Below are 66,502 nucleotides of genomic sequence, written 5' to 3' on the forward strand. Positions count from 1 at the left end.
GTCCTGGGAAGGGCTGAGGGTGCCCCCCAGCCTGACTGTTGCTCCTTGGCATACCTTGGCACTAAGTACCACAGATGGTCCTGCTCCTACTCACCACAGAGGTCTATGTAGGTCCCACTCTGCCTTCTACCCGCCCCTGCCCTGAGCCCAAGACTCCCAGGAGCAGGCAGGGGGGCAGCTAGCTTCCTGCCTGCCTTCCTCCTCTTCCTCCTCCTCCACAATGCTCCATGCATGATGTAGGTCAAACAGCAAAGACATGTGGAGGACAGCACCTGGCTCCTGGGGCTCCTGGGGATGTGGCTGAGAGACTTGGCAGTGCCAGCTGCAGTCCCTGCTGTCCAGCAGCTCCACAGCCAGAGAGGGATGCTGAGGGAAATCTTGGAGGCTTGCCAGGGTTGAGACAGTGGCCATGGAATGCAGCTGGCATATCACAAGCACCCCAGTGAGGTGGTCAGTGGAGTGCCCTGGGGGCCATGGAATAGGGTGGCATCATGTGCCTCAATACCCCATGGCCAAAAGGATGGCTCCTGGGGTCTGGGTCCCTCCATGGGCTCTCCTTGTGCTGCCAACGCTTGTGCCTGCTGGACCACGACAGGGGCAGCTGTGCTGCCTGGCACCAGCACCATTTCACTGCCTCCCATCCTGCTGCTGTGAGCAAACGGCCCCTCTGTCCCCTGCGGGGCACAGGCAGCCCCCGGCTGGTGGGACCCCCTGCCCTGTTTTCCTTCACCATTTGTCTGCCTGTGCAGAGCCTGTAAATCACACGGTGGGGGGCAGAGAGATGGGCTGGGGGCTGGTGGTCATGCTGGGGCTGGGGACATGCAGAGCCACACCAGGGACTGGGGACATGCAGAGCTGAACAAGAGGACAGGGATCCTCCTGGGGATGAGGATGAGCAGAGGTCTGCACTGTGTCCACACTGACAGCTCTCACCATGCATCAGTCCCCATAAGGGTCCCCAACCTTCTGCAGCCGCTGCCCAGGTGCAGACCCCCACAAAAGGGCACGTGCAGGCAGTGCCAGGGGCAAAGGTGGGGATGGGCAGCCCCTTGGCATGACAGGCAGGGAGCAGGCAGGGAACAGGCAGGGAGAAGGCAGGTGCCTGTACAGAGAGGGGAACCCCCACTCTACCCCCCTCTCACCCCAGAGTCTTGCTGAGCCATGGCTGGGGGTCCACAGCAGCCCCTGGCCCTGACAGGCAGCAAGACGGATGGCAGGGACTGTGTACTCAGCTGCACATCCCACACATGGCCACCAGCTGACGGGGACAGGCTGAGGGGGTCACCCAGTCCCCACACCCAGCTAGTCTGGGGGCTTTTCTGGGGGGCATGGCCACAGGTGGGGTGCTGGTGGCCTGTGGGGTCTGGGATATGGCAGGACACAGACAAGGAAGGAGCAGCAGACAGGATATGGTTCAGTTTGGGGTGCAGACAGCACACGTGTATGCACATAAGAGTGTGTGTGTTTGGGTGTGCAGCTGCACACATCTTTACATCCAAGCATGCATGGATGTGTATATCCATGTGTGTGTGCACAGGGATGTATGTGAGTATGAGGGTGTATGCATGTGATTGTGTAGTTGTATGTGGATGAGGTTGTGTGCCTGTGGATGTCACATAAACCCCAAATGCCACCAGCTTCTGCTGCAGTGACATCCCCACATTGGGACAGACGTGTGGATGTGTGACCACTGCCTTGCCAAATGCTGCACACAGAAGGATGAGTGGATAGGACCACTCATCCCTGACTGGGAGAACAGCAGGAGCCATGGGAAGCCGGGAATGCTGCCGGCTCCCTGCCTGTCCATCTGCCTGCGGATGCTGTGGCTGCGGGGCAGCAGCCGGGTTTTCCTGTGCTGCCTGGCAGACATCTGGTACAGGACGTGAGCCCCTATGCCTGTGCCCCCCCCCCCCCCCCCCCCCCCAGCTCCCCCAGCACTGTAGCCTAGGCTCTGACTCAGCCAGGCAGCGCGAGGTGCAGTTGAGGCTGTGGCATCACAAACCTTCTGCCAGCTTGAGTGGGTGCCAGGACATGGTAGGTTTTGGCATCACAGCTCTCCCAGCTGATCCAGGCAAGCTAACTGACCCCCAGATAGAGGACAGAACCAGGCTGTGGGTGAGACATTCATGGGACCCTGCATGGGACATATAGCATGGAGGGGACACGGCCTGAGCAGGGGGTTGCAGCCCTGAACCCAGTCTAACCAGGCATCCCCTGCTTAGCAGGCACAGTACGGTCAGGGTGCTGGGCATCCTGAGGGCTGGGTCCTGTCTCTGCTGCCAGTGAAATGCCCCCTGCCCCACACACCAGGGAGTGTTTATCTTCGAGGTGATACTTAAGTGTAAGAAAATAAACAGGGAGCAGATGGGGCAGGGGCCAGGACTGCCCCTGGCCCCATGGGATCACTCCAGCCCTGCTGGGAAAACACCACAGCCAGCGAGGCAAATGGATTCCAGACCCAGGGCAGTGCTGGAACATGTGGCCACCATGGGCCTGACCCTGTTGAGCCCTTGTGAAGCAGTGCTGGATTGATCCATTCAACCCCACCCCATCCCATCCCACTATATCCCATCCATCCCATTCCATCCTACCCTGTCCTATTATATCCCATCCTATTCCATCACAACCCACCCACCTTATCCCATCCCACTGAATGCCCCAAGTCCACAGTCCCTGACCAGACCTTGGCACTGGGGGATGTCCAGGACTGGCCCCTCTGCCTGTGGCTCCCTAACTTCAGGATGCTTGGGCCAGGGAGGCCACACGCCTGGGAGCTGCCCCATCCCAAATGCACAGTCCTGTCCAGCTGGGCACACACAGCCTCTGAGTCCAGCTGCCTCCTGGACCCTAAGGCCAGTGAGGCAGGAGTCTCATCCCAGGGGATTCTGTCCCTGCTCCCCAACACTGGGAGACCAGAGATGACAAATCTGGGAGGCCCCGGATCCCCTGGAGCCCCCGGGTGGGGAGGAGCAGTGAGTCCCATGAGGACTAGACATTGTGAAACATTTGGAGGAACAGGAGACTTTCCCCATTTTCCTGGATTGGGGCTGTATCAGGGTGACCTGGTGGGTCCCCAGGCAGTGTGGGAAGCACCAGGCTGCCTCTGCCCCCTGGGCTGTACCTGAGGGCTGGGGCTGCTAGTCTGGAAGGCATTACACGCCTGTCGTGTGGGGAAGTCTGTCTCAGTTCCGGAGCTGGGACCCCCTCCCCCCCCCCCCCATCCAGCCCGGGCTGGGGGGAGCCCACAAAGCGCCTTTGTTCCTGCCCTGGAACGAATGGATTGGAGGCAGCCGGATCGGCTGTCAGCCGGCAACACCAGAGACCCCGCGGGTCAGGCAGAGGGAAGGGGGACAGGTGGAGGACGGATAGATGGAGGCAATTCAGGGCTCTGGAGAGACCCATTCCTGTGCCAGCCAGGGGGTTGTAGCAACAGCAACCCCAGCTGGGGACCAGCTCCCACTGCCCACACCATGCTAGCCCCATAGATGCAGTGGTCAGCCCTGGAGATGCTCACATAGCATCTTGGACACAGCTCCAGATCTTGGCTCTGAGTTGGTGCCAGGGAGCCCTGGGAGTGATGTTAGGACACCCTGGGACTGGCATAGACCTTGGGCACTGTTTGCAGGGGATGGTAAGCTGGAAAGACAGATCCTGCAGCAGGCTTTCTGGGTGGAAGAAGACTCCATGGCTTGCAGAAGAAAGAGTTGCAAGATCTGGGGAGCCTCAGTTCATTCCCACTTTGTGGAATTCTCAGTTCTGTTGAGCTGCCTCTTATCCAAGGGATGAGAGGCACAAGCCCGTGAGAGTGGGACAAACAGAGTTCACGTGAGACACACAGTGGGGACACACAGGATATGGACAGACATCAGTCCCTGCCATGGGACACCCATTTGGAGGCACTCTGGAAAAGTCCACATTGCCACAGGAGCTGCCGCGGGAGCTGCTACCTCCTCCCTCCACCCCCCCCTCAACCCCCCCACCCCCCGCTCTCTAACAAGAGGAAACTTTTTAGCACGCCACAATTCTTAGGAGAAATTTATGGCCCATCAGGGAGCCGCGGGCCAGGGCTGCTCTCCGTGAGTGCTTGCAGGGCTTCCTCCCGGCACACAGCTGCTTTGATGCAGCACATGCAGCTCTGCCGCGCCGGAGTCTCCCTCCAGTCCCCTCCCCTCATCCAGCACCCCCATCCCACCCTGCTCTTCCTCCCCAGTGGATCCTGCGGAAACGTGGAGGCAGAGGTAAATTGCACCCTGTCTGATGCCAGCACTGCCGGCTCCTGCCACGCAAACGACCCGGCCGTGCCCTCCTCTCCCAGCCCGTTTCTGCCCTAGGGGAACAGGATCCGTTCAGGGAGGAGCATGGCTGATAGGGCAGAAGTGTCCGGCAGCAGTTCCTGTCCCAGTCCTGCTGACTCACGGCGTGGTGAGTGAGTCAGTGCCCTTTCCCCTCCCTGGATGGAGGCTCTCGACTTAGAGGGATGCTGGGATGCCCAGGGGATGCTTGAGGCGTTTTCTTCAGGCTGCACGTGGGATCACGATGTGGTGCTTGCAGAAATGACAGCATCCCAGCATGGCAGGACCACATGCATCCCCACAGCTGAGCCAGAGCTCATCTCCATGAATTCAGCTCCATGAATTCAGCTCCATGGCAGGGCAGGCTGGCAGAGCATTGTCCAGTCATAGCATTCATCCCCCAGCACAGCATCCACCTCCCAACACAGTATCCATTCCCTCGCAGAACATCCATCCCCTTGCAAAGCATCTGTCCTTGTTCCGAGTGCCCACAGCCACCGCTCTTGCTGGTGCCAGGCCACCATACTGTGCTGTGCTGTGCCATGCTGGACCACTGCATCCCTGCTCCCAGCCTCAGCATCCTCTAGCACCATGCCAAGGACCTGCAGGGGTTTTGATCATCTTTATTCCGGGTGCAGCAGTGGGTGTCCCCACCACAGGATTTTGGAGATGTCCCCCACAGACTGCGACCACAGGTGAGCCCAGAGTCGCTGAGGGAAGGCTGGGGACTGGCCATGCCGGGTCAGCTGTGTCTCTTCCCCGTGTCCTGATTCCGTTGTGTCCCAGTTCGCCTGTACCCCTTCCCGGTTCAGCTGTGCCCCGAATGAGCTGTGACTCGTCCTAGTTCCAGTGTGCTCCGGTTCAGCCATTCCCGATTGAGCCGTGCCCCGGTTTAGCCTGTTCCATCATGGTTCAACTATTCCCGATTGCACCGTGCCCCGGTTCATCCCACCCCAACCAGTTCATCCCGTCCCGGTTCATTCCGTCCCGTCCCGGTCCGCGCGGCCGCTGCGGGCAGCGCAGCGCGGCACAATAGCGCCACCTGCCGGCCCCGCCGGGCGCTTCCCGGTACCGGCGAGAGCCTGACCCATCCCCATCCCGGCTGCAGGGACCCCGGGGACCCTCCGAGTCTGGGGGACCATGGCTCATCCAGGCTGGAGGTTCACCGGGGATTCCCCAGGGCTGGGGACCCCGCCTACATCCTCACCATGGGCTCACGGGTCAGAACCAACAGGGACAGAGAGGGCTGCTGGACATCCTCGGGGCTCTGGCCTAGCGCAGGTGAGGCGTGGAGGAGCCGAGGTAGGTACGGAGGTCGCTGAGGGTGGAGGGGATGATCTTGGCGGGGATGGTCTCCCGGTGGAGTGCCTGGTGGGCAGCGAAGCGGTGGCAGCCCCCGAAGGAGTAGAAGTAATCACCACCCTCACTGCCTTTGACCCAGAGCACGTCGATGGGGGGCACCCGCTCGGGATCTTCCTGGGAAAGCAGAGAGATATCCAAGGGTAACACACCCCAGCACTCCCAGCCTGCCCTGACACCCCGTGACCTGACTGTGCCAGGGCTTGGGTGCTGTCAGCTTCCCCAGCAGTGCCCTCTGAATGAGTGCAGGAGTGGCTGCCTCTGCATCCCGGGGGCTGTGCTCACCTGCAGGGTCTCCATCAGGCTCCGCACCTTTCCCGAATCAAGCTCTGCCGGGATGGGCCGGATGAGGACGCGCATGGGCACGTTGTGCACGTCCGAGATGTGCTGTGTATGGATGCTCCTGTCCTCGTCCTCAGCCATGGCTGTGGCTGTCGGCCAGCCTTTACCTTCCTCTGTCCTGCTCAGCCGAGCTCTCCGCTCTGCCCGGAGCAGTGCAACGCCCAGCCAGGCCCCTCTGCTTCCTCCTTGCCCAGCCATCGTCATCGTCAGGGCCGCCGCCCCACTGTTTTGCAGAGTCACAGTGAAGGGGCAGGACAGGCTTCCGGGCCGGGTGCCAGAGCCGGCTGGCCCGCTGCCTGCTCCGGAGAGCCTGCGGTCAGGGCTGCCCTCGGCTCCCGTTTCCCATGGGACACCCATGGGCACGCGGCAGCTGAGCCCCCCATAAGGTGTGCGGGGTCCCTATCCTGCCCCCTGCGGGTCTGGGGTCCCACCTGGATGTGCTGGGGCGCTAAGGATCATCTGGCAACTGAGAGTTGGGATATGCCCCCCACCTGCCTGGCTGTAACAGGAATATGTCCCCAACCCAGAGCCCCTTCCCTCCTGTGCTGACCTCTATGGGGTCCACAACAAGGAAGATGAGGCATGAAACAACTGCAGAGCTGAGCAGTGATGCTCCACAGCTGGGCAGACATCAAAGAACTTCAGCCCCGAGTCTTTCTAGGTCATTTCTTCAGACCAGTGTTCCAAATGGGGAGAGGCTCCCGGGAAGAACTGGGTCTCCCACCCCTCTGACTGCTGCAACCAGGACACCCTGAATCCACAGCAGGGACATGGTGACAGGGGATGGCCGCTCCCACTGCCCTCACCCTGGCTCCCTGATGTCATGGGAGGTCCCCAGCCCCAGAGCTGACTCTGAAGCATGCAGATGATGGTCAGGGATGGGTCTGTGAGGCTCTGATGTCACTGGAAGCCCAGGGCTCAGCTAGGTCTTTGCTGACAAGCTGGATGCTAAAATTGATTTGCCTTCCCCCATTGGCACCCACATCTGGAAAAGAGGAAATGAGGAAAGACGGGTGGGGAGCAGGAATGCCTGTCTGCCTCTGGGAGCAGAGGCTCTGCTGGGTTGTCGCCACCAGCTAGTTCAAATAAAATTTGCTCACAGAATCCTCCCCACTCATCGCAGTGGCGCCCCGGGGGTGTGTGAACCTTACTGGCACCCTCCCCGGGCTGCCCACCGGGCTCTGCGCCCGCTGCCAGGATTTCACACACTGCTTTACTTCCAGGTCAGCGCTCTGCTGCACTCACAGCCCCCAGCGCTCTCACGAGCAGGGTGGCATCGTAAGGCCTCTTTGTCACAGTCAGGGGTTTTGTGGCTGCTGCCCACTGGCTGAAGGGCTGGCAGGGCCATGTGGGCAGCATGGGATGCTCTGGGAGCCTCAGCCACCCGTTCCCAACAGGCTGCCAGGACATCACCTCTCTGTTTGGGGCAGTTCTCTCCACGGTGCTCCAGCCAAGGAGTGGGCACAGGGCACCGTGGGATGGGCAGGCTGGCAGCTCGCATGCCGCCACCCGCCATCGTCGACACAAATCCCCCAAGACACATGGTTAGTGGCAGAAATCCCTTTTATATCCCTGAATTGCGTTACAAGTAATACTGCGGGTGGCCGGATCTCAGTAGACTTGTCATACTGGGGCTGGCGAGTACAAAACCTGGCAGAAAAAATCTATCATGCACGGAAAATTATTGCTGTAGTATCTGCTATTTACAGGATAGAGGGGCAGCGGCGCAGTGCTCCAAGCTTGCTGGCCTCAGGACACCATGCTCCGTGGAACGGCGCTGGCATCATGGGGAAAACCCGGTGGGGTGCCCGCATGGCCAGGGTGATGCTCATCCCCTCTCTAGGGTGCGGATGTGTGGTCACCGTGCCACGGCAGCGAGGACCATGACAGGGACATCCCCACTCAACCCGTGACCAACACAGGCACCGAGGCAGCGGGAGGAAGACGGTGCAGGGAGGAAGACGGCGCAGGAAGACAGTGTGGGGGTGCGCGAGTGCAGCCCCGCGGGGTGCCGGGCTGAGTCCCAAGTGTTGGGGACCGGCACGGGGTGATGGGGCTGTGGTAACTCGCGGCCCGAGGTAGGAAGCGGAGGTGTGGGTCGGGCCCCGCTCCGGAATGCCGTGCGCGGCTCTGGCTCCGGGGCCGGTGCGAGGGCGCTCCGCCGGGAGGTTGCATAGAGTGGCTGGTTTGTCCCCACTGGGCTGGCGCGGGGCACGGAGCAAAGCAGGAGCCCGTGGCAGCAGGGAAGACAAAGGAGAAAGGCTTTGCCTTTGGGGGAGGCTTGCAGGACATGGAGCCTGGGCTGCCGGGCCAGCTCGTGCCCTCCTGCCTCCGTGCCCGCCACACAGTCCGTTCTCGGGGTCTTGTCCCCGTCCGTGTCGCCGTAGCTGTGTCCTGGGCACGGCAGCTCTGCTGCAGCTCTGCCACCTCCTGCGAGCCAGCACTGGCATGGCCCGGCTAGTCTTGACAAATAAATAGTGAAAAGCATAAGTTATAAATAATATAAATAAGAACATTTAAATAGACTCACCCAAACTTTACAGCTACTCTGATCCCTCCTCCTGAGTGCAGGTGAGGGGCAATGGCGAGGGAGCCGGAAGCCGGCTGGAGAAAGGGCTGGGGATACATGGGGGGATGGTTGGGGATTTGGGTACTACCTGCCTCAGGGCTGGGTCTCCAGCCCAGCTGCCAGCCCAGCCCTTCGCATGGTGAGGGGGGCTGCACCTGCCTGGGGGGGAGCTATTCCCCATCACCGTGGCAGGGGCCAGTTGTGCCTGGTCAAGCCAGGAGCTGGGAGCCAACAGAGGACGTGTTCTGTGGATCTCTGCTGGAAGCCCCTGGCTCTTCCCTTGGCTCTTCCCCTGGCTCTTCCCCTAACTCCAGGGCTGCAAATCTGCAGTGCCAGGGTGAACACTGTGCCATGGAACAGAGGGGCAGCAGGGTGCCCTGTGTGGTGGGCTGCAGGGACACCAGGCTCCAAGGCTGACTGGCAGCCCTGCCCTCTGTCAGCCTCAGTGGCCATCAGTCCTGCCGAGCTGGCAGTAACACCAGCCCGTGGTCGCATCAAGATTAGGGTCAAGCAGAGGGTTTGCTCCTAGTGGGGAGCAGGAAAGTGTCTTTTCTCCCCCAGGATCCCCCAGGAAGAGAAGCAGCAGCTCTAAATAAATAATAGTAATAAATTAAATAAATAGAGGTGAAAGTCACAAGCTAGGGGAGGAAAATCTCTCCTGGGTCTGAAAGAGGTGAAAGAGGTCCACAGGTGAGTCCCCCACAGAGAGACCTGCCTGGCTGCGGGGGTACTCCGGGACCCAGGGGAAAGGAGCTGGATCCCACTGTCAGGGACCCCCTTCCCAGGGAGCAGATGGGGAGTGAGTCTGTGGGGATGTGTCCTCCAGCCTCAGCACAGCAACAAACCAGCTGGCTGCAGCTGCAGGAGTGCTAGCACAGGGACTGGGATCAGGATGGTATAGGGATGGGGATGGGGATGGGGATGGGGATGGGGATGGGGATGGGGATGGGGATGGGGATGGGGAAGGGGATGGGGATGAGGATGAGGATGGGGACAGGATGGGATTTATAAGGGAATAGAAGTGGGCATCGGATGAGATGGGGACAGGGATGGGGAGTGGATAGAAGGATGAGGTTGGGAATGGGGATGTGCCACAGGGCTTGGGGGTCTAGTTCCCTATTGCACAGCTGTGTTCAGAGCCCTTGAAGCAGGCGGACTCGTAGTGCTTGTTGAGGTACGACTTGAGGGCGAAGGTCTTCTCGCACTGCTTGCACTTGTAGTGCTTGAAGGCGGAGTGGGTCTGCATGTGGGCGCGCAGGTTGGAGCGGTCGGCGAAGGCTTTCCCGCAGTGGGAGCAGCCGAACGGTTTCTCCCCGGTGTGGGACCGCATGTGGCCCTGCAGCAGCCAGGGCCGGCTGAAGGCTTTGCCGCACACGTCGCACTTGTGCTTGAGGTTGTGGGTGAGGACGTGCATGGCCAGGGCGGGCATGGAGACGTACGCCTTCCCGCAGGTGGGGCATTTCCTCGCCATCTTGCTGTCCAGGCTGCGGTGGGTCTGCTTGTGCCGGCTGAGGTTGGAGGAGGTGGCGTAGGTCTTGCCGCACTCGGGGCAGGAGTGACGGTGGCTGCCACGGCGCTGGCTCTCGCTGCGCCGGCGCGACCGCCCGTCCGTGATGAAGAAGGCATCCATGGAGTAGCTGTCTGTCACTGCTGCCTCCCCATTGAAGTAGCGGGCGGAAAAGCTGGACTGGGGACTCTCAGGATCGCTGTACTCCTCATGGCCGGGTGCGTAGGCTGGGTCTGGTGGCGGTGGTGGCAGGCCTTGCTTCTTGTCAGTGTCATAGCCGGCTGGCGCCAGGCAGTGCTGGAGGTACCCTGTGGAAACAACACAGTGGGGTCATAGTCCCTCCAGAGCAGCCTCACCAGGGACAGGAAAAGGCCACAAGCTAAAATTTCCTATAGGAGGTATAGAACCAGGGTTGTCCCCCCCCAAACTGGTTCCTGTCTCTGCAGAGCCACTGAGCATCAGAGCTGCATTGTCCTGCCCTGGCTCCTGTCTGCATCTGTCAGCAGGATGGGTCCCATCCCGCAGGGCTGCCTGGGATGGGAACTGGGGATGGAGCTGCAGAATGTCCAGCTGCGTCTGCCCCAGCTGCGGGCAGCCCCCGGGGGCCATTAGCCGTCAGACAGCTGTCAGTGCTGGGAGCTCATTGTTCACCGGGGCCATGCCGGTAATGAGCTATGCTCCATGGGCAGCCAGGATAAGGATGCTCCAGGTTCCTCTTCCTCAGTAAAGGGGCTGGGAAACGGCCCCCCCCCCCCCCCCCCCCCATCTCTTTGCTGTCCTCGTAGGGCCTATTCCCTGGAGATGGGACAGCACCAGGAGGGTAGCAGCACTAGATCCCTGGCCTCCTGCCAAACTGAGTGACCCACAGCCCTCCCAGATGTGGAGTCAGGCTCAGGTACAACTCCACTGGTGTCACACACATGTTACATTGGTGCAAGTCTGCTCATGACACTACTTTGTATGTGGGACTCCCAGTGTGTGTCAGAGTGGGCGCTGCATTGGCATCCCAGTCCCTCTGTGCCGTCACACAAAGGTCACCGCAGGAGCTGCACTGCAGCCCCCCCCCCCCCCCCACCAGGCCAGCAATCCTGGGGATATACTGGGACCCCAAGACCCCCAGAATGGTCCCAGCAATCCCCTGCCTTGTGCACACTGGTCCTTGCAAGCTGCTTCAGAGGCCTCAACCCCATTGATAGTGACAGAGGGGCTATCAGGAGCTTGAGGTCAGTGCACAGCTGGGCTGACCCATGCACACCGTGAGGCAGCAGAGACATCCCACCACAGCTGCAGCCAAGCATCCCCTAAATCCACACATTCTCTGGCAGCACCCATGGGACCCCTTGGCAAGGAAAGGCTGCTGTTTGTCCTGTGGTGGCCAGGGGTGCCTACTGTGAGGAGGGGGCTGTGTGGCAGGGGCAGAGCTGGGCCCCCCCGTCCCCCGCGCCGTGCTGACAGCGCGGGCTGTGCAGAAAGCGCTCTGCTCAGCAATTTCTCACGCTGCCTCCGAGCATGCAGCAAGGTTATTTCCAGGAGAGCAGCGTCGGCAGCTTCTGCCCAGCTGCAGCACATCCCTCCCCCACCGGCTCCTGATTGTTAGGGGTGAGCAGAGGACCCCCAGGCCAGATAGGCTTCGCACCTCGACCCCTGGCAGGGAAAGCCCACGAAGGGGTGGGGAGCACTTGTAAAGGGGGGATAAGCGCCGCAGCGGCTGGGCGATGTTAGATTATACATGGCTGGATCAGGCCCATTCCCGCATCCAGCTCCTCTTCCCAATCCACGAACAGCCAGGACCCCCCAGCCTATACAACAGACCCCCCGACCCACGGCCAGCTCCTCTTTCTGGGCAGATGCCCGGGCTGCCCCGTTGGGAGGCTGTGCCAAGCCCGGGGAACTCCGAGCCCACCCCAGTGTTTACCCACAGGACGGGATTCCGAGGACCATGGCCACCCCCAGTCCAGCCTTTGCACCTCTCCTTCTGCTGGGGGTATCCCCTATTCTCCCCTCCCCACTACCCCTGCCCTGGAGGGCGCCAGGCCCCCCCGCGCTCCCAGGGGGGCTCGGGGCACCGCTGCGAACAATGAAACCCTCCGGCACGCCGAGGCTGCCGCCCCCCGCCGCCCCCCGCCGCCCCCGCAAACCGGTTGTTTCTTACCCCCCAACTTGTCGTGGGAAGGAGCCCACCTTGGTGCCCCATGGGAGGGGGGGACTCGGGGCTGCCCACGGAGCTGACGCTGTCACGCAGGGGATGTTTCCCCCAAGGACCAACTTCGGCAGCGTCCGGTGGCCCCGGAGCCGGGGAAAAGACGACGACGAAGGATGACACACCCCACCCCGCAACCCTCGCTCGCCGCGGGACACAACGCGGGGACCCCCTCCCCGTCCTGCCCTGCGTCCCCCCCGTGTCTCCTTCCCGGTGCCCAACCGGGCGCACAGACAATAGAGGCGGGGGGGCCCCTCCGGACCCCCGGCCCCGCACTCACCATCGCCGGCGGCGGGGCCGGGCAGCGTGTAGGGGGGCTCCAGGGGGGCGTAGGGGGGCGCGGGGGCCCCGGCGGCCGGGAACGCCTCCGCTTTCAGCTTCTTCACCAGGAAGGAGCGGGGCATGGCGGGGCCGGGCAGCGCTGGACACCTCCGGTACCGGCACCGCCACCGGCCCCGGCCCCCGCACCGGCCCCGGCCCCCCCCCCCCGCCCGGCCCCGGCGCTCGGCCCCGGCGGTGCGCACGGAGAGGCGCGGGGAGGCGAGTGCGAGGGGCGGGGAGGCGGCAGGGCGGCGAGGAGGAGGAGGAGGAGGAGGAAGAGAAGGAGGTGGGGAAGAGGGGGAGGAGGAGGAGGAAGGCAGGCGGTCGGGGGGGAGGGGGCCGTTTCGCCCGGCCGCGCCCGGAGCCCCCCCAGAGCCCCCCGAGCCGCCGGCAGCGCGGGGTGCCCCGGGCATCACGACACTGTGGGGTCCCTGGTCCCTCCCCCGGTTCCTCCCCCAACCCCGGCCACGGACAATGGGGACACACAGGGGGACGGGGGGAGACGGGGAGGGGGGGGGGCACATGCCTCTGCCTCCCACCGCCTTTGTCTCCCCGCCGCCAGTCCCCGGGGCCAGGGAAGAACGGGTCTGCCGAGCGGGAGTCCTCATCCCCATCCCTGTCCCCTGTCCCCATTCCTGTTCCTGCTTCTTGTCCCTTTCTCCTTTCCTTGTCCTTGCTCCCTGTTCCTATCCCTGTCCCCGGTTCCCATTCCCATCCATCTTTCCTGTTCTCATCTCTGTCCACAGCCCCTTTCCACTGACCCCTTTCCCTTTTCCCTTCTCCCTTCCCCTGTACCTTTTTCTCTGTCCTCAACATTTTCCCGTCTTTCCTGCTCTCACCTCTGTCCCACGTCTGTTTTGTCTCTATCCCTGCCCACTGTTCCCATCCCTCTTTGCCCACCTTCTCTCCCCTTCCCCTTCCCCTGTCCCTGTCCCACTCCTAGTCCCCAGGAAGCACCGTGACCTTCGGAACCGCAACAATAGCCGGGCTCGTGGCAGTTCATTGTTCCCGGCCAGAGCCCACACTCTTACTCCCCCCTCGTTTCATTGGAGCCCTCACTCCCACTCCCCCCCCCTCCTCTCTGCGCTCCACTGCAGGCAGCTGGTGGTCCGGAGCTGCCTTTTCCTGCAGTTGTGCCATCTGAGGGCCAGTGGGTGACACGGGGACCTGACTTGCAGCTGGCCGTGCTCTCCCTGAGCCTTGTGCAATGCTGAGAGTGTTGCAGCACTTAATAAGGATGGTTCATCCGCTGTCACCGCAGGCAGAGTGCCGGCATGGCTGGCACGGGGCAGCCCTGGGCACACTAGCCCCTTTGGCCACGGATGTGGCACCTGATCTGGGGACCAAAAGCAGCATCCCCACAGGGATCCCCACATGGGCCTGCCTGCAGAAAGCCATGTCTGCTCCTCCAGTTGTGCCCAGAGCCACATCTAGAGCCAGCCCTGCATCGCAGTGCCCTTTCTCCACTGCTTTGTGTATACTCCACAGCCCAGGGCATCCCACAGCATCCCACAGGATCCTATAGCCCAGGGCATCTCACAGCTCACATCATTCCACAGTCTAGATCACCCCACAGACCACAGCATCCCACAACATCCCACAGGATTTGATATCTCACAGAATCCCACAGCATCTGATATCCCACAGTACACCACAGCATCTCACAGCATCTGATATCTCACAGCATCCCACAGCTAAGTGTATCCCGTGGGTCACAGCATACCCCATCCCAGAGCATCCCATATCCACAGCATTCCACATCCTACAGGATCCTAGGGCTGCTCCCCATGTGGGCTGGGGTCTCTCCACTTGCTCCCACAGCGCTTGGCCAGGGATTGCTGGCAGCACCACAAGCCCCATCTGTGCCTGCAGCGCTGCCCTGACGTCAAGGCTCTGCCAAGTTCAAGGTCACCTCTCCCGCAGGGCTGCGGCCCGAGGGGACATTGCCTGCCGGGCTGCTCGCAGCATCCCACACACTCACTGGGCTCCCGGCCCTCGCTCCCTGATTTATTTATCCGTGCGTGTGCTTGCTCTCTCCTGGAAGGCACGTCTGCAGAACGGGAGATTACTTACGCCCTAGTTGGGCCTGCCTGCCCGCTGCCCGCTGCCTGCCCGCTGCCTGCCCGCTGCCTGTCCGCTGCCTGCTGCCTGCCTGCCCGCTGCCCTGGGATTTTGTCTCTCTCCAGGCTGCGGTGTAATAAGGGAGGTAATTAAGTGTAAAAGGCAGGAGGAGGGAGGGCTGGGAGGGGGGAGCAGCCCCAGCTCCTTTCGGAGGCAGGGGACTGCGATAATGTATGGTAATAACCGCAGCCAGCCCTGCCGAGCTGATAGCGCTGACGGCAGCGCCTGGGCCCCCCCAAACCTGCCCCCGCCACTGTGGGGAGGGGGAGCGGCACCAGAAGAAAGGCTCAGCCTTCCTCCACCGGGTTTGTGCCTTCCTGAGCAGCTGTATGGAAATAATTCCCATCGGAGGCAATTGTTTCTCAGACAAGAGGGAGGGGGCTGTGGGGGTAACTGTGGGTGAGGGGTTTTGGGGGCTCCCAAGGGCAGGATCATCCTCTTGGGGGGCAGGAGGAGAGAGGTCAGGTCCCTACTCCAGCTTCCAGTCTACCCACAAGGGACATATCCTGCTACTGGAATGAGACAAGCTGCCCCTTGGTGCCCCCACATCTCCCGGGGGTCCTCAGTTCCCTCATCCTCCATGGATCCTGGACATGGACTGTGAGGTCAGCCAGGATTTGCCAGAAGATACTCACTAGTGCCAGGAAGCAGAGCCCTCACTTGTGCCCGCTTTGCTGCCTCAGCTGCAGGACCCCCACCACTGCCAGCTTGGGGGGCTGCTGGCCATTAGGTATTCCAATCTCGTCCTTCCCAGAGGCGCCCGGGTCGCAGCCGGAGCCCCGAAGTGGCTCCAGTCCGTGGTCTGGTGCTGCCGCCGGCGCAAGGAGCAGATGCCAGACAAAGGGCCGGGGACAAAGGCCCGGCTGCCTCATGCCCCAGGGAAGGGGTGCAGGCGTGTGCAGGGCACAGGTGCTGTCCCATCCCAGGGCTGCTGCTGCCCTGACCTCCCGTGCCCGCCATGCCCCAGTGTCCACCCGGCCCCCGCCCCGGCTGGCATGGCTGGGGCACAGTTGGGTACCAGGTGGGCCAACCCTGGCACTGGTGCTGTGCTACCCATGCCATGGGCACTGTGCCTGCACTGCTCTGGTGCGAGGCTCTGCTGTGGCCCCTCTCTAGCTCTGCTTGTTTCAAGGTACAGCAAGGGCTGAAATGGAGTGCAGGGGGGCATAGGGCTCTGGGGAGGGAGCAGAAAGCATAGGTGGGACCACAGCAGAGGGTGGCAAATATCACGTTGCTTGAGTCCCACTGTGCCTCAGTTTCCCCAGCTGCCACTGGAGGGCTTGTGAATTTTCCATGTTCCCCCACTGTTCCCCTCCCCATGGCTGCCTTTGTCCCCACTCCCTCCAGCTGGTCGCAAGCCCCCTGTCTGGGGGCAGCTGCCACAGCACAGGGCCGGGAACGCCACCAGTGCTGCTGCGTGCAGCTGGGGCTGTGCCCACCCACAGAGTCCAGGGGGGCTTTAGAGCATGATGCCAAATGGTGCCAGACCCCCAGGGGAAGGGACTGGACATGGCTCCAGTTGAAAGGTACCCAGGTGGGGGGCACTGGCACAGATAGCCCCTTCAGCATCGGGGATGCGGGCAGCAGGGAGGCAGAGAGACGAGTAAAACACCTTCTATTGTTTTCAGATGATCGGAACACCCCGTGCCCAGGCTGGGGACAAAGCCCTGGAGAAGCTGCTCCCTGGCAGAGCCCATCAGGGAGCTGCATTTGCAGCCGTCCTGGTCCCAGGGCTGCTTCCCAGCCAGCCAGCCCTCCTGATTTTGGGAGCTCGTGCTGGCAAGAGCGGCAGTCTTAGGGGTGTCCACCCCACTCATGCTGGGCACTGCAGGCTGCAGTAGTCAGCAGATTTGAAAAGGCCATAGACGTTGACAAGGGGGAACATGAGCAGTGCCCCGAGGAGGGAGCCCAGCTGCTCCAGCGCCCCGTACCACACCAGAGCGCTGCGGCTGCAGCTCCGCAGGATCACCCCGGCCATCACCTTCATGTAGGAGAGTGTCCCAGTGAACAGCACCCAGGAGAAGACCTGGTGGCACAGGTGGAAAAATGGTCAGTGCCAGGGGTTCCCCACTGTGGGGACATTGTGGTAAGGTCAGATTCAGGTGTGGCATCAAAGACCTCTCTGAGTGAGAGGGACGCAGTGACTTACGATGATGACATTGCCCCACTGGGACTGCTGGAGGAGTGGGCAGGGACTCATCACTGCGATGGCCATATTGTAGGCACCAAAGCCAGTCCCTGCCATGGTGAGGATGACCATCAGGGTCAGGGACCTGCAAAGGACATGTGAGTGTCACTGGAGAACACTACTTGTCCCTAGTGAGCAGCACAGGCATGCAGCACATTCTGGCTCCTTGCTGGCTCCATTCTCCTTTCCTAGGGTGTCTGTGCTGCCAGGGCATGGACACCCCACAGATCCTCTCCCACCCAGTGCCTACACCCCCAGCCCTTGCAAAGTAGGGGCCATTATTGGAGCAGAAGCTCCTGGTATGCACCCTGCTGCAACCCCCAGGGCCCTGCAACCCACCTGCTGGGCAGGAACATGGCCACGATGCAGGCGAGGGGGTTGGCCATGGAGCTAAGTGTGGTTGCCAGGTGGTAGGTGGTGTGTCCGTAGGGCAGGCAGGAGTAGGACTGCACAGATGGCAGGACCCCATTGGTCAGGGCACTCACCCAGGTGACGAGGAGGTAGATGAGGGTGAGCTGAGTGAGGGAGTAGGAGACCTTCTGTGGCAGGATGTCCCCAGGTCCCTTGGGATCCTTTGGCCATGAGCAGCCTCTGCTCAGCTGTGAGTCAGCTCCCTCATCGAGGATCTGGTCAAATGAGTTCAGCACAATGTTGCTGGGAAAGAGGTGCTGCTGAGAGAGCTCCCACACCTTGGGCTGCCGAGTGAGGAAAAAGAAGGCCAGCAAGCAGGTCAGCATCATTGCAGTCATGAGCAGGAAAAAGATGAGGGTGGAGAAGTTGGGTGGGAGGTACTGTGTCTCCCGCCGGAAGATGGTGCTCTCCACAGTCTCATTGCCAGTGGTGCTGTTGACCTTGTAGCTGACATTGGTGCAGCTGGAGATACCAGAGCCCTGGCCCAGGGCAATGAGAGCAGGGATCAGCCCACTTAGTCCTTCACCTATGAAGAAGGTGTTCGTGTACTGGGGCTGCAGCTGCATCATAAAGGGCAGGAAGGTGACAGAGGAGGTGCAGTCCACCAGGGCCAGGAAGAAGGTAAGGATTAGGAAAGGGATGCTGTGGGATGTCCTGGCAATGAGGGACGTGTGGTTCCAGAGGAAAGCCAGGAGCAAGCAGGCAATGACACCCACGGACACGATCACATAGATAACAACCACCTCCTTCAGCAAGCCGGGCCGAAAGCGATTCATGAGGGTGACAAATAGTGGTCCCACGTTGGCCATCTGGATGATGATGGTGATGTAGGAGGGGAGGTACCACTGCTCCGGCAGCACCGTCACCAGCAGTGGCACCTCTACCCACAGCCCGTTGACGGCCACCCAGGAGCCCATGCCAAAGGCACAGGCCAGAAGGTGGGTGAGCAGTGCCATGGCTCAGGGATGGGTGCCTGGGCCAGGGAGTGATGCTGCTCTGCTGTGGGGAGAGACTTTGATAAGTGGTGAGGTGAGATCTTCCAGATCCTGGCCCTGTCCTCCTACGACCACTGCCTGTGTTGGCAGAACAGCTTCCCTCCTACGTGCTGTGAGGGTGTGGGACCCACAGCACAACCCAGCCCCACTTTGCCCTCTGCAAGCCCTGTGGACCCCCCTGCCCCCTCCAAGTGATGATACAGTGCCCTCCTGCCCTGGGTGTGGATCATGATGAGCTTCACCTAGTTTCATCCCGGAGGGCTGAGGCTTGGCAGCAGCAGGTGCTTTACCCAGGAGGGCATTGAACCTGTGCCAGCTCACGTTGCAGCTCCGTGCAGCCTGGAAAGGCTCGGCATAGCCGGGCGCAGGGTTAAGAGGGCTCTCACCTGAGGGCTGAGCGGTCTGAGCAGCTGCTCCGCTGGGAATGGACGCCTCGTACCTCCCACTGCATCTGCAGGGCAGGACGATGCAGCGCCCGTCCCCTCCCAGCCAGGACCCGAGCGATCCCGTCACGCTCCGGTGGCTGCGGGAGACAGGCCCCAGCAGCCCAACCTGCAGCCCAGCCTCTGCTCGTACCAGTCCGCTGAGTCAGCTGAGCTCCGGACACATCCCTTACCCACTCCCATCCCGCTCCTGGGCACAACTCTCACGTCCCGCTTCCCTACGTTCCCGTGCCCCCGCGGTCCCGCAGAGCCGACTCCAGCCCTCTCCGGGGCGCTGAGGCCGCCAGAGGAAACTCGGGTCTCACGGGGCTGAGCCTGGAGGGTACAACGACCCAGCCACGGCCCCGGCCCCGTGGGGAGACATCGGGCTGGGAGCAGGAGGCAGGAAGGAAACGAGCTCCGGTCTGACCGGTGCGTCGGCAATCTCCCAAGGGTAACTCACTGCGCTTTGGGGGAACCGGCAGCACCACGCGGGCGGGAGCCAGTCCTGGCTGCCGGAGCAATGACGTGACGCGGGCGCGTCACCACCTCCGGATGCGGACGGTTGACAGCCTGAACCTGCTCTGTTCTTCGTCTTGGTCCCAGCTGGCAGAGTCTCCAGCTCAGGGGGGTTATTATTCTTGGCGGTGTCCTGGACTTTGTCCTTGTCCCCGCCTGAACTGTGTCCCACCTATCACAGACTCTTCTTGCAGGTGCAAGTGTCACCCGGTGAGGGCTCCTTGTCCCCATCAGGATCTCTGCGGGGTCACGGGTTGGCATGGGGCGCTGGGAAACCTCCGAATGTGGCAGCTGTCCCACCTCGGGACACTGCGGGAACCAAGCCGCGAACCAGCGGATGAGCCATTTACACCTGTCGGGAGGTGACACGGGTGAGGAGACAGACCCCTGGTCACCCCCAGCAGGACCCCACCCCTCCCGTCCCGGGACCCACCGCCCCAGGACGCCTCATGGCAGCTCTTCCCCCAGCACCCACCGGGTGTCGCTGGGAGAGCGGGCTGCAGCCCTGCAAAACCTGGGGCTGCCTTCTCCCGTCTGCTTCCCTGCCCTACCTGTCTGCGGTGCCCGTACCTGTCTGTCCCTGTCCCTCCGGGGGACTACAGTTCGCTCCTTCACCCTGCTCTGCACCTGTGGGAGCATCCAGGGCAGCCAGGACCGTTGGGTGTAGTGGGGACAAGGGTGTCTCTTGTTCCCGGGGCTGCAGGGACACTGGGTGGCAGTGGCGGGGGAATGATCACAGTTATTTAATCGCAGCAGGCAGCTCAGCCGCACCTCAGCTGCTCACTCACACTCACACCCCCGGTGGGATAGGGTAAAAAATGGGAAAAGATAAAACGGTAAAGGGGACTAAACTGACGGATCGAGGTAAAATCAGTAGACCAGGAAAAGCAAGGATGTCCCATAGTCCGGGGTATCCCGGGGCGGGGGGGGGGGGGGAGGGAGGGGGCAGAGCTGTCCATGTCCCGTCCCAATCTATGCGCTCTCACTCGCTGGTTGGGCAGCGGGAGGAGCAGAAAAGTCCTTAGGGCTCTGTGAACGTGGCTCAGCCATGATCACACACTCCTGGGTTATCAGCACTGCTTTCAGCACAACTCCAAAACAGTCCCGCCCTGGCTCCTATGGACAAAATGACCTCTATACCAGTCAAACCAGTACAGGATCCCAGGGGACCTGGAAGCTGGGGAACAGGTGCTACGTGCTGGGGAAACCAGGCGCAGGGGGCTTGGAGTAGACGCAGAGCAGCTGAGGTCACTATGCGTCCATGGGTATGGGGACAGGGAGGGGACGACAATTGTCCTGTGTTTGATTTGTCGGCACAAAGACGCGGCTCAGCCGGCAATGAGAGCCTTCCCAAGGGCGAATGGCTACGGGGCAGAGGCAGTTCGAGGGGGTGCTGGGTGTGGGACCCCCGTGTTGCCCCTTCACGCTACTCACCCAAATCCACCCGACGCGTCCTGCTTGCCCTGCCTGTGCCTTCTCCGCCCCCTGCCCGCCTCGCAGCTGAACTCCGGCCCCCCGGCCCCTCGCCCCTCCGCACCCCCGGCAGATGCGAGCGAAGGCCCTGGAGCAGATGGCAACATTTGGTAGCCGAGTGGTCCCTGCCTGCGGGACTTTGCTGGACTGTGATGACCATCCCTCTAGGAAGCCCCCTCCTCACCCAGCCAAGGTGTGGCAGATGGGGACCCCATCCCAGCTGCAGCCAGCACATGCCAGGGCGTGCAGCAGAGATCCACAGGGTGGGCACACTGTCCATGCCATGGGAGTGACAGGGTGGCAGGAGGGTGTGGAAGGATTGGCAGCCCAGAAAAGCAGGGGTCTGTCCTTGAGCTCAGCCCTAGTGAGACCCATCCCTTAATATCTTCTTCCATGTGTGAGCAGTGGGGATGGTCTGTCTGGACAGAGGGTGGCTGCTGCTCCATTGCTGGGGGACAAGGGGACCCCCTCACTCCAGAGACTGCTGGCCATCCTGTTTGAGAGGGTATGACCCCCAGACTTGGGGACCTGCTGGCAGGTCTCAGTCTGGACCCTGGCAGCCCCATCCCTATTTGCATTCCATTTCCATGTGAAAGGAACAGGTCAAGTTGAAAGTGGAAAGGCTGGTGGGGGGCAGCCGGGAAGGGGCTGCTGCTGGAGGTGAGACCCCAACAAAAGGGCCGGATCCCCAGGGCCCAGTGCTCGCCTGGCCATGGGCTGTGGCCACGGCCCCACGGCAGCCGCCATCTGCAGGACTGTGCCGCCGTCACCACCGTCCAGACAAAGGCCTCGTGCCCAGCATGTCCCCATCTGTCACCTCGCTGGCTCCTGTATCCCTGAGCAGAGACGGAGTGTGAGCATCCGGGTGCAGGCAGCACCATTCCCTCTGCCCACAGGGAATGGGGTGATGCTGGGTGCAGCGGGTGCCTCCCCATTCTGTCCCCATGTTCCTCCTGAAGTGGCTCTGTAGAGCTCTTTCTGGGGAAACTGAGGCAGGAGCAGATGGTGGCTTATCCTGGGTCAGGGTATGGCAAAAAGCTGAAATATAACACTAGGAGTTAACATCCAAGATGAAGGGGTTGGGGACTGCTCAGCTCTGGGGGTGCCACTGTGTGGAGCCCCAGCCCTGCAGCTTGGCAGGTGTTGCCAGGCACCCATAACTGCCTCCGCCCAGCACTTCCGGGGGGAATTGGCCGCCGAGTGTGTTTTCTGCTCGTTGGCAGCTTAATTTAGCATCCAGGAGGTCCTGGCAGTGGCACGAGGGTGTCTGTAGAAGGTGAAAGAGCAAAAGCATTGCCAGCACCTGATTGTCCCTCTGTTCACAAACACCATCCACGCGTTCTTGGAGCAGTGGTGGGGATGCTGCACCGGGTGCTGGGGGAGCATTCCGGCAGGAGGCTGCTCCTGGGGCATGTCCCGGGATGCTCCCAGGGAGGGTGAGGCTTGGGGTGCTGCCTGGATCCAACGCCCCACTCCAACGGGCCAGACGTGCCTGAACAGCTCCTGCAGCCTCCTGCGTGCACCCGCACAGCCTCGGCACCTGGGGGGATGCAGCCTGCAGGCTCTGCCCTTGCCTACCAGCTGGGATTTTCCAGATGAGCCCGTTGTGCGAATCTGCGCTCAGGGCAGCCTTCTGGCTCCCTGACTGTGTGCTTTCCTTGGCCCTTTTCCCTCCACCAGCTCCTTGTCTTGCTCCAGGAGCCATTTGAACAATTCAGGGCTGTAACTGAGCTCCATAGCATGAGCCAAATGCTCGTTCCCTCCTTGTAGAGCTGAACGGAGATCCTTGTACCATGGGGCAGGAGCCACTCTGGGGCTGGGTTCAGGCCAGCAGGTCCAGGTGGCTGCAGGCTTGGTGACCCTGTTCCAATCTGTCACCTCCCTTCCTACTATCCAGCTTATTTTCCTGCATTTTGGAGTTTATTGCTACTGGGTGCTTGGGAAAACAAGGTGAGATTTCCTAATCAGAGCAGGCCCTGCCAACTAGCCACACAAGTGATATGAGGGAATCTGTGTGCCCACAGGAAGGCTGGAAATTTCCCCTGTGTCTCTGAAGCCCTAACCCAGTACCAGGACCCTCTGTCCACAGCAAGTAGTGACATCCAGAAGCATTTTGGCTTTGTCACTGTGAGAAACTCGGGCTGTGTGTGCATCCAGGCTGCCCAGCCGGCACCACGGGCTGAACCAGCACCTGGGACGTCACGGGGCACCGTCACACTGCGTGACGCAGCCTGGCATAGAGGAATGCCCCGTGGTTTCGATCCCATGTGAGTGCTGAGTTGCCTCGGAGGGCGTCCTCACCCGGAGCTGACTCAGCGAGCAGCAGCCGCCGCATGCAGAACCGCTCCAGCACCCTCCAGCCACCACCACTCCGGGAGACGGGGAGGACCCGTCTGACTGGGGAGCAGGAGGCGTGGGCACATCAGGACACCATCAGGACGCCCTCGGAAAGAGAGCAGAAAGAAGTGTGGCAGCTGATCTGTGCCGAGGAGACTCCTACGCTGCAGGGCCGATCCAGGTGGGTGGCAGAGGTGGTGCTGGTCCCGTGCTAGTCCAGTGCCAGCAGAATGGGGCTGGGTGAACTAGTGAAGGGGTCACAACCGTGTACCTCTGGAGCAGCTCCTCCAGGCAGAAGGTGACTCGGTGTGATATATAAGCCGGGCTGTACTGCCCACCCCAGGAGGGAGAGGAGCTGGGGCCACACCGGGCAGCGTCCAGATCTCAGATCCCTTCACTCCAACTGGATTTGGGGCATTTATGTTGCCGTGTTTTTTGGGGCTGTTCGGAGGGCGGCTCCACTTGGCTCAGCTTGGCTCGGTGCAGTCCAGCTCGGTGTGGCCGTGCCAGCGCAGTGCCTCAGCCAGCACAGTGGCTCAGCAGGAATGTGGAGCAGCAGGTTGTGCCCGGCCAGACTGTCCGTGCTGGGGAGGGGACCCCACGCTGGCCACTGGCGGCTGTGCTGGGGCTCCCATGTCCTTGTCCCTGCACTTTGACAGCCATCTCCTCTGTGACTTGGCCGAGCGTCTGCTACAAGGCTGAGCTCCATTGCCTACCATGGGGACATTTTCCCACTTTGCCTTGCCTGAGGGACACTTTTGCACTCCTGTGCTGAACCGGGGAGCCCATCCTGTGTTGGGCACAGGTACAAGGGCAGTGAAGCTGTCCATTGGCACAGGGACTGGGCAGCGCTGGACCCGAGGGGTCGGGCAGAGGGGTGTAGAAAGCTGCCCCGGGAAGAAGGCAGGAGGATGTGTGCCGGCGCTGGGACTGCTCCCAGCTGTTGCCATGCCTGGCTGCCCCCCTGCAGACATTTTCCAGGTCAGGAGGCAGCATGTCCCCCCAGGCAGGGAACGAGGATGGGGAGAGGGGCAGCCAGCCTCCCCCATGGCCACTCGTCTGTTAATTGTGTCAGGAGGATGCACCGTGTGCTGTGCAGGAATCCTGCTGGGGTCCAGATTCTGGGGGATCTGGCACCCGTAGGCTGGCAGGGGGTGCAGACATGGCTCAGCTGGGCTGTGGGTGCCAGGACTGCCTCCTGCTGCCGGCGGTCAGTGCCGGGACAGGCGCTGGGCTGCTCCCAGGAAGTTTGTACACGCAGGTGAGCGGCTGATGGTGGCAGCTGCCTGCTCGGGGCTGCCACGGGAGCGAGGGAGGCCACAGCACACAGGGCCCCGCCCTGCCCACCGCTGCACCTGGTGAGTGCTGGGGCTTGCTGTCACATCCTCAGGCTCATCCGAGGCCCAAATTGGGACCCTCAAGAGGAATCTCAGAGCAGCTTGGAAAAGGGACTGGGGGAGGGGGTCTGACCCACATATGCTCCTGTGTGCCCTGCCACTGCTGAGCCACTCTGTGTATTTGGGCTACTCTGGGTGCACCCACCTCTGGTCAGGGGGCTGCAGAAGGGTGTAGACCTGGTTTGGGTGCCCTCCCCCCGGCCCTTGTCGATGTGGGCGGGCTGGTGCCTCTGCGCGACCGTTGTGGCGACTGCGCTTGTTGGGGTTGGCAGGGACCCAAGGACACGGGGTGCGCAGGGCCTCATGCTGCCCGAGCACAACGCGGCCGGGGAAGCACGAGTGGAAACCCCCGTGTACTCCACGTATTTTCCAAAGAGCTCCAGGATGAGAGAGCAGGGAGCGTGGGAGCAGCGCCGGTGCTTGCGAGAGGGCTGAGAGCTGAGAGAGCAGCAAAGGGAGTAGAGCAACGAATCCACCAGCCCGGCAGGGTGGTGGGTGATGGAACCTTGGGCATGAGGGGATGCACGCCTGGGAGAAGGCAATGCACCCCTGGTCATGGGTGATGCAAGAATGTAGATGAAGCACCCCTGGGAGCAATCAGTGCTCCCCTGGGAGTGGGTGATGCACACCTGGGTGAAGGAAATGCCCCCCTGGATGTGGGCAGTGCACCCCTGAGCATGGACAATGGGCACATGCAATGCGCCCGCGGCACCTACGACTTGGGCAGAGCATCAGTGAGGGGTGCTTGCCTCTCTGCTCCCCACTCTCTCCCCAGGGTGCCCCTCGCCAGGACCAGGTCACCCTCCCCGCCGGCTCTATTGGCCCCGGTGCGGTTTGAAGCAGGCGTGCGGCGCGGATTGGCCGGGCCACTTGTCGGGGAGGCTCGGCGGCGGCGGAGGCGTGGTGATCGCCTTCAAATAGGCAGCGGAGCGGGGAGCGCAGTGAGCGCGGTAGCGCACAGTCTGGGCTGTCTTTGTCTGCCGTGGGCCCGGGGCGCGGGCGCGGGCAGGGGCAGGGGCAGCGGCAGCATCAGCATCGCCGCCGCTCTCACTCTGGCCCCGCTCTCATTCCGGCCCCCTCTTCGCAGCCGACGACACCTGAGCCCCTCGCTGTCCGTGGCGGCCGCCCACCCTTTTCCCGGTGCCGGCACGGAGGATGCCCGTCGAGGCGCTGCAAGCCGGTGACACCATGAAGGGGGTAACGGTGACGGCGCCGTTCACCTCGGCCATGCCCGTCCGTATCCTCCGCAAAGGGCCCGCGTATTTCCGCCGGCACGCCGAGCCGGGGGCCGGCAAACCCAGCGCAGTGGAGAGGCTGGAGGCCGACAAGGCCAAGTACGTGAAGAGCCAGAAGGTCGCCAGTACCAGGCAGGAGCCGGTGAAGCCACTGCTGCTCAAGCAGCCCCTCTTCACATCCGGGGTGCGCCGGGCTGTGCTCACCCCCAGCCGCAGGGCACCCCCGGGGCCACGCCGCGCCGATGCTGCCAGCCCGAAGACCTCCCTTGACCTGGAGATCCTCAACAACCTCATCAACCTGTGTGACAGCCCCTTCCCTAAGGCGGAGACCCCGCTGGGCAGGGAGTGCAGGTGGCGGGCGGAAGCGCCAGCGGTGGAGGGGGCTGTCAAACCACCGGAGAGCCCGGCCACCACCAAGCCCCCCGGCAGTGTGGCCGTGCGGAGGGTGGACGTCCGTCCTTGTGGAGCTCCGCGGAGCCCAGTGACACCGCTGCCACCATCCCCCATCCCAGGTGGGCTGCCTGTGACCCCGTCCCGAAGCTCACCTGCCCACCCCGAGAGCGCCCGCCGGCAGCCGCTGCTGCACCGCTCCAAGTCGGACCTGAGCGATCGGCTCTCCAGGGCCACCGCCGACCTCGAACGCTTCTTCAACTACTGTGGCCTTGCCCCTGAGGACATGCAGGACATGGGGGCTGAGCGCTTCGCCCGCGCCAGCTCTGACATCGTGTCCATCAAGTTCCACAGCGTGAGCACGGCCAGCTCGGAGGGCGGCCACTCGCCACCCAGCGCTGCCACACCGGAGGGACGGCCGGCGGAGCGCGTGCCCTACAGCATCTCCATCATCGAGCGCAACGCCCGTGTCATCAAGTGGCTCTACGGGCTGCGCCAGGCCAGGGAGCCCCAGCAGGTCTCCGATGTGTAGCAGTGCCATGGTGGGCACCGGGGATGGGTTGCTCAAAAGTGGACAATGCTGGATGGGGACAAAGCACAGGCTGTGCCCTGGGAGAAGCAGGGACCTCTTGGTGGTGACAGGACCCTTGAACTCAGCCCTGCTGTGCCACAGCATCACTGGCCTGATGTAGGATCCACTGTCTGACCCCTGTGCTGGCAGTAGAGAGCCAGGTCCCTGCAAGCCCCTGGAAAGGCAGAGGACGCATGTCCCTGGGTGTGTGGCTGGTCCTCAACACCCACACGGCCTCATGTGTGTCTGCCCTGCCTGTGCTACTGGCAGCTCCTGCCTGTCCTGCTCCTCCTGGGGTGGGGTGCAAGGGGCTGGTTATCTCCTGCATGGGGCAGGGACATGGAACCAGTGAAGGAGCTGCCCCTTGCAGCCTCCATGGAAAGGGTCCCACTACCTGGGGTGGTGGCCACATCATTGCTGAAGAAAAGCCTGGTGCTTTGAGGGGTGAGGGGGAAGCCTGACCCTCTGCTTCAGGCTGCCCAGGGCTATGTTTCTGTGTGTGTGAGTGTCTGCAGGTGCCTGTGTTCCCCGCCCTGGCTGCCAGTGGGCACAAAGCTTCCACCATGCTAGGCCTGGTATTTATGAAGACAACAGTTCCTATTTTGTACTCTTTTCCTTATGTTTGATCTGTAAATAATAATAATTATAATGCAGCCAGTTTTATTAAATACCTGTGTTTTGGAGGCTGTGTGTTGTCTCTTGAGGTGGTGGAGGTTGGGATGGGAGAAGGACTCCTGGGGTGCCTGTAGCTCTGCAGAGCTATGGGTGCTGGAATGGAATCATGGGTTCTATACTGCACTGTGCCAGCGCGGGGCCCCGTGGGCATGGCAGGGCGGTGGTTGGGTCTGGCAGGTCCCGGCAGAGCTCCAGCTGTTGGGATTCCCCTCTGTGTTATGCACCCTCCCCTGCCTCCTTCCCTCACTCCTGCAAACCTTGGCCAGGTCCCAGTCTCCAAGAACAGGGAGCTGGGGGCAGGAATAACAGAGACCTCCCAGGTGGGCTGGGATGAAAGTTGGTGCAAGGAGTGCTTTGAAGATGAAAAGCGCCTATGTTTTCTCCCAGGGCAGCCTCACGTGGCACTGCAGCCCTTCCAGAACCTCAGGTGCTACCTGTGCCCTGTGGTCCCTGTGCTCCTCATGTGTCCTGTGCAGGCAGGTGTCTTCTGGGGAAGGTGACATCAGGACCACCAGCAAGCACCTGCACTCAGGGACCCTGTCTGGACCCTGAGTCTTCCACTGCCTCCCTTCAGTGCCAGCCCCCTCAGCAGCTGCTGGCCAAGGCAAAACCATGGGCCCCTTGACTGGGGCTTCCATCCAGCACTTAGGGTCTCCAGAAAAGCTGTCATAAAGAAGAATTTACTACCTCAGCTTGATAACTGCACTGTTCCATGTCCACCCAGATCCCTTGCTTGGGGTGCAGGATCCATCTGACTCCTGCTGGGGTATTGTCAAGTCCAGCTCCTGGGAATGTGGAGGGCAGGATGTGGTGTCAGGACATGATGATGGGACATGGTGACAGGACAAGGGGATGGCATCTGGCTGTGAGTCTGGCTGATGAAGTGCTCTTGGTATGACACGAACACGCAGGGGATCCTTAATGACAGCATGTGGGTGCCTCCCCAGGGAAAACACTCCAGAAACCAGAGGGTGATAGGGACCATGGGCAATTGCTTGGGGACAGTCTTTGCCCTTGGGGAAATCTCTGAGGGAACCAGATACTCTTTGGTGGCTGGAACCGGCTGTGCTGCTGGATTCCTCAGTGTGGTGTGTCCCAGGGCTTGGTCTAAATTTGTTGCTATTGCTAAGGAGAAGGAACGGGGGGGGGGCTTCAGTCCCCAGCCAGGCAAGGGCTGAGCAGCCACATGTCCCTCAGGTGCTGCCAGTCCTCAGTGTGGGTCTGGTGTCCCATGCCCTGCATGAATCGGACCTGACATGGCCATCCAAAGCCCTGTGTGCTCATGTGTGCATGCATGATCCGGTGCATGCAGGACGTGTGTGTGTCTGCGTGTCCATGTGCACGCATGTTTGTGAGCAGTAGTTTGATGTACACACACAGATGCACACACAGCAGCTTTGTTCCCGAACCAGGAGACTCCATCTGACCCCCACCCATGGGACTGCCAACATGAAACCCCAGCACACATGTGTTCAGACACACGTGTCCCCCCCAGAATGCCCCCCCTCTCCCCTTGCATGTCCCCACTGGGGACAGCAGGACATCCCCATGCTCCCTATCACTTTCCCTGGCAGCTGCTTCCCGGTGGCTCTGGTTTCGTGGGGAGCACAGCTGAGTCCATCAGTTATTTCCAGGGAGGAGGGACAGCTGGGGAAATGTCCATCACCCTCACCCTCTGTGCTGAGATTCCCCATGGGTGCCCCATGTGCAGGCAGGAGGTGCAGGCAGGCAGCCAGGACAGAAGGAAAACCAGCAGCACCGCCCCCCGTGTTTTCCATTTTTTAATTATTCCCCACTGATGAGCATCTTCTGGAAGCGCCAACAACATCACGTGCTTTAATCAGCGTTAATTAGCGGGTGCCTCAGGACAGTGATGAGGGCAGGCAGCAGGAGAACCCCCCCCCCCCCCCCCCCCCACCCGTGCTGCGTGCACAGCTGGTGTCAGTGCCAGCACCCACCTCCTGCCTCCCAGCCCCTTTAACCCACAGCCCCCTCCTCACCCACAACCCTCCAGCCCCTTCATGCCAATCCTGGGGTCCTGCCAGCGCTGTGTCTGCTCCCAGCAAGTGCCTTGCAGAACTGGGCCACTGGCCATCCCAGAACTGGTCCTCATGAAGGTCCCCAGGGACATCCTCTGCTCTTCCGGTCCTCTCTGAGAGCTGGAGAAACTCAGCTCCATCCCATCAGGAGCAGTGCCTGTCCGGCCATAAATGAGGACTGTGGCTCCAGCCATGCTTGGAAGGGGACAGCCTGTGGCCCTCTGCATGGCTGTGTCTGGACAAAAGGGGAAGGAGGGACACCACCAGCCCCAAAGCTTATCAGGATTCCCATCCCACCCAGCTCCTCCAATCCTGCAGCAAAGTGGGATGGTGGGGGATTTACAATATCCAAAATCAGTGAAAAGGCAAAACCCCCATCATGTCTGGGGTCCCTCTGAGTGCACATGGTCCCAGGGGTTCTCAGAACCCCATCCTTTGAGGCGGGGGGAGGGGGGTCTTGGAGCCCTGTCCTAAAGACAAAACCCCAGAGACCAGAAAAAAATTGGGAGAGAAGCTGAGGTGAGGTCAGGGGGTTTCCATATGCTGGAGCCCACTTTGGCAGGTCTGGCTTTGTCCCACTCCTGCAGATCCAGCTCCTGCAGTGCCCTTCACCCCTGCCCACGGCTCCTCCAGCATGGCCATGGTGACACTGCAGACTTCTGAAAAATGGGATAAACAACAGTAAAAAATATAACTCATGGCAAAGGTTCCCTGCAGCAACTGGGGCATCTTAGCTGCCCTCAACCATCCCTTGTCCTGGACTCCTCTCTCAGTGCTGGCACTGGCCACAGGCATGTTAGAAGCTGGTGGGTCGGATCATCATGCGGGTGCCCTTCAGGGAGTAGCTGGGCCCCTGGAAGTGGTGCCAGCGGATGCCATTGAGCTTGCGGATGTTGTTCCGGGCTGGGTAGTAGATGCCATTCAGGTTGGAGAGGCCACAGGCATCAAACCACCATCCTGTGGGAAGGGAGCAGGGCAGGAAGGTGGCATCACAGGCTGGCACCCACATGTGCTTCACGGGGGTGTCCCCCTGCTCCACTCACCTCCCGAGAGCATCTGGGCACACTTGCAGAGACAGTTGTCATTGTCAGCATCACGGGTGCTGAATTGGGTGCCCTGCAGTGCCAGGCCACTCTGCTGCCCAGCCGTGCCACTGTAGTCCTGCAGTGACAGCCTGTGCCCAGTAGGAACACAGCCACTGTCACTGCCGGTGACACTGGAGGTCACTGAGCCCCCAGCACTGCTCAGGGGCTGCCATGAGCTGAATACAGCACAGAGGGATGTGGGCAGAGATCCTGCAGTTCCAGCTTGGCCTCCTGTCCTTGCTCCCCAAGAGTGGAGACTGTGGTATGCTGGAGCAGAGAGAACCCCCAAGTCTCCTCCAGTCCTCTTGCTGGGGGTCAGCTCAGTGCATGCATGGGATGTATGGTGCAGAGGATGTCTGGGGTCTGGTTCCACCTCCATCCCAGCAGTGAAGGCCCCCAGCTGCTTTCCACCCTCCTGCCCATGGCCAGGAGCACATGGTTATGGCAAGCTGAGCATTAGGAGCACAGCATCCCTCCCTGGATGGAGGACACTGGGGATGCTCAACACCCCTGGGAATGCCTGGTGGCCACAGCTGTGTCATCTCCCTTTCCCAAACAGAGTCTCAGTGCAAGATTTATACATTAAAAATCTACTTCTCAGGAGCCCAGGGAGAGATGAAAGTGTCACAGCATTGTACCTGGCACCTGGCATCATAACTACACCAGGACAACCCAGTGAAGCCCCAGGTGATCCTGCACCTTCCTATGGCACCACACCCAGCCCTTCCCCCTGGCCACTGCTCCCACGGAGCTTGGGGACAGTCAGAGATGGGGAATGCTGGGTGGCTGTTCCCACAGTGCCTCTCCCCTACCTGTAAAACTGCCGCTCACTGCCCAGCTGGAATTTCCTGTAGTGGGCATACACCTGGCCACCCTCCCAGTCCTGCAGCTCGACCCGCAGGGCGTAGGGCACCCGGCTCGTCAGCAGGTGCACGGCCTCATTCCCCAGCCAGTATTCCCCCGACGCATCCCCAAAGCCCTGTGGAGCAGCACGGTGGGTGAGTTCAGGGTGCCTGAGCTGCCCCCAAGGTGTCCCCCTCCCCAGTCAGGCACACACCTGCTTGTATTCCCTCCAGCTCCTCTGGAAGCTGAGGCTGCCGTTAGCACGAAGCTGGATGACGGTCCAGCCCCCTCGGTCTGTCTCCATGTCACAGTATGCCTGCAAGGGGAGTGAGGGACAGGCTGGGATGGCTTGGAGTGGACAGCCAGGTGCATCCCTGCCAGGCTGGGAAGCTCAGTGTGGGCGCTGTATGGGTGCTAGAGCTGGCTGAGGGGCTGGTGAGGGTGTGCAGTGCCCAGTGCCTGGCTGAGGAGTCTCTTCTCCCTCCATGGCCATGGGCAGGGGTTGGGGTCTGGTGTTTATAGGTCAGAGTGCCTTTAAAATCAATTTTATACCTCCATTTGGAAGGCTGTGCCAGGCCTGCTTTCATCCCGTGGGTGCTGCCTTCACCCCTGTGCATCCCCCAAGGCTGGCTGGGGTGGGGAAACTGCCCTGGCATGTGCCAAGCTACAGGGATCTGGTGTGAGGCTGGTGTGAACTGGGTGGGCAACACTCCAGGGTGCTGCAGGGAAGCCGTCTCTGGATTGTGCTCACCTTTTTGGGCTCACTGAGGTTGGCAATGTGCAGGGTGTAGATGCCACTGGCACGGATGCCCGCCCGGCGCACCTCGGCACAGTCCTGGAATTGCTGCTCCTGCCCAGTTGACATGGCTGTGGCAGAGGCACAGTTAGAAGGAAGAAAACCCTGATGGCCTTGCAGCCCTGCCTGGTTTTGCTGCTCTTCCCTCTCCCTTTGGAAGCCTTTGTGCTCACAGATTTTTTTTCCTTCTGCGCCATCTTCTGAGGGCTGGGCAAGGCAGCTGTGCCACCAGAGCTGGTGCCAGCCTAACCCCTGGGAGTTTGCCATGGCTAGGAATGGCACCAGGCTATGGACCCACCCCCTGGGGACTCCAAGCTGTTCCTTGGCTGCAACGAGTGGATCATTTTCTAGTGGAAGGTGTTCCTGCCCATGACAGGGTGGTGGAATGAGATGAGCTTTAAGATCCTTTCCAACCCAAACCATTCTATGATTGAATAATTCTATGATTTTTGAGGTGAGGTCACTCAAGCTGAGCAGACCACAGGGACACCCTGACACTCCTGGGAGCATGAGGAGCTTTCCCACTGCCCCACTCTGCTGGCACACCCAGCTCACCTCTGCCCTGGGAGACGAGGTGCATCAAGCTCTGGACAGACTGGAGGAGCTGGAGCTGCTGGCGCTGGAGCAGGCTGGTGTTGGCACTGGCAGCCAGCAGTGTCTTTTCCATCTCCTCGATGGTGCCGCTCTGCCGGCTCAGCAGCCGCTGCAGCTTCTCCTTCTCTGAGTGGGCCCCCGCCAGCTCCGCCTGCTGCTTCGTTTCCATCTCCAGCACCCGCACCTCCAGGATGCTGGGAGTGGGATGCAGCGGTGATGGGGTGGCAGAGCGGTCCCAGCGTGTCTGCAGGGACCCATTGCTGTCCCCATCCCCTGCTGCACCCCCTGAATTGTACCCTCACTTCTCGGATGTGCCCAGCCAGGGGAACCCAAAGCCTAGTGGCCATGCTGGGGCTGTGCAACCCACTAGAGATCACAGCCAGCACCTGGAGGGGTTCAAGCCCTCTCAAAGTGTAGTGTGAGGTGGGAGAGACCAGCTTCCCTGTGGGGTACAAGGGCTGTAGGGGTCCCTGAGCCACCCCAGCCCCTACTTGTTTCTGTTCTGCAGCTTGTGGATCTCATTGGTCTGCAGCAGCAGCTGCTTCTCCAGCTTGGTGGTGGACAGGGAATTCTCCTGGAGCTGCATCTCGATGCGCCACGTCTGATTCAGCACCTGCCTCAGGAGCAGAGGGGAGTCTTGGCATCAGCAGCCAGAGCCACACCGCATGCGTGGTGTCACCGGGCTGGCCAGTCTCTGGCACACAGCCCTGGTACCTCTGCCACTGGTGCATTAAACGCTGTGTCACCTCAGGGAATCTGCAGACAAACTGTGCCACCCACCACAGCCTCAGGGTGGTGGGGACGTGGGGACACATGTGCCATACCTGGGCCTCCACGTCGGTGAGCTTGCGGCTCTGCTCGGCGCTGCGGTTGAGGAGGGAGCTGCCGATCTCCAGCATGGTGGCGGTCTGGTTCTGCACTGCCGTCTGCTGCAGCTCAGCCATCTCCGGCTTCATGCTGCTCTGGATGTAGCTCTCCAACTGTGCAGGGAAGTGAGGATCCAGGGGATCATTGTCACCTCTTCAGGTCCTGTCTCAGCATCCCAGCTGAGCCTGGAACCACTGGGCACAGCCCCCATGCACAGCCCTGTGTTTCCACAAGGCTCGACCCACCTCAGGGCCCTTAGAATCTTATCAGAGGACAGAGCTAGCTGAGCTGCTGCAGGGGATCCTCAGGCACCAGCTGCCAAGATTCCTGGGCTGTGGTACCAGCTGGGGCCTGGCACAGGTTTCTGTATGCCCAGGTGTGCTGGCGGGCTGGGGCTGATGCCCAGCCAGGGTGGCCTGTGCCAAGCAGCCAGGCAAAGGAGCATCAAGCCAGACAGCAGCACCAGCTGCCAGCCCCCAACCACTGGTTTCCCAGGGCTGGGGATATGAATGGTGAGGCGACACCATCAGCCAGGGAAGGTGGATGTCCGGCACCCGGTGCTGCACCACCACGAGGAAATACTCGGGGCTGGGAAGAAACTGGCTGCGATCACAGCTCGGACACAGCTGAGATGACGTTTCCGCTTTCCCAGCCCGCGGGGGAGCCGCCTTTCCCAAAGGCTTTGCTATTTCTGGCAGCCCCGCCATGAGGTTCCCATTCAGCCCCTCCCCAGGGCGATGGCCTCGGAGGGGGCACGGTCCCTCGGCGGGGGCCACAGGGAGCGGAAGGGGCCACGCTGCCGCCCACGCTGGGAAAGCAGCCCCTGAGAGCAGGAGGGGCGGGGGCTGCCCAGCTCCCCGCATCCCACAGATGCTGCTGTTCCTGCAGTGCCCAGATCCTGCTCCCTGCCTGAGTTCCCCAGTGGTGCAGGCAGAGCCCCACATCCCCCAGCAGCTTGTGAGGTTGCGGACCAGGATCAGCAGGGTTGGGATGCTGCTCTTTGGGCAGTGAGGAAAGCAGGCAGCGGTGCTGGGATGTTCTGCACCGTGGTGGGAATGCAGTGGTGCTGGGATGCTCGGCGCTGTGGCAGGCAGGCGGCAGTGCTGGGATGTTTGGCATCATGAAATACCAGGATGTTCAGCACCACGGCAGGCAGCAGTGTTGGGATACTCAGCGTGGGAGTGGGGCCGGCAGCGGGCCAGGGCACAGGGCTCTGCACTTGTTTGACATGACGAAATCACACTGTTCCCTCCCCTTCTGCACCAGGCAGTGGCAAAACCATCACCCCCCTGTGAGCATCCATGTGGGGCAGGAGGGTCTCGGGGCAGGAAGGTCCCAGGGCTGACCATCCCAGCCAGCATCCCCTGCACCCGTTTCCCTGGGGATTTTCTCTCACAAGAACATGCTCTCAGGGAGGAAGCAGGGAAAGGTCGGAGAGCTGCGTCTGGAAAACATTTCCCCAAGCTGAGGGATTGCTGGAGAGTTTCCCTTTAACCACGTCGTTAATCTTGTTGCTTCACAGGGCTTGGGGAGGCCTTTTCTCCCTCTCAATCTTGCTTTTTTATTTTTTTTTTTTTTTAAATAAACATATCTGTGAGCCGAGGGCAGAACATACCCACGGAAAAGGTCAAGCTGGCACGGGGAAGGCTGAGAGCCCTGGAGATGGCGTCCTGGATCCTGGCCCCAGCAGCTCCCTGGGAGCTGGAGTGGGGCACAGTGTCCCCAGGCATGTCTGGCACAGGGGACACAACTGGGACAGGCTCTGTGCCAAGGACAGGGAATCTGGGATCCCCCCTCCTTCATTTGGGTGCTGATGTGAGCTGGGCTCTCCTGGTCTCAGAGACTCATTTCTCCACCATAAGGGCAGAGCCGCTGAGGGAAAAGCTGTGTTTTGATCACCCCAAAACATCACCATGGAGCAGGAGGAAACTCAGCCACTCACTGTCCCCATGCTGGGATACCATTGCCCACAGCTGGATCATCCTGTGCTGCTTTCTTGCAGCCACATCCCTCCCCTATGTCCCAATTCATATCCTGCCCTGGCATTTCTAAACATTTCACAAGCATTTGCTCAGTAATCCTTGAGTCACAGGTGGGTGGAAAACCCCTCACCTGCTCCCAACACCACTGCACAAATCCCAGGGTGAGCAGCATCAGCCCCTGTGGCTCAGGCACCTCAGAGCTGTGAAAATGCCACTGCCCTGCTGGAGACCCCATCTCACCCCAAGTCCCCCCTAGACCCAGCGGCACCATGAAGTGTTTGTGTTTGAACTAAAATTAATTCCCCCTGAGATAGAAGCAGCTGATTTGTCCTTGTGTGCTGGGTCCTTGCCATGTCCCCACCAAGGGGTGCTGAGTGGGGAGGGTGGAGCAGTCCCCTAGTGCCATGGATGGGGGTCCTGGGGGAATGTGGTGCTGGAGATGCTTGAGGGGGCCTGGTCTCCTGTTGGGTACCAGGAGACCCTCCCAGTTTCTCAGCACCCTGCAGGGGTCCCCATGCCAGGGCAGAGCAGACAGGGATGCAACATTGTTTACGATCTGTCCCTGAACCCAATGCTTCTTTTGAGCCCTCGTTTGTTTGTTCAGGGCTGGAGTCTGACCAAAACAAGCGTTCTTGGGCAGCTCTGCTGAAATTTGGGAAGCTGAGGAGCAGCAGCAAAAAAAAAAAATAGCTGCAAGCTGCCTCTAAAAGGAGAGAGCCATGCTGCAGGATGGGGCGGGACAGAATGAAATGGGGCGGGATTGTTGTGGTGGGATGGATGGATGGATGGATGGATGGATGGATGGATGGATGGATGGATGGATGGATGGAACAGGATGGGGATGGGGAAACAATGGGATACTGGCTGCCCAGTGCTCCATTGCCCTGTGCTCCTTGGGGCTGTGGTGAGAGGCATTGATGCCCACAGCTGCCCAGATGTGCAGTCCTACCTTGCCTGTGGCTGTCTACTCTGGATAGGGCCATGTACACCTGTGGTGAGGCTATGGTCCCTGCCTTGTTTGGCCATACAAAGGCTGCCCTCATCCTGGGGGAAGCTCAGAGCTGACCTGGGCACACAGGGCACAGGGACCCCAGGATTTGTGTGCACCCAGCAGACCCAGCAGGTTCCACAGTGACAGATTCGGTGCCACCAGCCAGGTTGTCACTGGCCTTGCTGACCCCTCCGCAACACTCTGGGCTGGCTTCCAGCAGAGCCACGGTTCAGTGTTTTCCCAGCTCTTGAGGAATTTGTTCTCTAGGATGGCTGAGGGGACAAGGAACAGCATCCCGCACGTCCCTGCTGCCTGCACTGTTCCCCACGGTCAGGGTGGCTACGGAAGCAGCGTGGCTGGCACAGGACATCCCCAGGACCCCCACTCAGAGTGTTGGCCCCATCCTGATCCCTGAGTGCTGCAGGGGCTCGGCATGGGAACATCACCCAGGAAATGGGAGTGCAGAGGCACACAGGTCCCATTGAAGTCTGGTGGGACACCACAGGACATGACTGGCTCTGCTGGGTCAGTGACAGCTGGGGACAAGCTGCTTCCCCTCTTATCAGTGTAGGTACCCAGTGTTCCTGGCATGGGCTGTGGGGTTCAGGGCCCCCCAGTGATGTGTCTCTTGGGATGAGCTATTCCTGACTCTGACGCAGGCAGCTGCACTCATATGCTGGGGGCTCCAGGAAGGAAATGGTGTTTCCTGCCTCAGGCATTGGGGACGGGGTGAGCCAGTGGGGGCTGAGGGTGGCAACCCCGTGGGTACACAGCCCCTCTGGTGTGGCACCCCACTGCTCCCACTGTGCACCACTCATAGGCCACCCAGGAGCTATGGGTCCCACACAAAGTCTTACCAAATGCTGGGAGCTTTTGCAAAGCCTATGAGAGTGAAAATGATAAAGCTGGAGAGATTTTGGTGGCCCCTGCCCTTAGGACCCTTGCCCTATCACTGGCCAAACTCCTTCCCAGTCTCCTCACCCAGAACCTGGAACGCTGATCCCCAAGGGATACATGTCGTGGCTAACCCAGCCAGGACCATGAAAAGCCCTATGGCAAGGATGGACAAGGAACAGAGCCTCAATGGGAAGAGATCTGGGTGAGTGATCTGCAACCCCCATGAGCTGCAGCCCCTGAAGAACCCCCTTCATGCAGACAGTGCCTGATGCCAGCTGCACACCTGCAGAGTAAAGCTGACCTGGATGCTCAGGTGGGCACAGGCCCCAGTGTCCACAGCTGTGCCACATGGATGCTGCATGAGAGGGTGCTGGACACAGACCCCTGCCCACGCCACCCTGCTGCTTGTCCCCCCCACATCCCACATCCTACATCCCACATCCTAACACCCTACCTTCAGCAGCCACTGGGTGCTGTTCTCCAGGATCCTCTCGAGGTGCCGCAGGCGCTGAGCAGCCCCGTGCCCGGCAGTGCCGGCGGGCGAGTCCCGCTGGAGCAGCACGTTGGCCGGACCGGGGACAGCACCGGGGGCTGCCGGGCAGGGCAGAGGGTCGGCCTCGGGCAGCACGAAGGTGTAGCTGCAGTGGCCGTGCTGCACACGGTGGTAGCGCCGGCGGCCGCCGCCCTCCAGAGCCCGGCGCTGGGCTCCGGCAGCGCACAGAGCCGTCGTGGCACAGGTCAGGGCTACGAGGCCGAGGCTGAGCGCCCGCATGGCGCGAGGGTCCCCGCGGGACCGGGGAAGCACGGCGGGGGATGCGCCGGCAGCTCGCTCCGTGCCGGGATGGGTCAGTGGGCGCTCGCAGCCGCGTCCAACCGCGGCGATTTCGGCATTTCCTCCCTCTGAGCCGGCGCTGGCCGCTCCGGCCTTTTATCGCCAGCCCTCGCAGGGGAAGAGGGGAGAAAAAAAAAAGGAAAAAAAAAAAGAAAAACAAAGGAAAAAAATCTGTTTAAAAACAATACTTCTATCTTTTTTCTTTCCTCTGAGTCCACTGCGGGGAGATCAAGTTTCACACGTGATCTATAAATGTCTCTCTCTCTCTCTCTCACACACACAGACACACACAGACACACACACACATACACACACATATACACACAAACACGCAGCCCCGTCCCTCCCCCGTCCGTTCTCTGCACAATTCATTGCACGTCCCGGGATGGACAGCGCCACGGCAGCACCGAACTCTCCTACCCTCCAGCCCTGCGCCCAGCGAGTTCCCCCGATCAACACCCCCTGGGATTCACCACACCCGGGCACCCCCATTCCAGTCAGCACAGCTCTCTCCCCGAGTCCCGGCTATTTATAATGCCAGCGGGAGCCAGGCCTGGATTTTGCTGCTCTGGCCATGGGATGAGCCCGTGGGGACCAGGAGGAGGACTGTGTCCCAGGCAGAGCTTGGCAGGACACAGCCAGACCATGCATGGGGCTCGGTGTGTCGGGGGCTGATGGACTCCAGCCACAACTGGGGGTCACCACGTCTGCCAGCCCATGTACTGGGATAGGATCTAGTGTGTGTCCCCCAGGAGGAGACAATCCCCGTGGTGGAGACAGGCTGCCAAGGGGATGCCCAAGCCTCTTAGCAGAGGGGGATCTTCTCCAACACCCAGAAAAAACCCCTGGTGGTTCCTAATCCTGTGGAATGGCAGTCCCAGTGTCACACTTGCCGCTCGCCCCACTGCTGGACCAGGCAATAAGCGATGCTGGTAGTACTTTACATAAAAACTTGAAATGAAATCTTCCCCAGTACGCCGGTGTTGGAGGGACAGGGCAGCGTGCCCCCTCACAGGAACCCAAGCTGGAGAGCTGGGGAATGCGGGATTGCACCGTGGCCATGGCCATCATCCTAGACCCCCTCCGGCAGCAACTCGTGGGAATGGGGAAAACAGGAACGCAGGAGCGATGCCGGGGGTTTAATCCGTTTATTTGTCATGAAGCGATCGGAAGAGCTGCTCTGGCAGCTTTGTGCCGGCTCTGGGGCTGACTCGATGCTGACACCCAGCGCTCCCGTCCTGAAGGGTCTGTGCAGCCCCCGCAGCCTCGACACCCCGCGCCCAGCCCCGGCCTCCCTCTGCTCACGGTCAGGGACGGGGCAGGGACGGGGAGTTCGGACCTCGGCAAACCCCAAATGCAGAGCTGCCTGCGGTTGGGAAGCGATTTAAGCAGACACATGGTATATATACCGATAGAGCCCTCTGTGCCTGCGGACACTCACAGCGTGGCAGGGAGGGACAGACTGGCACGCCTGGGCTCAGCACCCCCCGGTGATGGCTGGGAGGGGGCTCAGCACCCCACGGCCACGCCCCTGGTGATGGCTGGGCGCGGGTTGCAGCGCTGCTTCCAACACATCCCAGTTTGGGGATGCAGGAGGCAGCAGCATCCTTTACACTTGCACTCTGCATGTCCCTGTCCTAGACCAAATACGCGGCGGTCACCCCAAATTCCTGTGCCCACATCCAGCTGGGAGAGAAGCTCTTTGAGCCTCTCTGTGAGCTTGAGGACGATAGGGTTTGGCCCGTGAGGGTGCCGAGTGCTGGGCTGGCATGGTCCCAGAAGGGTTTTCATTCTGGAGGTCCAGTTGCCCTCCAAGACCCCAGAGAGCAAGATTTGACCCTTGGTTGTGCTGGTGGGGATGTTGAGCACCAGGCTGGGCTGCTGTGAACAAGGGCATGGTCGGCACTGGGGTCGCAGCCCCGGGAGTCCTGCTGTTTCCCATGCCTATGGCTGAGGATGGGGGACACTATCCAGCACCTGGAGCAGCTCAGTGGTGCTCTGTGCTCCCCAGCACTCCCATAAAATCAGGAGCTTGTGGAGCCAGGGCATCTCCCAGCCCTGGGGAACATTATCCAGGCAGGCATCAGCTACATTAGCAGGGTCCAACCTTGGTCTAACCCCATCCCACCCATCTGGAGGAAGGAAAGGGATGGAGCAGGCTAGGGGAGAGGGAAGACCAGAGGAATAAAGGAGCCACCCCCTCCCCAAGCTCTAGGGCTTTGCTTTGGACATTGAAAATTAGATTTTCTGAAAAGGAAATGTTTTACAGGCCATAAATTGTCTCAAAAGGAAAGGGGGATGGGGGACAGAGAAAATTGTGCAATTTTTTTTTGTGGATGGAAAAACAGGGGTGATGCGGCTGGAGCACTGTGGCAGGAGCTGGCTGGGAGCTCCTGACACGGTGCCCCAGCTCCTGTGCTGGTGCCTGCTAGGTGCCCGTGTGCCTTTCTGTCTTCGGCTTCTTCTGTCGCTTTTTGCCTTTGTTTTTGGGTTCGGTTTTCTCTGCAACAGAAAAAGGAGGAGAAAAGGAGAGCTCGCTCTTTGGCCAGGCAACATGAAGTGACCTGAGTCTCATCCATGGGATGCTGATCCCATATCCTCCCTCAAGGTGTTAGTGCTGGACCCTGTTTCTGATTTTGGGGACCCCAGAGCCGTTGCCCGGTCATGAAACAGCAATGTGGTTCTGTGGGAGGTCTGGGAGTGCTGATGGCATGGGCCATCTCCCATGGGTGGACTCTCAGTCCTGGTACCCCAAAATCCCTTGGAATGGGGTGGGGCAGCTCAACCCAAACAGAAGCTGCCTAGAGAAACCCCAGCTTCTCTCTGAGCAAGGACTGTGGGTGTTGGAGAGGGGCAGTGGCTGCACCAGGACCCCAAAGCCATGGCACACCCGTGCTCAGCTCTGCCATGATGTGGGAACCTGCCCACCACCACGGGACCCAGACAGCCCTGGGAATATTTGGGCATGGTAGGAAACAAGGTGGCTTTGGAGAGCATCCTTGCATAGGTGCTAATTCTCTCTCCCTGAGGACGCTTTCCACGTGTGGATGGTCCCCATCCCAGTGGCACAACCAATGTGCTGGTGGAGCCTGGATACATTCCAGGTTAACCCACTGCCAGCTTTCCAGGGTCAGGCTGCTGGGACCCAAATCTTTGCTCACCCCGAGAAGCTGCCACACACCCTCCAGGTAGCCGAGGTGTTGGTGCTGAGACACCAAAGAAACAGGGATTTTGGATAAACCCTGCTGTGCCATGGGCTCCAGTGAGAGTGGCAGTCCATGCTATGGATCAGAATGGTTGCCCCAAAATCTGGGCAGCTTTGTCAGTCCTTGCCCCCTTGCACCCACATTCCAATTAGAGCCACATGTGGGGGGTTCAGTGGTGTGAGGGGCACAAGTGAGCATGACTGTCCCTGGTGTTGTGTGTGCCAGCACTGTTGTCCCCAGTCCCTTCTGAGGGCTCCAGTTCTTGTCCTGCCTGGCTCTGAAATCCTGTTTCTTGGCTCTGATCTCCAGACAGTTGCCACCCACAAAGGAGAGGGCACGGCACGCACGCCAAGCGTCTGGAGAGCGGGACAGACACCCAAGGCAGATTTACGGCAGCACAAGGGGTTTGTGCCATGGCCAAATGCAGCAGCTTTTCCCTTCCAGCCGCCTGGATGGCTCAGAAGTGGTGGCACAAATCTCTCATCACACGGTCGGGTTCGGCCGCCTGCCCTGGCTCGCCTGGGCTGGGGGTGTCTCGGATGCATCAAGTGAACTCCTCGCCCTCCTCCAGCATCTGGATCCCATAACCCGGCCCTTGGCCAGGCGGGCAGGAGCCTGGGAGCAAGGGCAGATGCACGCTCTGCCGTGGCAGTGACTCTGAACAGCCTGCCCAGGAGAGGGAGGCATGGAGGGACTGCTCTCTCCTCAGGGGGCTGCTTGGAGGGGGCTCATAGGATTCCTTCTGCTAGAGAGGGGACAGGCCTGTCTCTGAAGCTGATCCCAGACAGCAACCTCAAGAGTAGAGTCCTGTCAGTCCCTGAGCCCATCACCATAGCCCCAGGGCTCCCAGCTTGCAGGAGCACAGGCAGAGGCAGGAGGCCAAGCACTTTTTTGGGGTGCCAGTGCCTTCCCAGTAACTTCACAAGATGAGGTGCCCCTGGAATACTGGCGCAGCAGTCCCTGCCAGTGGGACCCTAATGTGTGCCAGGCAGGGCAGGGCATGGGCACGGTGCTCCAGGACACAGTGCTCTGGAGCAGCCTGTCCTCCCACACTAAATTTCTTGCATCAAACTGTCACCAGCTCTGCGGGTCTGGAGCTGCCACACACCAGCAGGGAGGGGAACATCCTCAAAATCGATGCCACCTGGCACCCCAAAGACATGAGCTGGGACCTGGGTGGGGAAGGGAATCAGCTCCTCTGCATTGTCAGCAGGAAAATATTACTTATGATTGATGGTGCTGGGATAAAACCTCTCTCCTGGCTCTGTGGCCCTCGCCCAGCACACACGTCCTCTGCTGTTGCCCCCCTTCTTTATCCTTTTTCTCTCCACCCTCACAGTCCTGTCCTCTGTGATCCCCGCCACGCTGGCGGTGCCGGCCAGCCCATCCCACGGCACAGAGTGATCCCGCAGCTCCGAACCGCAACCCTCAGTGGCTCAGATCTGCTGCCAGGCACTTCAGATCGGTATCTCATGCATCCCCCTTTCTGCCAGTTATTAAGTGGAGATTTATTAGGGTAGCTTCAGTCCAGACGCCTGCATCCAAAAATGACATCAGCCATGTCCTGGTTCCCATTGCCAGCCCTGCACCCGTGCACGCACTGCCTGGACAGAGCCTGCAGCAGGTCTGGTGTGTGAAAGGTGGGGAGATCCTTGAGACAGGGAGCCCCCAGCTTGGGAATGAGGTGGGGGGAAGTGCAGGAGCATGAGTGAATATCTGTCCAGATGAGCCATGGAAAGGGACTGTGCCCTTGGGAGCCTCCCAAAACTTTGGCCATTAGAAATCCCCTGGGTGATGCTCTCCTAATTCACGAGCATTCCAGCTTTTGGGGAGCTCAGAGGTTTTTGCAGGAACCTCCCCTGAGTGTCTCAATCCTCCTTACCCACAGCTGCAGTACAGAAAGCCTCCCTTCACGTCGTGGCAGGATGGGAGCTGGAGCTCGGCAGCCTCATCCCACCACGGCGGTTCGTGCCAGTGCCCAGCCCAGCCCAGTCCAGCATGGAAGGGGACACTGGCTCATTCCAGGCATCCTCGGGGCGTGCCAGGTGGGAGCAGCCAGCCCTAGGGCTGCTCAGCACATGTGCCTGAGATCACAGCTTTACCCAAAATTTCAAAATGCTTGGGAGATGACAGCATGGCTCGCCAGACCCGTGCTGCCACCATCCTCCTGCAGCAGCCCTCGGGCTCATTTTGGAGAGACGCGAAGCTGTCCCCAGACCCGGCGGCGCGGTGCTCACCTCCCGGGCAGTGCTTCTTCATGCGGCACCTCCTGGTCTCCAGCAGAGCGGGGCAGGCAGTCCCGTCCTCCCGGGCGGCCTCCGGCACCTCCCGCACCCGCGTCTCCACACCCCACTTGCAGCCGCAGGTCCGGCTCTCGTGGGTACAGGCGCTCCACTCGCTCCACGGCCCCGGCTCGCACGTCTCTGCAGGGACGGGGACAGAACGGATTGGTGACCCCTCGGCGCCCAGGCACGTCCCCAGGGACGGCGCGCACGGGGTGCGGGTGGTGCTTACCTTGGCACTCGCGGGTGCCGGGCTGTGCCGCAGTGCCGGGGGGACACTGCCGAAAACACTGGCCCTTGTACAAGTAAAACTTGTCCTTGCACTTCATGCAGAAGTCTCTGCTGAAGCAGCTCTCGCAGCTGGGAGACCTGCACTCTGCCGGGAGGGACGGCCGGTCAGAGGGACAGCCCGGGGCAAGTGGCACCCCCGGCACCCACCGGGGGTACAAAACCTGCGGGGGCCGGGCTGCAGCTCTGGGTAAGGGAAAAGCGGACGAAGCCCCCCTAACCCGGCCGCCCCTGGATCCAGTGCCACCAGGGATGCCGTGGGAAATGAAGCCATCGCCCTTCCCGCAGCACTGGGACCCACAGGGCGCCGAGGGGAGCGGGGGGCACTAGTAGGAGCAGGGGGACCCCGGCTGGCGCGGGACGTACTTGTGCATCTGTTGACCTCCAGACCCCGCACGCCAAAGTAGCCTGGGGGACAAGTGTGGACGCACATGCCGTACTGGCGGATGCCGTCCCTCCAGATGAGCAGGAAGAGCCGGTGGTGGCAGGTGATGCAGCCGTTGTCCTCAGAGCACAGGACGCAGCCCGTGCAGTTTTCCAGCAGGCTGGCACTTGCTGCGGGGACAAATGGAGGAGAGAGGCTGTGGCACAGGTGCCGAGGTGAGCCCCAGCCCCGTGGCAGCCCCTCTCTGTCACACCAGGGTGATAGCACTGTCCTGTCTCCCTGCAAATGCCACCCCACCTCTCTCTGTTCCTCAAATCCCCACCTCTGTCCATGCTGGCAGCAAAGGGACACATGGAGCCATCGCTTCTAGCTTGGTTATCACTGATGGCCTCCATCACTGCAAGATCCAGACAGAGGGTTTGCCCCATGCCCAGCACTGCCCATAGGTGACAATCTGAGCCACGTCCCAAGCCAGCCTTGCCCATCCTGTGGGAAGTGGAACAGCCACTGGGTCAGTGGGTAGAAATACAATCTGACCTGGATTAATCAGTTGATGCCTGTTAAGTGTCAGAGGACAAAGGGCATTTTGGATGCACTCAAGAGGAGCTGAGAAAAGGATCTGTCTGTTTGCTCAAGAGCCTCTGCTGCCTCCCTGGCTGCCTATGCTGTACTCCCAGCCTATGGGAGGGTGACTGACCCCGGGGAGGGTGACCTCTGTTCCCAGGGACAAGGACAGGTGCTAACATCCACCAGCCCACAGAGACACTTCCAACTACTCCTGCTCTCTAAGCCCACAAAAAAAGCAGCCTGGAGGGATGCTGCTGGCACAGGGGAACTTTGGAAGCTGGGAAGCATCGAGCTCTGGGGACTGCACATACCCTGTGTCTTTTTGCAACCCCAGGCTATCTGGGCATCACAAAAGGGGCCACTGAACTCTTGCATGCAGGCATCCAATGCCTTCACCATGCCCCTGTTTGCTTGGCTCTGGCAAGCCTGAGTAATGGTAACAGTGCCAGAAGTCCTGGTACAACAGGCTTAGGACCTGGGGTCTGTAGAACCATAGGATCACAGAATGGTTTGGGTTGGAAGAGACTTTCAAGACCATCTCAAACCCCCCTGGCCTGCAGGGACACCTTCCCCTAGACAAGGTTGCTACAAGCCCGAGTAACCTGATGGGTGCTGCCAAGCATGGACATAGCCCTGGGAGCAGTGCCTGGCACTGGTCCCTCTGACCCCAGAAGCTGTGTCATAAGGATCCCATGGTTGTGGGGCTGGGCCAGAGGTGCTGGGGAAGCCGGGGGGATGCTGTCAGAGGATTCTGTCAGACCATGATGGCAAGCGATGCCTCGCGGCCCCGTGCGCTGGTCCCTGGCACAAGCCAGTCCATGGTGCCATGCAGTTGTCCCCAAGCTGGCTTATCACAGTCCCTTCTCTGGGGCACACTGTCTGGGATGGCAGCACTGCCAGGAGCCTTCATTAGAGCTGCATCTGCTGGGAGCGCTAACGAAGCACCTTGGATCCATTAAGTTGTTATGGTCTCCGTTACATATTTACCAAACGCTGACAACATTTGTGTTCCTGGCTGCAGCTGGAGTCACTTCCCTCGAGACCCGTGGATTTACAAGCCTCTTTCCCTTCCTTAATTCTTTTTGATATTTAGGGGTTTTTTTTGCTGCTGTCCTTTTACCTCCAGCCAGGGCAAAGAAGGTGGGGAGCCCTGGATGGGCTCTGGGGCTTCCCTCCTCTCACTGGCTTTGGAAATAATTCCATGCTATGAAGCTGGGAGTAATGGGGTCGTCCTCCTCCACTCCACAGTGCTGCTGGTATGGTACACACATCTCTGCCACCCAGAGTAACACTGGGAGCCACCACAGAGAAGAACAGAATGTGGCTTACTCTGAAACCATGGATTTGGGGATTAGGGAGAAGTGGTGGGTTCATCTCCTCCTGTCCAGTGGTAATGGCAGAGTGCGGGGCTGAGCTGGGATGGACACTGGGCATGGGGCACAATGGGTACCTGAGTTCTGCTGGACGTGGGTGTGATATCCCCCATTTCTGCCCACCCTACACCCAGTCCTGCTGGGACCCATGAGTCCCTGGGGAACTGGACTGCCCAGACCAGAGATCCCAGTGTCAGCAGGGAGGCTGTGGGGTGCTGCAGCATCGTTTGTGGCTCCTGGGCCCTGTGCTAGCTTTTCTCTGTGGGTTAACCTGGGTATGAAACATGTCTGGGGTATGAAGCCATGGCCAGACCCCCAGGCTGCCAAGACCTGGGGCCTTTGGAACATTGCCCTACCCAGCATCAAGCACTGGTAGCTAGAGCCCCTCTTGGTGCTTGGCTGTTTCCCATCAGGGGTGTTTTGGCCACCAGCCTGGCCACCCACATCATCACACACAACTACTGCCTCCGCATGCCTTTAACATGGAACAACTTCAAGGGAAGCTCTCCAGGTTCCAGCCCTGAGAGCACTGGTCCTGGGAGGTCCAGCCCCTACCCTGGCACATGTTGGCCCCAAAACCAAGGCACTCCTGGCACAGAGCTGAGAACCAGCCCTGGATCCACTCCACGCAGCCAGCTGGCACTGCCTGGCACTGCCCAGTGAGGGACATGAGCCAGTGTCCAATGGACGTGGCACTTGCCTTAGCGCAGCCTCAGCACACCCTGCCTTTGCCCAGGCACTGAGCAAAGTGGTTCAGGTGGTGCCTCTTCCTGGGAAAAGGATGGGACAGGGGACAGGCAGTGCCTTCCATGGCTGTGAGCATCCTTCCAGGAGGTTTTACTCCTAAGGCACTTAGTGTGTTACACAGAGAAAGGAAATAACAGAAAAACAGCCCATTTTGTGCTATCCCCACTGTGTCTGGCTCTGCTGGGATTTGCAGAGCTGGTTCCAGTGCCAGCTAGTGTCCCTTGTCTCCTGCTAGCCCTAAAGGCAGGGCGGGCACTGGGCAGGCAGTGCTATGGGGCTGTGCTCTGCATCTTCCTGCACTGCCAAGCCAACCCTGTGCCACGCACCCAGAGGGGAACACAGACAGTCCACAAAGGGGCTCAAGGGGAGATGTTGGGGTTTGCCGGTTCCTGGCACCTCCAGCTCTGGTTCCCAACTCCTTCCAGCTCTGTGCAGGCAGGACAGGCAGCCTGGTGTCCCAAAACCACCCTGCAGGACCCGAGCAAGAAAAGCCCACTGCGCACACTGTACCTTGCTTCTTCCACCGGTTTTGCGTGAGCATTTCCATGGAGCTGATGAATAACAGCAACATGAATATTATCCACTGCATCTGGGCAGGAGTGATGTCGGACAGGGAAGAAATCAAATCATCCAAGCGGCTGGCGGGCTCGGCTCCTGCCAGAGCCGGTGAGGGGTGGTGGGAGAGCAACGAGCGGCTCCGAGCTCACACCATCCCAACCCGAGCTTCGGACACACAGCCACGCTTGAGGGAAGCTTGAGCCGCAGACAGTGGGGCAGGCTGGGGTTGATGTCAGGCCCGGGGAGTGCTCATGGTGGTGGGGAAGTGCCGGCTGCTCCAGGGAGCTCTGCCTTTATAGTCAGTGTCAGCCCCCTCTCCTCACCCTCCCTTTCAAAATAATAATAATCCTAAAAAAAAAACGAAAAAAAAAAAAAATCCCCCAGCAGCAACAAAGTGACTGGCAAACGCCCTGGCTGGATCCCCCCGGAGCACTCCAGCCACCACCTCGGCTGGGAACCGTCCCGCCGTCCCGCCGCGGTCCGACTGTCCCGCTGCCATCCCAGCGCCGGGGTCACAGCGAAGCCCCCTGCGATTTTGGGGGGGTGGAGCCAGGAGGGTGACGCTGCCTGCGCCGGCCCCCCCGGCTCAGCCCCCCCGGCTCAGCCCCCCGCTCCCGGTCCCGGCAGGGCTGGGGGGGCCAGCGGCAGCCCCCGGGCAGGGCTGAGCCTCCCGGGCAGGGCTGAGCCTCCCGGTCGCCGGGAGCCGTGGTGGGTCTCCGGCAGCTCCGGCGGCGGCTGTGGGTCTGCCCCGGCTGTCCCCAGGATTGCAGCTGACTCTGATTTTCCGAGCGCTTCTTAACTCACCTCCTTCCTAGCTGCGGGAGCGAAGCTGAGCCGAGCCGAGCTGTGCCAAGCTGTTCCAAGCCAAGACGAGCTCACGGAGCTGTTCCGGGCTCCCATGCGGCTGTCTACACTCCTTGTCTCGCTGTGCCCCCCAAAGCCCACCCTAGGGTCTGTCCTTGAAGTGGGATGCAGGACAGGACAGGGACACCTCACTCACCAGGTACCCGAGGTGACCAAAAGGCGCAGGTCCCCATCCTGGGAGCCCCACGTGCTGATCCCGTCGTGCCAACCCCGTGCCAGGAGCTGTACCCTGGGACAGCGTGGTGACCTCCCAGCCAGGTCTCCACGGCCACTGGCCACCAGTGACAGCCTCAGTGACAGCGCATTCACTCCTGTCATCACCACGTGCAAACCAGCACATGGTGCCCCTCTTCACCCCCCACAGGGGTCACAGAGAAACTTTCTGGGTATACAGGACCCCCCTGAGCACCCTGGGGCAGATCATCATCCCCTGTTCATCCCACACGCTAACGAGTGCTACTTTCCATCCGGGATGCTCTGGGTCTGCATTGCCTGGGAGGGATGAATGGGCAGGGGCCACTGAGAACCAGCAAACTCATTGCTCCAGAGTGGAGCACCCACGGGGCTGCAGTGGCTGTGTCCATCAGTGTCCTGGGGTGTTCCAACCATGCCCAAGGACCTTACAATTGGGTTAATCTTCTCTCTACCCCTTGAATTTCTCCCTCCTGTTTCCCTTCTCTCCCCCAGCCCCCCTGAGCCTCTCTCCTCACCACTCCCATCCGGCACCGCTGCATTTCATTCCTGAAGGGTTAATGATCAGACAACAAAGGAGCCATTTCAGACCCCTTTGGCCTCACTGTAGGAAACCAGGAGTAATAACTGAGGAAACCAGGAGTAATAATCGTTGGGATCACTTTAGGTTTTTTTTCTAATTATGAAATAAATTGAAAAATTACACATAAAATGCATAAATTGCAGCATCTGGCTCAGCTGAAATTTCCGTAAACAACCAAACCTACATCATGGCATCACCATCAGGAGTTTGCAAGGGCTGGGGGGGGCCATGTGGGCATGGGGATGCTGCTGCCATCCCAGCACAGAAAAACAGAAATATGGCAATGGCATTGGGGATATCTGAGTGTCTCCAAATCCTGGCTGCAGGCAGCTGCATTGGTATGGATGGCCGTGACCGGGATGAGATGTGGTTGCCACAGGGCAAGGAGCTTCCAGAAGTCCTGTTGTGTGCCAGCCCAGCTGCCCTGGAGCCAATAGGGAATTTTCTTGTCCAGACCTGGAAGGCAAACACTGGGCAAGGGCCAGGGAAGCACCTCATTCCTGGTCACGCTCTCTGGCTGCTGGCGTGGGTGAGCGGATGTCAGCACAAGCCTTGCCAGGGTGCCCTGTCACAGGAGGACGGGCACTAATTAGACAGCTCTCGTTAGTGCTGGATCCTGGGGGCACCATGTGGCCATTGCTCAGCCCAGTCCCAGATGTTTGGGACTGCGGGGGATTTGCCAAGGGCGGCAGAGCCGCTGTCCCCATGACCCTGGTGCTGTGTGCCAGGTACACCTGAGAGAGAAGAGAAATCCACAGGTTTCCCTTAATTCCTCTATTTATGACTGTCGGTAGGAGGAGAGGTGGTGCCTGCTGCTTAACTGGGCACCTGGCAGCCCTCTGTTGTGCTGGTTTTGGGGTGCTGCGGGGAAGGGGAAGCCCAGCTGATGATGCCAGGGCAGCACCCGCGATGACTCGGGGATGATGTCAGGGAGAAAGAAGTGAGGTTGAACCGCGGGTGCCGCTGGCAGCTCCCGGCTCCTCACGCAGTCCTGCTCCACGCCAGCACAGAGGGAATGAAATGTTCCTCCTCCGTCTTCCAAAGCAGAAGGGAGAAAGTGTCCAGAAAGATAATTTGGAAAGTTTGTTTGACACTTGAGCACACTTTCATCTTCGGAAGAATCTTGGTGACCTTCCAAAGCTGCACCGCCTGCTTCCCGGCACGGCAGGCGCCCCAGGGCACACGCCCGTGGCACCAGCCCAGAGGCTGTTTTTGGGATGCTCAGGGCTCTGGAGGGGACAGTGTGGTCCCGCCGGGTCCACAGGTCAGCAGGGATGCAGTCACAGAGGTGGTGGCACAGGGATGCAGGCACAGGGATGCAGGCACAGTGATGCAGGTGCAGGGATGCTCCTAGCAAAGGTAGTAAAGTGAAAATTAAATATCTGGAGCTGGCTAGCAACAGAAGGAGACAGGAAAGGACAGGGGGATAGAGGGAACCCCTGGATGAGGGCGTGATTTTCTCCACAGGTGCCATGAGCTCCCAGCAGCCACGAGGGCTGGGAGGGGTCTTCCCCAGTGCATCCCAGGCGATGAATGTGGGTTTGATCAGGGGAGGGTTTGAGCGGATAGTAATGGATAAGGAAGAAAAATACTTGGCATTCCTCTCCCATCATAACAAGCCCAGATGCTTGGACGGTGGCAGCCCACTTCCCACAGGAATGGAAAGTCACAGCTACTCTCGCGCCAGTTCGGCAGAGGTCCTTTCCCTGCTCTTATGAAATGCCAGCTCCGACTCACGCCGCAGAGCAGCCCTCACTGGCATCCCGTGACACGGCTCACTCCATCACCCGGGTCCCTGGCAGTGGCACTGGCCATGACCCTGCTCCAGGAGAGGCAGAGCTCGGAGCAGGGAAATGTGCTGGGAAAGGCCAAGTAACAGAGTCAGTGCTGGTATGGCTGGTGCTCCTTCCCACATGCCAGCATGCTGGGAATACCTGGACTAGCACAGCCCTGCAAGGGAGGATTGCTCTGGGGAGGCTGATGCTGTGGAAAGCATTAATGGGAAGCAGCTCCTGTCTGGTCAGAGCTGGTGGGAGCAACTCCAGCCTCCTGGCAGCCCAACTCACCACCTCCCATGCCAGCACAGAGGAGTGAGGTCCCTCAGTGCTGGGGTCAGCTCTCTCACATGAGAAGGAAGGTGTGAAGGTGGCTGATTTCAGTGCTGATGTTGCCAAGTGCAGCCCACAGCATGCTCATGGCACATTTGCTCTCCCTTCCTTCTCCTTCTCCTCATCCTCCTTTTCCTTCTTTTCCTTCTCCTCCTCCACCTCCTCCTCCTCTTCATGCCACACTACAGCCATTCCTGGGTTTGTGCCACCCAGCATTCCTGCTGTTCTCAGGGAATATGGCATCCTAAGAGGCTTAAGATTTGCCATAAATCAAATCCTTCATCCCAGAGCGAGCTCTGGAGCTCCATCTCTCTTCTTGGCTCCTCTGGCTTGCTCCAGTCCTGGACGCCAGTGTGGCTGCACAGCCTTCAAGTGCTCCAGCTGCCAAAACAGGAGCAAAGCCCAAAGAGGGAATTTGCATCAAGTGGCACTGAAGGCTGAGGGGCAACAAGAGTAGGAGAGGGAGCCGGGAGGAAAGGGAAGATGAGCAGCGAGATGGGAGGAAAGGCTTGGTGTCGAAACCGAATTCCTAGTACATGTCAGCAGAGCAGATTTTCAGTGTTTATTTTATCTCTTTAGTTGAGCCCCTTTGAGGCAGAATATATTAAATGGCCTGACTTTATATAATGGAAATAATTGAAACAATACTCCTGCTTCCAGCCGCAACGTGCCGTGATTTCAGCCAAGAGTGGCCAGCCTCCTCGAGGTGGTGGGGACAGCCGCTGCTGCCGCTGGTGCTTGTTCACTGGTTATTGTTGACATATGTCAGCGTCGCCTTCCAATTTCCGTACAGCTGTCAGAGCGGGGAGAACACCCGGTGGCTGGCGCGGGGTGAGCTCAGCGCCGGCCAGCACCGACGGGCGCTGGGAGGGACGGCGTCCCCACACCGGGCTCCTCTGCTCTGGTGGTTACGGCTGAGCTGGGATTTCCCAAGGGGAGGTGGTGTTGGGGCAGAGCTCTCAGGTAGCCGGGAGATGAGGATGGTGGAATGTGGAGAACCCTGGGAGGATGGAGGATGCGCTTGCTGCATGAACCGTTGAATTGGGACCTCGGTGTTCACTGGAGAAGGTGGAAGGAGGAGATGGACATGAAGGCTGGGAGTTGTTGAAGGTTTTATCCAACCCCAGTATTGGGTGACATTGGTTCAGGGAAAGGTCCCCAGCCCCAGCATGCCCGTGGGGAAGCACTCCCACCAAGCATCATCTTTGAAGCCATCATCAACCTCCATCTCACATGAGCCACTGAAACTCTGTCACTGAAAATCTGTCATTGCTCCTTGGGCAGAGCTGAATGGATGAAATGAGCAAACATGGTGGCGAGGAGTCACCAAAATTGAGCCAGGCCATAAACCAATTCCCATTTTTGGGCACCGCAGGGTTCCAGGGAAGAGCTGGCAAGAGGTGATAATAAGAGCAATAGCAAGCAAGGTCTTTGAGGAACTGAGACATGGTGTGAAAAGTGCTCCAGAATCTCTTCCTGCCATTGCATCCACTCCCCCTGGCTGTGCACAGTGGGGGCTCAGGGAAGGTTTCTCCAAGGAAAGTCAGGAGACAGGACTTGCAGTGCAACTCAGGGAGCCTGGGGTTTGGAGAAGCTGGACTGCAGATTCCTTTGCTGTAGGGATCTGGAATTCCCCAGATGAGTTGGGTGCTACTACTGTGCCCTACAGGACCCCTCAGCCTGGGCACAGCCTGCTCTCCCAGCAAAGCCAAAGCATCAGTGACCATATGGTGGAGCACCCTCCTCTGTGCCAGATGCGACTATCTGCTGCCTCTGCCTTCCCTGCAATGAAAATCATGTGTGTTTTACTGGAAGGGAGCAAGGCAGCAGTATTTTAGTATCTGGCCCTCTTCTATTCTCCTAAGAACCATATATGCCAAATTCCAATAGATTTTTTTTAATATTTGGACTATTTAAGGAAACTATTGAGAAAGACAGATGGAAGCATCAGTCAGATGGATGTTCCTGGCTCCACGTGAGACAGCACTCAGAAGTCCCATTCTTTTTCAAATAATTTTAATGTGACTACATGGTTCCCTCTTGCACATCATTCCCCAGGAGGGTAAATCCTCTGACTCTGGTGGATGACTCTCACTAGCTGGAATTCAGCAGAAGACAAAGGCTTTGAGCAGGCTGCTGGTTGGGGATGGGGAAATTCCCCCCACAAAGCCACAGAGTCCAGGGAGGGCTGTGGAAGCAGCCTCTGCAATCGTGGCTCATGTGCCCATGGCCAGACATGCCCATGATCTGCCCTGCCCGTGCCCTGCTGCAGCTGCAGCTCCCAGTGCATGTGCTCCCAATCAGGGGATGTGGTGAGAGGCTGAGGTGACCCTGGGTAGTGAAAAGCAAGCAAGGTGCTCATTTGTGTGCCCTCAGGGAAGGGAAACATAGGATGTGTGGCTGCACCCGAACCTCAGCTTGTGCCAGGGCTGAGAGCCTGATTTGGTGCTGGCATCACTTAGCTGGGACTCGGCACCAAACGCTGTGATGGTCTCAGTCTCAAAGTTCACTTTTAAGCCATTTTGCTGATAATCCAACCTTAGTGTCTCAGTTCTGGGAGCTGCCCTGGGTCCTCTGGTTGCAGCTGAACTTGGACTTTTGCAGGATCCCAACCCTCATGGACCCCTCTTGGCAGCAGGATGTGATCATTCTGTGACAAAAATCATCAGCTCCTCAGCTCCCACCTGCCCTGCCCAAAGCTGCAGGGATGTGCTCATGCTTTGGAGACCAAGCCAGAAGGAAGCAGCGTGTCTAGGAGCTTCTCCTTTGATGGACCCTGCTGAGCTGGCACGGGGTTGGGAAACAACCAATTTAAGTTCATGGTCCACAGGAACTGGAATCTGGGTCTCCCACAGGGACATGGATCCCTCCTCACCCTCCCAGCCTCAGGATCCATCCTTATTCCTGCTGACATCCCAACTCTCAGCTCTGTCCCTAAGTCTCTAGGGCACTGCCTCCTATCCCTCCCATCCAGAACAATCCAGGGATGTGGCACAGCAGGGCCAGCCTGGACTATGGTCACCAGTCCCACTGTGGCTGCCAGCACCCCAGGGCCGGCGGCCGTGTGCCACAGTGACTTATAAAGGCTTTTTTTCAGAGTTAATAACAGGAGGAACACAAACTTTAATATTTCTGAAGTGAAAATGGAGTGATAATTGTATTTAGCCGACATTCAGAAAAATTATTACCACCTGGCAGCCCCATTTGTGGCTGACGTCAAAGAGCACCATAAACCACCATTAGTTTGGAGAACACCAGGGGGAAAAAAAGGAAAAGAGTAGAAATTGTGACCTTTGTATTAAAAAATCCAGGATCAGGAGTATCCTGGGATGTTGGACAGAGCAGGTCCCCAGGGTCTGTTTGCCATCAGGAGTTTGACTAACACTCAGGAGTGCCAGCAGATATGGTCCTCAGAGGTTGAAGGAAAAGACGTGGAGAAAAATGTTCCCCTCTCCTTTTTATTTTTTTTTCAGTCTTTTATATCCTGTTTATGCCATTAACAAATTCAATTTTCAGGAACTGGAATTAAGACAAAGCCTGAGCTGTTTAAAATGGGTTGTGGGCAGCTCCCACTCAAAGCACACAGAGGAGGTTCATCACCCCAAAAAAGTACCAAATCACAGGAGTGGGGAGAAAAGGGGGTTGGGGTGGGACAGTGGAGCTGAAGCAGTGATGGAGAGAATGCCAGTTGGGAGCCCTGAGCCTCATGCCCAATTTTGAGTGTCTGTGCTGCTGCAGCTGGAGGAGGGATACAAGGGCATGGTCTCCAACTGGTCCCTAGTGCCATGGCCGGGCACAAAGCCGTGGCAGCAGGCTCTGGCTCATGGAAAGAATTCTTCACTTGGGAATTTGAGCAAAAAAGATTAAATGAAGTAAAAAATGCACACTGTACTATGAAAGCAGAAAAAGAACATTTCCAAATATCCCCAGCCTCCTCCGCACCCCGCACGCACTCCAGGCGCTCTCAAGCTGCCACCTCTCCTTCCCACGGTGTTTTAAGGGGTTCACAGCTCCCCACCACAGGGGAGATCTCTGTCTTGGGTCTGAGGCAACCACAACATGGAGAGATATCACAACCTGGTGCCCTCATCTCTTTCCATCCCTCTCCACTCTTCCTGGCTGTCTGGGAAGCTCCCGACAGAACCAACCCAGCCATCCATTGCAGTAGGGAAGGTCCAGCACCTTCCTGCAGGCAGAAGGTCCCTCCTGCTGAGGTCCCAGCCCTGGCCCAGGGGTGCTCTGTGCTGCAAAAAGTGATTCCAGTTCCAAGGGAACTGATGCTGCTGAGAGTTCCCCTGGAGACAGGGAATAAATCTGCATCAGTCCTTTGCAGGAGGAGCAATATTCCTGTGCTGGGCTATACTAAGGAACAGGGGTCCTTTGAGGATTACACTGGTGCTTCCCATGGATGGGGATTTCCAGAGTCCTGGAATAGCAGTGCTTTCCCACTGTGGGTCTGGAGCAGGGCTTCTTTCAGACATCAGCATTGAGGAAAAATCCCATATTGTGATGAAAGAGTGATGTTGTGGCATGGTCTCCCCAGGTGCAAAATGCCTCCTCCCTTAGGGAAAAGGGGATAATTAAAGGCTACTGATGTTTTGAGCAATCTAACAATGCTGGTTTGTTAATTTGAGCCCTCCTGGAGGACCACACAACAATCCCTGTGCTCTCACACTCTCCCAGCCAGCCCAACAGAAGCAAGGCCAGCAATGGTTCCATCAGCCAAAACAGTTCCATCTCCAGCACGCCCAGTTCCAGGGGAGCCATGGGGAAGTCTGTCGATCCCCACAAGGAGTTGAGCCCTAGCTCTGCCAACAATGGCTGGGCTGGGAGCACCTGGGTTTGCAGCAGGTTTGGAGTGTCCCTGTCCTTGGCCATCCCAATGGCATCTCACTGAGCCTCAACCAAACAACTGGAGATCACTGAGACCACAAACAAACAGCATTTGATTAGATTTATTTTTTTTTTTTTAACTTTTTTTTTTCTTGAAAAAAACAAAGAGAAGAGGAGAATTCGTATTTCCTGTTCATGTGAAAGGAATTTGCCAGCATGTGGCGTGGAAAGCAATGCTGGTGGCCTGGAGAAGCCACCACCTCGTGACTCTAGGGGCAAAGAGGAGCCAGGCGGTTGCTGGCAGGGAGGCTCCACACCCAGACACCTGCACAGGGGCACAGGCTGGAGCAGGGAGCCTTTGCCAAGGCTGCAGCTCCCTAAACCTGGGTGCTGGGAAGAGGCAGGATGGCGTGGCCAGGCCAGGCTCAAGCCCTACTGCTGCCAGGGTCTGAATGTCTCAGCAAAGCGGCAGTGGCTCCCAGCCAAGGCTTCAGGAAGGAATTTCAGAAAGTTCTTGGTGTGGCCTCTCTTTTCCTAGAACAGATCAAAAGCTGGGATCTGCTCAGCAATCCTCCTCCATCATTTTGCCAAGTTCCCTGGAGGGGTCAGAAGAGCAGAGTGAGGCTGATCTGAGAAGGCCTCAGCACCCTGGGGTTAGGGAGAGGGTCTGCATGGGCAGAAGGACATGATGGCAGAGGGACCATCAGGTCAGGACTTGCATCCCTGCATCCCCACAACCCTGAATCTCTGCATCCCTTCATCTCTGGGTCTCTGCATGTCTGGCCCCCTCCCCAAATCCCCACATTCCTGCATCCATACATCCCTCCCTGCATCCTTGCAGGGATTTCCCACAGCCCTGGAAGGCTGTTCTGTTCTTAGCTTATTCAAACATCCTGCTGTTCTTCCCAGATGGTCGGTGTTGCTGGTTGTCTGGCACATCCTACTGCACTGGACAACTCTGCAGCCCTGGCATCTTGCTCTCAATCGAAGTTACGCATTCACTGAATTCTTCCGTTTCCATGTTAATAATGGATAAATCCTGTTGCATAATTATTTTCCACATCATCTCCCTCCCTTGGTGCTGAGAGGCACCAACCACCCTACAGATCCCTGCATAGCTGTGGTAAGGGTTGGGCACCCTGGCACCGCAAAGAGGACCCCTTGCCCCTGGTCCCTTGAGGCTGGGTATGCTCCTGAGTTTAAGTTTCCCAGTCCCTGGACATGCTCAAGGCCAGGCAGAATGGTCTGGTGGAAGGTGTTCTTGCCCATAGCAAGAGAGTTGGAACTGGATGACTCTACCATTCCCAAAGCCTCCAGCCCCCTCCTCAGTGCTGCTGAAGCCCCAGGAGTCCTCTCAAAACACTGGGGGGCCTCAGCCAGACCTTCACCAGACACTGGCACAGCCTCTGCACCCCCCTCCAAACACCCCTTGGGCAGGCTGCAAAGGGGAAATGATGCTGGGGAGAAGTAGGATGCAGCATGCCAGGAGTCCTGTGCCAGGCAAGGACAAGGACCAAGGTGCAAAAGCCCTAGGGGGACTGGCATCAGGATGCAGTACCATCTCCATCCCTGGAATTGGCCCTCCTGCTGGTTCTGGGTACAAAGGCGGCTGCGGGCGAAGGGAGCAACAGTGTCAGTGCATGGCCGGTTCCCAATTTGCACCAGCCTGGAACAATGACAATGACAATGGTAGAAATAAAGAGATGAAAAATGTGTCTGTGATTTGAAGAAGCTGGAAACACCCAGCACAGGGGACAGAGGGCAGGAGGGTGGCTCCCAACTGGCCATAGTCCCGGCAGCGAAAGGGGTCCCTAATGCCTCCAAGCTGTGGAGCCCTTCATCCGGGGAGAATGGGGGGGAAGGGGGGGCAGCCTGGCTTTCCACAGTCACATCTTGGGAATAATTCAAAGATTTTCTTGTCGGGAGTTTCTTGCCGGGAGTGGCTGTGAGCTTTTATGTCTGCACCAAATGACTGCCAGGGGTTGGAAAGGCAGGCAGGGGCTCAGTGGAGCTCCACAGCATTGTGCAAAGCATCCATGTCCTGCTCCCATATGGAGTGCAAAGGAAAGGGAAAGGCAGAGTGGTGGGAAAAGCCACAATCATCCAGGCCTCAGCAAATGGCAGGTCCCACTCCATTTTGAGGCAGCAGCCACATCTCTCCCAGCCTGGTTTTCCATGCAGGATGAAGTAGGAGCAGGAGGGGGCATCAGTGACAGACCATCCCCGGTGACTGCCATGACAGAGGCAGCAGTGGCTGGTCCCAGCGCCAACCCACAGCTCATCCCCTCCTTGGGCTCTTCTCCCTTCCTCCCTGGAATTTTGCCCTCCTGTTCTTTTTTTTTTTTTTTAAATATATTTTTTTCATAGCCTTTTAAACACTGTAAAAAATTTAATACAAAGGAAATTAAAAAACCCAGAGGAACTATTCTCAAAATAATTTCACAATCCGCACATATCCCTCAGCAAATTGAATTTGTAGGAAATAAAGAACAAAATATGACAATAAAAGGCTTCTAAACAAATCCTAATGTGTCACATATGGAAGTGCAAATGCCAGCCTGTGTGCAGGCACTTGGCAGAGGTGGGTGGCATGTGGGTCGGGGGGCACAGCTCCACCACCTCCCAGCACTGCTGGGAGTCCTTGCATTCCTGGAGGCAGCTTGAAGGAGCCAGAGGGGTTTTGCTGCCCCAAACTTCACACCATGAACCCTGGCTGAGCATGTCTTTCTTGTGTCCCAGCAGCTCCAGTTCTGGTGGCAATGCTGACAGCATGTCCTGCTTCATCAGCCTGGACTCTGACCAGTTTGTGGCAGTTAATGAGGAAAACTTCAAAGGATCTGAATCAGCCCTGCCAGGGTCCCACGGGGTGAGCTGGGAACCTCCTTCCTCACAGCAGTGCCCATGGCGTGGCTTCCCCATGGCCACTCAGCATCCCGGGGATTTGATGGTGGGGGGACACGTGTGCTTACTGAACCCCCATCCTCACACCCCCAAACCACACACACACCCAGCACCATAAACTCCCACAAAAGTATATCCTTCCCAGATGTTCCTTGTCCAGCTGTGGTCCTGCTTCTCCCCCTTGTATTTTTCCTCTTCTATTAATAAACCTGGCACCTGAAAAGGAATTTTCCCTGTAAACATCCAGTCTCACACTATAGTGACTTTTTTTCTGTGTTTTAATTAATGAACTGGAAAAAATGTCAATTGTTACCCACCATGGGCACGTGTGTCCTGCAGGCTGCCAGAGATGTATCCTCCCTGCTCTGTCCCATGCTGTGGTCACAGGGCACAGCCACCCTGGCCCTTTGCCAGACTGAAAACAGGGGATATCTGGAGGGTTGTACCCAAATTGCTGTTCCACTGCTGCACCCACACATGGCATTGCTCCAGGGGGATCCAGGTGCTCTTCCTTGCTCAGATGACCCATCCCAGATGGCTGACACTGCTGGTTTACCATGGTGCCCACCAGCCCACCACAACTGGACCCCATCACCATCCCCAGCCCCACTCAGCGGTATGTTGGACCAGTTTCATCAAGGAATATTCCCCACCAGCCGGGAAGCCAATATTCCCCAAGAACATTGCCTCATCCCAGCCGTGCGTGCCTGGGATGGGGAGAAACACTGGGGAGCTGCAAAAGACATCCAAAAATTAATGTACTGTCTGCAGCAGTGCTGGGGCTGCAGCCCGGGGGAAGCGCCCGCCATGTGACATGGAAGGAACTGCAAAGAAAAGGGTCTTGTGAGGATAGTGGGAGCTGCGTGGAAGGAGCAGGCTTTGCTATACAGGCTCCAGGATAAGCCTGGGATGGGACTGGCTCTACCCCCATATGCAGTGCCACCTCCTGCTCGCTCCTGCAGAGGGGAAGGTGCTGCCAGCCCTGGAATGCTACAGTGGTGTCCCTGCATCCATGCACCCCCACCTTTGGTGCTGTCTGCAGCTGCCGTGACCTCGGACATCTCCCTCTGTACTCGGAGCAGGGAGCTACGCTGCATCCCCGGCTTTGCTGCCGGGGCTCAGGCAGTGAGCAGAGGACAAGCCCGTGTGGGCAGTGCAGACAGGCAGCCCGTGGGCAGGGCGCTGCCCGTCTGGGGCTGGGACACCCCGGCAGCCAGCTGCTCCTGCTTTGATGTGGAGTCCCTCAGGCTCCGCACAATGCAGACTGGGGCGGGATGAAGCAAGGGTGATTGATTGTCTTGTTTTGTTCCTCCAAGGCTGTCCTGGACCGCTCAGATTCACAGCTGAGATCCCCCAAGAGCAGGGGTTGGCAGTGTCCACCCAGGCTGCAGGGATGGGGCTGGTGGGGTGCAGGCTCTGGCTGGAGGCAGTGGGCTGGTGGTCTGAACCCTCTGTGCCTCGGTTTCCCCATCATCACTGCCCTCTCGGAAGCTCTTGGTGTCTCTGGATGAAATACATCCCCTGAAACCATCCTCCATTACTCTCAGGTGTTCTGGGCATCCCTGGAATTCTGCTCGACAATGGGAGCATAGGAGCCCTACCAAGGGTAAAGCTCATTAGGACCTGAGCATGTTGACCTTCGAAAAATGGAGTTTAGCTCCATCCAGTTGATGAGTCACGACTGTTTGTGAGATGCACTCCCTGCAAGCAAGGTTTCCACCGCAGAACTAACAGGCTTTTCTGGGAAGCACTGGGGTTCTGGGTTTCCTAATTATTTTCAAACCCTACTGGCAGCCTCTCTCCAACAGGGATCACGCCTGCTCGAAGCGCAGCACTCAGGCGTGTTTGGAGTCCTGAAGCACTAATTGACTTTAGCTCGGCCTCGCTGCTGAGCGCCGGCTCTCGCAGCCCCAGTCCCTCCTCCTGCCCGAGCCTGCCTGCATGTGGTTTGCATTTCTTCCCCGGAGAAAAAACTCCTTTCTCCTGCCTCAGTGTCATCTTTCCCTGGAATTGAATTTAGGGGAAATGAAGGGGAAGCCAAATTTTCATGGGGTGACTACCTCCCCTCTCAAGGCAATGATGGCAGTGAGAGGAAAAGCCCATTCCAGGAACCCCTGCCCTGATCCAGGTCCCTGGTGATTTCAGTCACAATCAGGTGGCTCCTTCTGAGCCAGTAAGCCCTGAGGCACTGAGCAGATTGTGGAGGAGCTACTCCAGCACTGCTGGCTCTCCCTGCTATGCAGCAAAGGATCCCATCTTTCCCTCCCACCGTGTGCTAGGAAACTGCTGCCTTCATGGTGCAAGTCAGGGATTCTAGTAGAAAACATGGCATTGTCATCCATCACCCAGCCCTGCTCCCCCTGGGTGATGCATGGGGGCTTTCCCATCCATGGGAGAGGAGCAGCAGCAAGCTGACCCCGAGGGAACCAGCAGCCTGCAACACCTGAACATCAGCCATGGATTATCCACGGTCCCTCTCTGCCTTCTCCCATGAGACCCTGGGTCATATACAGCACAGCACAGCACAGCACGGCACAGCACAGCACGGCACAGAACAGCACAGCACAGAACAGCACAGCACAGCACAGCGGCGAGCCAGCTGCCCTGGCCGTGCTGGCTGCCATTCCCAGCACAGAGGGCTCATGGGCTGCCAGCGGGGTGGGCGGTTGGGAAATCTGTTTCCTCTTCTGCTCGTTACGACACCACAGTGGGCGCATGCAATGGGAGCAGTGAGGCAGTGGGAAAGTATGAAGGTCAGGGGAGACTGCGGTTTGTGTGACGGAGGTGACCCCGGCTGATGTAGCCTTTTACCTGCTCCAAGCACCGCCATCCGGCTGGGATAGCTCCAGCTACTGCCTCCCCTGAGACATCACCCCTATCCATGCTCTGTCAAGCAGCAGATCTTCGCAGATCATGTTCCTGAGTAAAACAGGGAGGAAAATGGCCAAGGGCAGCTTCCTTGGTGCAAGAGCTGGGCGTGAATCATCACGAACACGTGCGAGGCATCAGGGAACTGGCTGCTCTGAGGGCTTCGCTCAGCACTCACAGTATCACTCCTGCTCCCAGCTAGGCTCCAGCAGTCACAAAAAGGACATGGCTGTTCTGACAAGGGCACCAGCGTGCCGGACAGCCGCCCTGACGCACTCGCCTTGCAGTACAACTGTGCCAGCTCTGCAATCCTCATCAACTCGTTAGTGACTTGGCTGTTGATTCCAGCCCAAGCTGGGCTCGCCATACCTCCCACCCAGTTTGCAGGCCCCTAACTCACATTAGGGGGCTGTTTTCATGTGGTCAGTGGTTTTCATCATCAATGAGCCACGGAGTGAGTAAAGCACGGGAGCACAGGAAGGAGACAACAGGGAGTCAGGCAATGTGGGCCAGCATGGCACTGTGGGTGCTGGAATAATGGTTTTGATGTAGTGGCAGCCAGCCCCAGGGTCATGGGCTCAGGTATGGCAGGGCCCTGGCTCCCAGGAGGGTCCCATAGAGGGTGAAGGGTTCCATAGAGGCATCCTGCTTTCCTCCCTGCTGTGCCCAAGGAGGGGCTGATCAGGCCAAGGGGGACTTTGCACCAGTAGTCACTTCTCAAGAGCGGTCCAGGGCAGCTGACACAACACAGTGTGGGAAAATAAAGGATGAACATGGAGGTGAGGCCACAGGAGGACAAGCTGAGGGCTGGATGGGACCATGTAGTGAGGGGCAAGAGGGTGGGGAGTGGATGGTGGGTGAACAGGGATGGCAGTGATTTGGATGGGAAACAGAAAGCTTGGCAAGCACTTAGCAGAGCTTCAGTATGATCCTGCTGAAACAGCAACACCAAATATCCTGTGCTCCTGCACCTGCAGGAACCTTTGCAGCAGCTCTGCAGGAACATAGGGGGAGTCCAAGAGAAGCAGTGGGATACAGGATTCCAGATCAGGTTTCTGGAGGGAGACCTATGATTTCAAACTCTGCCTCAGAAGTGGGCATTCAAATGGAGCCACTGATAGCCTCCTGGCCCACCCAGGGCTGGGCTGTGCTGGGAAAGTGAAATGTGGATGCTGTTAAAGCCTGAAACCACGGCTGCTGCCCGGGAGTGAGCTGAGCCATGGGGTGGAAATGCTGCTGCTGCTCTGAATCACATCTCAGCAATGGAGAAGCTCTGGCTGAGGCATTTCCTGCTGTTTCTAACTCATCCCCATCCAATGCCTCTCTCATGGAACTCCTATGCTGAAATCCCGGCCCTATGGAAAATCCACAGCAGCTGTCCTGATGAGTCCAGCCGTCTTCCCTGAGTGTCAGAGTATGGCAGGAGGTGTGGTGTCTTCTGGTGGTGATTCCCATGGGACCTGCCAGGCTGTGGTCGGTTGTTCAGCCTCAGTGACTTTTTGAGAGGGAAATGGAAAGAGCGAGCAGTGCGAGTTAATTAATTGACACATAATGAAGTCAAGATGAGCATCCCCCAAGGAGCTGAAGCTCAGATTAGGAAAGCAGCAGATGATGGTGTTCCCTGGCTTTGTCCCGAGGCCCAGCCTCCTGCCAGCCACACGGAGGACACTGGCTCTGGCCCAGGAGCAAGGAAAAAAAGGCCCCGAATGCCTTTCGATGGCAACTTTAATAGAATTTAGGTGCTAGAAGCACTGTGACCCAGACAAAGGAGTTATGAAAGGGATTAAACATCAGTGGCTGATTGGTGCTTTGGTCCCTTTGGTTTCAGGATGAAGACTTGCTATGGCAGCACAAGCAGACCCTGCATGGACTCAAATGGTTTTCTGATGACAAGAAACAGCCAGGAGCAGGGGAGGCTCAGAGTGACTAACCTGGAGTTTGTTGGATGGTGCTGGGCAGACACCCTTCACAAGATCATGAAATCCTTTAAGTTGGAAAAACCCACTTAGATCATTGAGTAGATCATTGGCTGTGCCCCAGCACAACCAAGCCCATCACTAACCCTTCTGGTGAAGAAATTTCCCCTAATATCCAAAATAAACCTCCCCTGGCACAACTTGAGGCTGTTTCGTCTTGTCCTGTCCCTTGTTCCCTGAGAGCAGAGCCCGACCCCTACGTGGCTGCACCCTCCTGTCAGGGAGCTATAGAGAGAGAAAAGGTCCCCCCTGAGCCTCCTTTCCTCCAGGCTGAGATCCCCCAGCTCCCCTTCTGCTCCTGGTGCTCCAGACCATTCCCCAGCTCCATTCCCTTCTGGGGACACGCTTCAGTCCCTCAATGGCCTTCTTGTCCTGGGGGGGTCCGAGACCGGCCCCAAAACTCGAAGAGCCTCAGCAGTGCCGAGCACAACAGAACACTCAGTAGCCCTGTGGCCGGAGGAGGCGGCTCGGGCCCAGCGCAGCGGACGGGGGCCCTCTAGTGAGGGGCGGTGCGGCCCCGGCTCCGCCCCGGCCCGGAGAAGCCATGGCCGGTTTGGAGCCGCTGTACGCCTGGGCAAGGCCCGCCATCTCCCGTCCGCAGGACGCTCTGGTCTGTGGCATCCACTGGGAGTTGATTCGGCACGGTTACCGCTGCCTGGGTACCGGCGACCAGGTACGGGCCGAGCAGCGCTGCGCCACCGCGGAGGCCTGGTAGGCCGCGGTGAAGCCTCGGCCTTTCCTAGCGCCGCTCGCCGGCGCCGTGCGGTCGAGCCGGGCGACCGCTGCCGTGGCCGGGGGTACCGGGCGGCGCCGGCGGTGTTTGGGGCACCTGGGCCGGGGCGGGGTCCGAGGGCCCTCAGTACTGCTGTGGAGGTCGGAGCGGGAGGCTGCGGGGCTGGGGGTGTCCCGGTGTTGGGGGGTCCCGGTGTTGTAGTGGGATGCCGCTTTTGCGATAATGCCGGTGCTGAGAGGATCCCGGTGCTGGGGGCGCCAAGGGTCCTGATGCTGGGGGTGGTCTGTGGGATGTCGCAGGACGGGAGATCCTGACGCTGGTGCGATCAGTATGACTCTGGGAAGACAATAGAGCTAAGTGGAATTTCGTAGTGAGGCAGAACATTGTAATAAAAGGGAGGTGTGCAATCCAGTGCTGAGGAAGAAATGTGTTGGAGCAATACCAGAGGGTGGGACAGTCCAGTTCTGGACCCAGTGCTGAGATGGAGGTCTAGTGAATTTGGATCCTGATGGGTGTTGGGAGAGTACCTGATGTGGTGTTGGGGAGTAATGGAGGGTGCAGGGCACTGTCACAGCAGAAGACTCTCCCCAGAACAATAGAAGGGAACAGTATAGGGCAGGGCTCCCCAGAAGCACTGATGTGGGGCTGGGACAGACATGATGACAGCCTTCCCCCATGCCCCAGACAGCTCTGTATCATGCTGCCGAGGTGAAGGTGTCTGGCAGGGAAGAGCATCATCTCCTAGTCTGGGTATTTGTGACCTCCTTCTGCTCAGTAAAGAGTGGTTGTGTCTTCCAGTGCAGGGATGCTGTGGGAGGCTGGCAAGCAGGCAGGGCCAGCCTGTAGGAAATACAGTCCTGCTTATGCTGTCAAAACCTGGAAGGCATTGAGGGATCCCCTTCCAGACACCTCAGTTCCCTCCTGGATCTCCCTGTGCAGCCAAGACCCCTATCCCTAGGAGTTCATGCTGGGCTCCTGGGCAGGGTCTCAGCAGCCTGTCTGTTCTCTTGCAGCCAGGTCCTGATGAAAGGAAATCAGAGCTGTTACCTGTCAGCTGGGAAGCCAACAAGGAGGTGTATACACTGCGCTACAAGTCCACAGATGACACCCAGGAGCTGTTGCTGAAGGCCATCATGGTGGAGGACAGTATGATCCTCAACGTCATGGTGAGCACCCACTTAGCCCCTGTAGGTTTGGGGTCCTTTGGCTGAAAAGAGCACCGGGGGCAATTTCTTAAATGTTGGCTTTTGCTTGTTCTGCCTGTAAGTGGTGTTTGTCCCTCAGGATGAGGCAGACCCAAGGGGTGTTTTTGTGCAGATGTGGCTCAGCATGAAGGTGGTCAAACCCTGGCTATGTCAGGGCAGTAGGACAGTTGGCCTTGAACACTTGAGCGCAGGAGCTGCCCTGCTTCTGTCCTTTTCCCAGTTCAGGACTTCTCTGCAGCCCCCAACAAGCAGCTGTTCCAGGTGGCTTTGCTCAGTGTTTCACCCTTTGAAGCCTGAACTGGGGAGAGGGAGCAGAGAAAATCTTGCTCTACACTAGGGTTTGCTTCTGGAGATTCAGGCACAGCACGGGGACATGGGAGGAAGCAGGTGGGCCCCGTTCCTTGTATCCTAAGCCTGGGGCTGTTGTTGTAGCTTCTCTGTCCCTCATTCACAGCTCTGCCAGGCTGTTCACACTGCTTTACCTGTGTTTTACCAGGATCGTAGCTCTCAGAAGGTGGCAGATGTGACCTTGGCAGTGGCTGACTACATCAACTCAGAGCACCTGGACGATTTCCACAAGTAA

The 66,502-nt window shown here is 59.1% G+C and overlaps 7 protein-coding genes across 10 annotated transcripts in view; 2 read left to right on the top strand and 5 right to left on the bottom strand.

Annotated features, from left to right (window-relative positions):
- Nucleotides 1-4,898: 4,898 nt before the first annotated feature.
- On the bottom strand, nt 4,899-7,509 carry SRXN1 (sulfiredoxin 1). The gene is made up of 4 exons (XM_062504957.1): nt 7,239-7,509; nt 6,932-6,978; nt 5,937-6,392; nt 4,899-5,768 (listed from the first exon to the last, which is right to left on the bottom strand). The coding sequence occupies exons 1-4, from the start codon at nt 7,507-7,509 to the stop codon at nt 5,565-5,567; spliced, it is 978 nt and encodes a 325-aa protein (XP_062360941.1). The 3' UTR covers nt 4,899-5,564.
- A 2,161-nt stretch (nt 7,510-9,670) lies between these two features.
- SCRT2 (scratch family transcriptional repressor 2) lies at nt 9,671-12,673 on the bottom strand. Its single transcript, XM_062505303.1, has 2 exons — nt 12,550-12,673; nt 9,671-10,377 (listed from the first exon to the last, which is right to left on the bottom strand). Exons 1-2 carry the CDS (start codon nt 12,671-12,673, stop codon nt 9,671-9,673), a joined length of 831 nt encoding a protein of 276 aa, XP_062361287.1.
- Nucleotides 12,674-16,524: 3,851 nt separating this feature from the next.
- Nucleotides 16,525-18,266, bottom strand: SLC52A3 (solute carrier family 52 member 3). The gene is made up of 3 exons (XM_062505177.1): nt 17,239-18,266; nt 16,861-16,984; nt 16,525-16,737 (listed from the first exon to the last, which is right to left on the bottom strand). The coding sequence occupies exons 1-3, from the start codon at nt 18,264-18,266 to the stop codon at nt 16,525-16,527; spliced, it is 1,365 nt and encodes a 454-aa protein (XP_062361161.1).
- Nucleotides 18,267-25,608: 7,342 nt separating this feature from the next.
- On the top strand, nt 25,609-26,610 carry FAM110A (family with sequence similarity 110 member A). The gene has a single exon (XM_062505193.1). It carries the CDS (start codon nt 25,609-25,611, stop codon nt 26,608-26,610), a length of 1,002 nt encoding a protein of 333 aa, XP_062361177.1.
- Nucleotides 26,611-30,159: 3,549 nt separating this feature from the next.
- On the bottom strand, nt 30,160-38,665 carry ANGPT4 (angiopoietin 4). 3 transcript variants are annotated; one of them, XM_062504917.1, is made up of 10 exons: nt 37,873-38,665; nt 33,506-33,661; nt 33,173-33,294; nt 32,632-32,875; nt 32,261-32,287; nt 32,043-32,135; nt 31,506-31,607; nt 31,261-31,427; nt 30,407-30,537; nt 30,160-30,320 (listed from the first exon to the last, which is right to left on the bottom strand). In XM_062504917.1, exons 1-10 carry the CDS (start codon nt 38,188-38,190, stop codon nt 30,160-30,162), a joined length of 1,521 nt encoding a protein of 506 aa, XP_062360901.1. In that variant the 5' UTR covers nt 38,191-38,665. The 3 variants fall into 3 exon arrangements, with proteins under 3 accessions (XP_062360901.1, XP_062360903.1, XP_062360902.1); XM_062504919.1 differs by lacking the exon at nt 32,261-32,287 and having other exon boundaries at nt 32,043-32,158; nt 32,643-32,875; XM_062504918.1 differs by lacking the exon at nt 32,261-32,287 and having other exon boundaries at nt 32,043-32,158; nt 32,634-32,875.
- A 2,013-nt stretch (nt 38,666-40,678) lies between these two features.
- On the bottom strand, nt 40,679-47,687 carry RSPO4 (R-spondin 4). Its single transcript, XM_062505159.1, has 5 exons — nt 47,609-47,687; nt 44,393-44,581; nt 43,971-44,114; nt 43,694-43,879; nt 40,679-40,752 (listed from the first exon to the last, which is right to left on the bottom strand). The coding sequence occupies exons 1-5, from the start codon at nt 47,685-47,687 to the stop codon at nt 40,679-40,681; spliced, it is 672 nt and encodes a 223-aa protein (XP_062361143.1).
- Nucleotides 47,688-64,519: 16,832 nt separating this feature from the next.
- The window catches only part of PSMF1 (proteasome inhibitor subunit 1), a 7,141-nt gene continuing 5,158 nt past the window's right edge, over nt 64,520-66,502 (top strand). The window contains exons 1-3 of one of the 2 annotated variants that reach the window (XM_062504895.1): nt 64,520-64,654; nt 65,728-65,880; nt 66,416-66,498. In XM_062504895.1, coding sequence (XP_062360879.1) covers nt 64,526-64,654; nt 65,728-65,880; nt 66,416-66,498 — 365 coding nt within the window. In that variant the 5' untranslated portion in view covers nt 64,520-64,525. Of the gene's footprint in view, nt 64,655-64,831; nt 64,855-65,727; nt 65,881-66,415; nt 66,499-66,502 lie in introns of those variants that run through there. The other variant, XM_062504896.1, reaches the window with a different exon arrangement.

The sequence above is a fragment of the Cinclus cinclus genome, chromosome 18 (assembly GCF_963662255.1).
Source record: "Cinclus cinclus chromosome 18, bCinCin1.1, whole genome shotgun sequence".
Lineage (NCBI taxonomy): Eukaryota > Metazoa > Chordata > Aves > Passeriformes > Cinclidae > Cinclus > Cinclus cinclus.

Coding starts and splice junctions, on each gene's coding strand:
- SRXN1 (XM_062504957.1), bottom strand. CDS start 7,509: ATGGCGGGTGGCGGCATGCGAGCTGCCAGCCTGCCCATCCCACGGTGC. Junction 6,979..7,238: donor TCGTGAGAGCGCTGGGGGCT/GTGAGTGCAGCA, acceptor CCTCTTTTCCAG/ATGTGGGTGCCAATGGGGGA. Junction 6,393..6,931: donor TCAATTTTAGCATCCAGCTT/GTCAGCAAAGAC, acceptor GGGGCAGGATAG/GGACCCCGCACACCTTATGG.
- SCRT2 (XM_062505303.1), bottom strand. CDS start 12,673: ATGCCCCGCTCCTTCCTGGTGAAGAAGCTGAAAGCGGAGGCGTTCCCG. Junction 10,378..12,549: donor CGGCCCCGCCGCCGGCGATG/GTGAGTGCGGGG, acceptor TTGTTTCCACAG/GGTACCTCCAGCACTGCCTG.
- SLC52A3 (XM_062505177.1), bottom strand. CDS start 18,266: ATGGCACTGCTCACCCACCTTCTGGCCTGTGCCTTTGGCATGGGCTCC. Junction 16,985..17,238: donor GCCATGTTCCTGCCCAGCAG/GTGGGTTGCAGG, acceptor TGTCCTTTGCAG/GTCCCTGACCCTGATGGTCA. Junction 16,738..16,860: donor AGTGGGGCAATGTCATCATC/GTAAGTCACTGC, acceptor CTGTGCCACCAG/GTCTTCTCCTGGGTGCTGTT.
- FAM110A (XM_062505193.1), top strand. CDS start 25,609: ATGCCCGTCGAGGCGCTGCAAGCCGGTGACACCATGAAGGGGGTAACG.
- ANGPT4 (XM_062504917.1), bottom strand. CDS start 38,190: ATGCGGGCGCTCAGCCTCGGCCTCGTAGCCCTGACCTGTGCCACGACG. Junction 33,662..37,872: donor GCACCCAGTGGCTGCTGAAG/GTAGGGTGTTAG, acceptor TTCCCTGCACAG/TTGGAGAGCTACATCCAGAG. Junction 33,295..33,505: donor TCACCGACGTGGAGGCCCAG/GTATGGCACATG, acceptor CTCCTGAGGCAG/GTGCTGAATCAGACGTGGCG.
- RSPO4 (XM_062505159.1), bottom strand. CDS start 47,687: ATGCAGTGGATAATATTCATGTTGCTGTTATTCATCAGCTCCATGGAA. Junction 43,880..43,970: donor CGGCACCCGCGAGTGCCAAG/GTAAGCACCACC, acceptor CCGTCCCTGCAG/AGACGTGCGAGCCGGGGCCG. Junction 40,753..43,693: donor GAAGAAGCACTGCCCGGGAG/GTGAGCACCGCG, acceptor TTTCTGTTGCAG/AGAAAACCGAACCCAAAAAC.